Here is a 72089-nt window from a genome sequence, read left to right on the forward strand (position 1 = left end):
TTGGTTTTTCCTTTGTCTATATTTTCCTTAGTGACTCTTTCCTGTGTTTAGAAAACCATCTCTTATAACAAATATTTTAAAAGAAAATATCATTTACAAATTGGACATTACAGAGTGTTTTACACTTATGTACCCCACTCCTCTACAAATGAGCAAAGGGAAATATCATTGCATATTTCTTCTTTGGAGCCAATCTTATTCTTTAAAATTCCCTAACATTTGTCTTCAGTTATTTGTGGAAGTTCTTTTTTTTCCCCATTTTTGAAATATTTATTATATATATTGTTTTTCTCTCACTTATCTTTGAATCAATAAATCAGCATAAGCACAGGTCTGTGCTTCTCTGTAGTCACCATATTTGTCCTTTCTTATAGCACAACCATATTCTATTACATTTATATAATGTGATTTTTTTTACACTTTCCACAATTGATGAATATATACTCTGTCCTTAATTCTTTGCTGTTATGTTTCTGTTATAAATATTTGTGGCTAATTGGAGTCTTTTGGGCCTAAAAAGAGGTCAAATGGTACAGATATTTTAGCCACTCCCTTTACCAAATTACTTTGCAAAATATTTTCTAGAATATTTCACAACTTCATCAACAATGCAATAATGTACCTATCATTTTAATTACATTTTATTTGTTTCAATCTATTAAAAATCTACCTTCTTTATATCCTATTTCATCTCCTTCCTGACACAACTGAGAAGAAAAGAAAAATGAAACACTTAAAACACAATGTAATAGATATAATCATTCAAAATAACTTTCCATATTAGCCATGTACATAGATATATATGTGTATATATATATATATATATATATATATATATATATATACATATATATATTATTCTTCACTCAGATTTGTACCTCTATCAGAAGATGTTTAGCATGCTTCATCATTAGTATTCTTATCTTTGGGTGTTCATTATGCTGATACAAATTCCTAATTCATTCAGAAGTGTTTGTCTTTTACCGTATTGTGGTCATTGTATAAATTATTTTCCTAATTCTGTTCGTTTCCTTGTGAATCAATTTATACAAATCTTTCCAGGTTTTCTGAAGTATTTTGTCATTTCTTACCATAAAATAATATTCTATCACATTTATATTCTATTATCTCTTCATCTGTTTCCCAATTTCCCCCCAAATTTCCATTCTTTACCATCTCAAAAAAAGAGATGTAAATATTTTTGTACATCCTTAGAGCTTGTTTTGTTTTAGGACTAATCCCTACCATAAACTGTCTCCCTCTAATTTCCCCTTCCCCCCTCTCTTCTTCCCCTCCTATTTCCCTGTTAAGTGAAATGCATTTATATACCAAACTGGGCATATTTATTCTTCTTTATTCTGATCAATTAGGCAAGAGTAAGATCCAAAGGTTAATCAGTCACTCCACTCCCTCTTCCTTGTTTGTATTGATGCCTATCATTTTCCTTGACCTCTCCCTGCCCCAATGTTACCAGGTGTATATCTCCCTCTCTTTTTACCTCTTAAAATCATTAGGACTTAATAAATTCACTACAGATCTCATCTACTTAGATTCCCCTCTGTGATTCATAATGATGATAGGATTCAGTAGGTATACCTGTATCACCCTCCATCTTTTAGAATGTAAACACTTCTTTCCTTATTTGGTCTTTTTACATTGTTATTTCATGCTTGCCTTCCTATTTTCCTCTTTACTTCTGTGTTTGAACTTTACGCAGCTCTAGATATTTAATCAGGAAGCTTGGAAGATCTCTATTTCATTAAAGGTATCCATTTTTCCTTTGTAGATATGCCTACCTTTCCAATCCTCCAAATTTTATAATTCCTATCTTTTATTAACTTTGATGATTAATTGGACATGATATAAAACCTCAAGGTTTTCTTGATTTGTATATCTCTCATTTTAATGATTTGGATCACTCTTACAATAAATAGTTCATGTAGATCCACACTGATTTATAGGCACTGCTATAGCACCTGGTATAACTCCTAGGTCTTTATTAATCATGCCTCCAAGGGAGACTTTGGGGGCTAAAAGTTATAGCTATATCATCCCTGTAACTGCTATACCCTCAATGGCTGAATCACTAGCATAAATTCAGGGCTTTGTAAGTAAAATTCACAAATAAAAAGCTCAGATATCAAAGACAATTCACCAAAGTGACAAACATTGCACAAAAATTCCTATGTGGACAAGGTGAACTTTGTTTTTATTTCCAGATAAACATGATCACTTACAGTTTAAAGAAATTTTATAGCTTCTCTCCTCCCTTAGCACATTCCAGAATAATCACAATATACACAATGTCATCTTACCAAAGACACAACCTATATGAAAATAGTCATATATGCACAGCAGATTTAATATTGACTGTCATCCATCTGCCATCATTATCTCACACATGCATATGCACATACATACACAGATATACACAAGTACATTACATATATATTACATACATAGTTACATGCACATTTCATACTCTTTCCTCCTATCCAGAAAAAATATATAGTAGGTTTTTAAATAGTTCTATATCATGCAAAAGCAGTTTGTTGAATTTTAGAATAAATTAGAAAAATATGTCCATTTATTGCAAATAATTTGCAAATGTGACCTAAATGTGCCTAGGAGCTAAATATATATCATTTTCCTATGTTCAGTTCTGGAAATTATTTTCTCGTACCTAGTGCCCTATGCACCTGTTAATGTTATTTTTGAGCATATTGGGATACAGTCAAGCCTGGAGCCATAGACTATAAGGTGTCAAGACCAGATGACATTAGGGAGGCCTGCAGACTTAAGGAAGTATCTCCAAAGAAAGTACCCTTTGGAAATTGAGCCATGAAGAAACAGGTGAAAAGGAACTTGAGTAGGTAGCATTTCATAATAATCCCAAGATATTTTACTCCACAATTATGAGGGATACCTTTGGCCAATGTGGCACCTGACTTCTCTGGTTATAATTGGGTATATTTTTAAACCTACATTTTATCTTATACTGCATAGACATGGCTTAACAGTCAAAGGACTGATGGCAAAGTATCAGCAGAAACTTATAAACATCTTACTGGACTTTCTGAGAAAGAAGTCCGACCACAATTACAGAGAGACTGAAGCAAATGTTCATTCAACATGTGGAGAAAATATTAGGAGCTTACTTCCACTGCAGGCAATAAGATGAAGGCCATAAATGTGTCTGGCTCCAGGTCTAACACATTCATTGGATATTATACAAGGGGCCAATGTTGACCTATAGACCATCACACTAACATTTGAGTGCTAATTATAAAACACAGCATTGATCACCTGCAAATGGCAACTGAGAGGTTTGTACCACTACATGAGAGAACTGGGAGAGGAGTAATTAGGACTATAATTTGTATTCCTTCTAGATTGCATAACTAAGGGATTACTTTACAGCAAGTCATAATTTAACCTATTTAATATGGTTAAAACAGATCACAGTTTAACACTAATAGGGCTTGGAAATAAAATATAATTCATCTAAAATTCAAACAAATTATTCAATGACAAGTCCAGATCTGGGGCTGGGGGCTGGGGGAGGAAAGGGGGAGGATAGTCCCTATCCAGTTAGCCATAATCTTGTCAGTAGAACTAAATTTACTTTGTAGGTATTCTGCTTGACAGATAGTGCTGCCTAGGGAATATAATGCAAGATTCAGAATGAAGAAATTTGTGAATTCAAATCATATTTCTGACTCATACTAGTTGTGTGATCCTGGGCAAGTCATTTAACTTCTTAGTATTTCAGACAGTTTATTTTAACACTCTAAGTTGCAGAGAGAATATAGCTGCATTGGTAGATGGATATTTTTTCACCAATCTTTTTATATAACAAAAAAATCAAAGATTATGTAAAGGTATGCGGAGTGTAAGTATCATTTTATTTCTATTTTATACAGAAAAGTTATATAGATCCACATGGATGTGTCTTGAGGTGACTTTCAGGGAGGCAAGAATAGATGTTTCTAAATCCCCCCCCCCAATTCTTCTTCTAGAGAGACTTTGGTTCCTTCCAAAAAGGGAAGCAAGAGATTGGGACCAGAAACCAGCCACTCTCTTCTCCTTAAAGAGAATAACGTTGTATCAAACTCTTTTAATTGTTAGTCTAGGGGAAGTAGTTTTCATATTCAAGTTAGAATTCCTGATCGCTATTCCTTATTAGGGAAGTAATGCCCCAAGGTCGATAACCAAAGGTTAATTTCATTCCCACTGGATGCCCATTCCAGAATGAAAACATTCTGGAAATGGCAAATAATGATATCAAAGATGATAGTAAAACATAAAATAATATATATCAGACAATAGACTGAAAAAGCTCTTCCCCTGGGAGCAAAATGTTTCAGTTCAGGTGGAGGGGAGAGAGAGAGAGAGAGAGAGAGAGAGAGAGAGAGAGAGAGAGAGAGAGAGAGAGAGAGAGACCCAGACAGCAATCAAGAGGAAGTTCCCAAAGTCTTTAATATAAGAAGTTGGGAATAGAGTTATGATAGAGATTTCCAGCTTCTCCATATATTAATTCTTCACAGAGTCTTTCTCCTTTCAAGGCCCTAAATTAAATTAGAATTATGCAACTTCTATCTAGATAGTGGAAGCCAGAAGAGCCAAAATCTCTTTTCAACTGTTCTCACCAATTCTATCTCCTTGTGGAGATGTAGAATACTGAGTAATCAATACTGAGGAGAAAATCCTATATAATTGGCCCTTTCAAGTGTTACAAATATCTGTATTTTGTATTTAATTATATTTGCATGTGTTGCTTCTTCTGAAAGAATATAAAATCCTTTAGAGAAATGGCTTTTTTGTCTTTATATTTCCCAGCGGTGCCTAACAGTAGAAATTTAATAATTTTATTCTAATTTATTGATCAAATTGACTTTTCTGGCCATTTTTGTTTTTGTTTTTGCAAGGCAATGGAATTAAGTGACTTGTCCAAGTTCATACAGTTAGGTAATTATTAAATGTCTGAGGTCAAATTTGAACTCAGGTCCTACTGACTCCAGAGTCAGTGCTCTATCCACTATACCACATAACTGCCCCCTCTTCTATTTGACTTTAAAACTTTATAACTTAAACTTTATAACCTAACTCTGTGTTACCTTTACAGTCTCCCCTCCATATACTCTATTACTCAATGAAACTAACCTCCTTTTTCTTTTTTTAAAATTTTTATTTATTTACACATTATTAAAATAGTCTTATAATAGTAAACAGAATCCCACCAAAATAGGAAAACTTCATGAAAAATGAAGTGGAAAAAGAAAAAAAAGGAAATTGTACTTCAGTCTGTGTTCAGATACCATCAGTTCTGTCCCTCAAGATGGATCACATTCTTATCATAAATCCATCAGAGAAGTTATTTCAATATCTTTTCCCACAGTTGCTATTACTAATTGTATTTCCTTTCATCCATTCCTCCCCAATCCCATTTATTCTATTTTCTCTTTTCACTTCATCCCTCTTTAAAGGAGTGTTATAGGGGCAGCCAAACCACACACTAGACAGAGCACTAGCCCTGGAGTCAAGAGGATCGAAGCCCAAATCTAGCCTCAGTCACCCAACAATCACTCAGTTGCATGGACTTGGACAGCTCACCCAACTCCACCACCTTGCAAAAAACCAAAACAGTATGTTGTATCTGACTTCCTCTCCCACTTTCTTCCCTCTTCTCTATACCCTCCCTCCCATCCCCCAACCCCTTTCTCCTATCCCCTTGCTCTCCTTTTTCTTCTCAGTAAGATAGATTGCTATACCCTATTGCATGTATATGTTGTTTCCTCTCTGCGTAAATTCTGATAAGAATGAAGGCTCATTCATTTCCCCTCACCTTCCCCCTTCACTCCATTGAGAAAGCTTTTCTTGTCTCTTTTATGTGAAACATCTTATCCAAATGTACCTCTCATTTACCTGTCTCCCAGTACATTCCTTTTTCATCCATCGACTCCATCTTTATAACTTCATGTTCAGTTCTCTCCTGTGCCTTATCTATATATGCTCCAACTAACTGCTAGATTAATTTAGATGGTTTATTTGAGTAATCAGTATAATCTTCCCATGCAGGAATGCAAGCAGTTCAACATCATTAAATTCCTTATAATAAGCCCTTCCCATCCACTCTATGCTTCTTACTTGGAGATCTAACATTTTTTTCAGCTCTGGTTGTTTCAACAGGAAAGTTTGAAATTCCCCATTTCACTGAAAATTACATCTTTTTTCCTGGAAGCAGATGTTCACTTTTGCTGGATAGTTGATTCTCAGTTGTAGTCCAAGCTCTTTTGCCTCACAGAATATTATATTCCAAGCCCTTCAAGCCCTAAATGTAGATGTTGCTAAATCCTGTGAAATCCTGACTGTAGTGCCACAATATTTGAATTGTTTCTTTCTGATTTTTTGTAATGTTTTCTCTTTGACTTGGGAGTTCTGGAATTTGGCTATGATATACCTTGGAGTTATTTTTTGAGAATCTTAGGAGGTAATCAATTGATTCCCTCAATTTCTATTTTACCCTCTACTTCTAAGATTTCAGGGAAATTTTCCTGTAGAAATTCTTTACAAATGAAGTGAAGACTCTTTTCCTGGTCATGACTGTCAGGTAGCCCAATAATTTTTAAATTGTCCCTATAGGATTCCAGTTCAGTTGTCTTTCCAATAAGATATTTCACATTTTTTTCCTAATTTTTCATTCTTTTGGTTTTGTTTTATTGTTTTTTTTATTTCTCACAATGGCTTCAGCTTCCTTTATATACATTAGCTACATTTGAAGGAGCTGTTTTCTTCAGTTTTCTTATCTCTTTTTTGCATCTGTCGAATTCTGCATTTTAAGACATTTTTCTTCTCATTAACTTTTTTGGACTGCTTTTTCCATTTGACCTAAGATGGTTTTTAAGCATGTCATTTTCTTTGGGGTTCTTTTTTTTGTTATCTCCTTGACTAAGCTGCTGACTTGGTTATCATGATTTTCCTGCATCACTCTCATTTCTCTTCCCAATTTTTCCTCTACCTCCCTTACTTGATTTTCAAAATCTTTTTTCAACTCTTCCATATCTGAGACCAATTCCTGTTTTTCTTAGAGGTTGTGGATACAGAAATTTAGACTTTGTCATTTTCTGAGTGTGTGTGTGTTTTGATCCTCCATGGGAACAAAGTAATTATCTATGATCAAGTTCTTTTTTGTTGTTGTTGTTTACTCATTTTCCCAGTCTATGCCCGGGTTTAGAGGTGCTTCCTGAACTTTTGAATGTTATTAGGACACCCCCTGCAAGGACCTCAATTCCTTCAAGGTGCTGACTGCTCTCCTGGCCTGTGCTCTGTCCTGTTAATGACCACAAGCATTCCCCTCTGCCCCAGAGGGACATCCTGTGAGGAGGGTCCCTGTTCTGCTGTGGCAATAGAAGAACCCAGACTGTGACCAGAGACTGGACAGAGCATCAGAATCCTGCCCCAAGGAAAGCAGAGAGACTTCAACAATCTCCCTCAACCCCCTTACCTTCCTTGGGCTGAATGCTCTGGAAACAGTTGTCAGGCAGCTCCTACTGGGTGGCTCCATAGACTGACTTCTGCTTCCCAGAGATATAGGCTATACTGAGGACCATGGCTTTATTGCAGGCCATGCTGTCCTGGGCTCTGCAATCATTCTATCAGAGGTTTTATCCCGGATCTTTCACATTGTGCTTGGTGATCCCTGCATTTGGAGGTCTGGAAACTCTTCCTGAACCCAGGAACCCCCAGGTTGTTTCTGAAAGGCTGGAGCTTGTTTTTTCCAGTGTGGCTGCCCTTTTCCACCCCATTGGAACAGATCCTTCTCATGGATTTTTCCTAGTTACCTTGGACTGGAGAATTGATTCACTGAGTCTTTCAATGGGTTTTGCCTCTTTAAAATTTAATTTGATTCATGTTAAGGTTTTTGGAGTATTTTTTGGAAGAGATCTTCTGAAAATTCCTGCCTTCCTGCCTCCATCTTGGCTCTGCCTCACCTCCTTGCTATTCCTTCCACAATTTACTTAGTTTTACAACTATAACCATTTTTTGCTAGGGAGCTGTTTGTCATAACTGGAATTCTTTTCTCTTCCTCTCTGTCTCCTCTTCCCCTTTCTCTCTGACTTTTCTAGCTGTTTTTAAGTCTCCATTAAAATCTAACATCGATATGAAGTCTTTCCTTTGAATTTTGTACCTTCTAGTATTATATCCTGTTTAGCAATCCAATATAGTTATACCTGTGATAGCATTGAATATGTCAGGTTAAGTTCCTGGCACACAAAATAACCAAGAAAATTAAATTTAAAAAGCATACAATGTATAAAATATTGTGACTTACAACATGAGAACACTTAACTGTAGGGTATATCTATTGGTCCTCCAAGAATAGCAGTGTTTTTAAAACTTTTTAAAAACAGTTGTCTTTTTTCTTCACCTCACCCTCCTATCTTCCTTCAGAAGGAAGTCTCATCTTAGGAAGGGTCAAATTGGTTAATTAATGGTAGATTTTGTGAAGTAATTCTAAGTTTAAGATAAAAAAAGAACAAATCCTTCCTCAGACCCAAACTCCCACACATATACCTGTTATCTGATACAAAGAATTTCTCTAATTACAAGGCATCATTTAATTCCACCAATATTGAACTCTGTTCAAGTCACTGATAGCAGAACTGAAAGATTTTCAAAACACTGCATGATTAGTTTTCCTCCCTTGGTAAAAGTAACTTTTGTTCACTTTGCTTTTATTTTTTTCCCATGTAGCTTCAATGAGATCCCTCAAAACTTAATTTCTTTGACTTCAGTTTTTTTTTCTTTTTCATCATACTTTCTATATAAATTTCCATTTGAAGAACTACTTTTATTTTTCAGGCTTTTCACCTGTCCCCTTGATCCAAGCCTTCCTTTCTCTCCTAAAATCTCAGTCTAGTTCTCCCTTTTTATGCATTTTCAAGTGCAGGAAAGCATTTATCTGAAGATTTCTCCTGTCTACATGTTCAAGTCTCTGAAAAAAAAAGACACAACTCTTACCCCCTTGTGCTATCATCCAATCTGTTTTCATCTTCTTCCTCCTTTTCACAGCAAAGGTTTTTTTAGAAGTAGGCAATACTTGCTTCCATTTACACCTCTCTATATGGAAATCACTCAATGCACAATAATCTTCATGAAAATAAGTCAGTCAATATACATTTTAATTACCTACAATATTTTTGACAATGTACTAAGTGCAGGGGATGCAAAGAAAGGTAGAAGATTGTCTCTGCTATGTAGGGTTAAGGGTATAAAGCATAAGCAAACTGGAAAAGAATGTATTATGGGTAAGAGTGAGTTATAAAGGGCTTTAGGTTTTGAAATTTGATCCAAAAGTTCATAGAGAAATACTAGTTACTGAGTAGGAAGTGATTACATGGTTCAACCTGTGCTTTAATAAGATAAGGTTGATAGATGAGTGAAGGATGAACTGAGACTAACTAGTAGGCTATTATTATAGTCCACGTCTGGGACTACACTAGGAAGTAGTACCGTAACAGAGTAGTAGAAATATTAGAAGAGAGAAAGGTGTATATAAAAGAGATGTTACATGGAAGTAATATCAAGAGGATTTTCCATCAGACTTGCTGCTGAAAATTATATACTCTTGTCTAACCCTTTTAGAAATTTACACTCCATGAGAGTAAGGTTTCTCTTGTCTTTTCTCTTTATATAGCCAGTGCTTAGCATAGAGCTTTGAAAATAGATGTTTAACAAATAAATACTTTTTTTTATTCATTCATCATATAAGAAGTTGCTATGAAAAGTCTAGGGTCTTTTCACCACCTTAAGAAAGCCTGATCCAGATAAGAGGCTTATCCCATTTTCAAGGAAGCCAGTTTATGGAAAAACCAAAGAATCCTGGTGACCAGGCCTCCTCTTCTCAATTTGTCCTTTGTCCTTCTGATGGTGGCTCCATTTACAGTGGTTCAGCCTTGAAGATAACTATTGTGGGGCAGCTGAAGAAGGTCTTTATTGGAAACATTACCCGTAAGAAATGATTCTGCTTGATAAGTCAAAAGGGAGGTCTGAGGAACCTTTGGCATCTCTGGTTGCAACTGTTTTCTGTCATCATAAAGAAAAAGTTAATCATTTTTCCCAGCAAAACTTTGCCCCCCCAACCTTGAGGAGACTATTACGAAATTGCCTGAGACCACACACTTGGCTCTCTGTTTTCTCACAATTTTTAAAGCCATCATCAAAAGGCTAGGGAGACTGAGATACTTTCTTTCCAGCCCAGCATCTGAAGAGGAATTCCATCGGGAGAATGCTATTCTCTCCTGGCTGCCTTCCATAAGTTCCATCTTCTTATTAAGCGTTTATCATCTTCCCTGGAAAAAAAATAACTGGAACTGTATCCAATTGGTTAGGTGCCATGCAGCCTTCGTTGTAGTCATGTTATTAAATATTCTGAAAATGAATTTTTAAAGACCTAAGAAAAATCCTGCTCATAACATAAAACTTGGATTTATGGTAACATTTATCTGCATGTTAATAAGGAATTCTGAAAACACAGATGATTATCCAGTTCTTTGAAGATTTACACCATGAATCAGTCCAGCTACACATTAGTGATACAAGGTAGTTGATTTTAAAAGACTTGGCAAAATGTGGAATGTTTTCTTTTTTATATGAAATTATGTTGAGAGAGCTCTGAAATGCATACCCTCTGAGTCAGAGGCACTGGCTAAGCTACAGGAATTTAGCAAAAACATTATACAGAGGCAGAGAAAATTCATTTTCAAGAGGGGAAAATATTAATTATTACTTTGAAGCCAAATAAGGTTCAATCTCTCTACAGGACAAGGAAGGGATAGTGCCATGAGGCTCAGTGATTCACCTGGGTGCCACTATAAACACCTGGCTTTGGTTTCCACTGCCATCTAGAACCGCTCTTGCCATAACAGAAGATTGCTCCTCTCCACCTGCCAGTGGACCTCAGGATTTCTCCTTGTCATCACTGACATATGTTTTTTAGCAGGAATCATCCCTTTGTCCATTGTCTTTAAGCAAGACTCATGTATTTCCCACTTTTATCTCTTAATTAACCTATTCTTAGGCTTGAGATATTCTAAAGTCAAACTCCTCATTCTCCTTTTTATAATTCAATTTCTATAACCAAATTGCCTTTCTAATTCTTCCTCACACAGCACACTCAATCACTTCTCTCCATTTTGAAATGCATTCTCTCCTCAGTTTTTCTTCATAAAATCTCTTTCTTCAGGATACAACTCCAGCATCATTTTTTAAAATTTTATTTATTTATTTTGAATTTTACAATTTTCCCACTAATCTCGCCGCTTCCCTGGTATACATTGATCTAAGTTGAATGTGATGACAGAGAAATCATATCCTTAAGGGAAAAAAATAAAGTATAAGAGATAGTAAAATTACATAATAAGATAAAGTTTGTTTGTTTGTTTTTAAGTTAAAGGTAATAGTCTTTGGCCTTTGTTCAAACTCCACAATTCTTTCTCTGGTCACAAATGGCATTCTCCATTGCAGATATCCCAAAATTGTGTCTGATTGTTGCACTGATGGAACGAGTAAATCCATTAAGATTATCATGAACCCCATGTTGCCATTAGGGTGTGCAACTCCAATAGCACTTTTAACAGGAAATCTGATTTTCTAAACTGCTAATGGTGTGGATCACTCATCATCTTGTATCTCTTCATATTTATTCACTTTGTAGTTATAACATATATATATATATATATATAAATGGGAGAAATATTAACTATATAAAGAGAATATACATATATATATATATACATATTTATATTTATATGCATCTACACACACACACACACACACATATATATATATATATATATATATATATATATATATATATAACTTCCCTTTTAGAAGGTTAATTCCTTAGACAGAGCCATGCTGACAGAATAAAGGCAGAGATTCAATTGAACTCTCCCAAATTTCCTCCAAGCAACATTGAAATAATGTCTGAAATCAAATTTTAGATTAGTTGAATTAGCAAAAGGTTAAGGTGACATAATTTCCCAACCCAGGACAACTTACGGGATCAAAAGAAAAGATATCTTTCAAAAGCATGGTGGTATATGCTTTTGGTTATGGTACAAGCAGCAAAAAGATTGATAAAGGAGCTACACCATACACACACAAAAAAAAAAAAAAAAAACTGAAGAAAATAATACCTAAAAAACAAAATTGGTCAAATAATAAAAGAGGCAGAAAAATTATTAAGAGCTATTTTGCCCACTCATAAGCCAATTTTCCTGATAACCTAAGAAAAATAGATCAATATTTACAAAAATATAAATTACGCAGATTAACAGAAGAGGAAATAAAATACTTAAATAATCCCATTTAAAAAAAAAGAAATTGAAGAAGTCACCACTGAACTCCCTCAGGAAAAAAAAAACAGAACTATGAATTCACAAGTGAATTCTACCAACAAAAATAAACTAATTTCAATACTCTTTGGACTATTTTGAAAAATATAGGCAAAGAAGAAGTCCCATCAAATACTTTTTTTTACAATATAAACATGGTATTTATACCTAAACCAAGAAGAACACAATCAAATAAAGCTATAGAACAATCTTCATAATGAATATTAATGTGAAAATTTTATTTTTTGAAATTGTAATTTAAGAGTAAGACAAGCATTTTCATACCAAGGTATAATAAAGTGCTATCTTCATCCAGAGAAAGAAGTGATCAATAGAACAATAAAGAGAATTATTTTATATATGTATGTATATGCACATATATATATACATTTAAATTATATTTATTTATGTCAATGGAGCTAAGTGACTTGTTGCACAGCTAGGCAATTATTAAATGTTTGAGATCAAATTTGAACTCGGGACTTCCTGACTCCTGTGCTGGTGCTCTATTTAGCTACCCTAATATATATATATCTACCTAGCTACCCTAATATATATACATATATCTCTATAATATATATATATATATATATATATTTAAAAAGGACTAGGAAGTTGTACATAATAGATTAGCTGCAAATATACTATAAACAACTTCTATTCCCTTTTAAATATACATGTATAAATACATATGTAAAATCATTCTATATATAGTTCTATTGATCACTTCTTTCTCTGTATGCAGGTAACACTTTCATTCATTGGTCTTTTGTAGTTAATTTCATTATTTAAAATAGCCAAAATGACTTAGTTACTCAAAATTGTTCTTAAAACAATATTGAAGTTGCTATATACCACATTCTCTTGCTTCTGTTCATTTCACTCCATTATTTTGTGCATTCATTCATGGTTTTCTAAGTTCGTTGAACTCACCATTGTATTCCATCACAATTTATTTGTAAACTTGCAAAAAAAATTAAATATTAGCAAAGAGATTCCAGCAATTTGTCACCAAGATTATATATTATGACCCAATAGGATTTACACAGGAATGCAGGGTTGCTTCATTATTAGGAAAACTATCAGCATAATTGACCATATCAAAAGAGCGACAGCAAAAAAGTCATTTGATGATTTCAATAGATGTAGAAAAAACTTTTAAACAAAATACAACACTAACTTCTACTAAAAACACAGAAAGACATAAGAATAATTAGAGCTTTTGTTAAAAATGATAAATAATAACTGATCAGAAGAAAACAAAAAGTAAACAGGACAAGGAAGAAGACATGGGCCCATGAAAAACTTCCTTCTGGTGTCAGTTCTCCCCCCGACCATGACTTGCCCTTTGGTTTCTCTCTCACCCTCTCTCAGACAAAGCCCCAGAAGCCACTACCCTGTCTCCCCTCAGTGGGTAGATCTCACTATCAAAGCTCCAAGAGCCTGAAGGAGGAGGAGGGGGTGAGCAATAACCGGTGCTCTGGGAAATGTACTTACAGAGCAGAGCAGCATAGTCCTATAAATGGCAAGCAGACATGATGAAATTGTTGCTGATCTATACTGTTGAGTAGCTCAAAGGTGAAAGATCTGAGGAAAGACCATCCTGAGAGATTAGACAGACGAATATGTGGGATTTTTGCAATCTGTCATCAGCTAGTTCATGATGGTACTTACCCAGACTTGATGGGGCACCAAAATGCCCCCCTGATACAAGAAGAAAAGAAACCAATTCGAGGTGAAAACACCCCCACAGAAGCCAGACCATCATTAATAGTCCTGTTTCCTATCACAGACCATGGGGTGGAATGGTTATGAAAAAAGCAAGAGAGAAGGGTGCCTTGCACAGCATACCCCTCACTATAAAAAATATGATTGTTCAAATCCTGCCACCAATTACTTGATTGGTCAGTGTGGTCCTCTTCGATACTAAGGTAAAACTATTATCATTAGTAAGTAGTAGCTATCTAAAACCATAAGCAAGCATTATTTGTAATGGAGATAAACTAGAAGCATTCTAACTAAAATCAAGGTTGAAGTAGGAATGCCCACTATCACCATTATTATTTAATACTGTATTAGAAATGCTAGCTGTAGCAGTAAGAGGAAAAAAGAAAAAGGAATTAGAATAAACAACAAGGAAACAAAATTATTACTCTTTGCAAATGAAATGATGATTTACTTAGAGAAACCCAAAGAATCAACTAAAAAGGTGCAGGATTTAAAATAAATCTAAATCTTAAATATTTCCACAAACTGGTGAGAAATTCCATTTAAAAAAGCCATAAATAATATAAAATAGTTGAGAGACTACCTGCCAAGACAAACCCAAGAACTATATAAAGATAAATGCAAAACACTTTTTTTTAGGTTTTTGCTGGGCAATGGGGTTAAGTGGCTTGGCCAAGGCCACACAGCTAGGTAATTATTAAGTGTCTGAGACCGGATTTGAACCCAGGTACTCCTGACTCCAGGGCTTGTGCTTTATCTACTATGCCACATAGCTGTCCCTACTGTGCCACCTAGCTGCCCCCTAACACTTTTCTCTTAAAGTTAGAGCTGAACAATTGGGAAAATATTAATTGTTCAAGGATAGGCTGGGCCAATATAATAAAAATGACAATATATCAAAATTGATTTGCTTGTTCAGTGCAATATCAATCAAAATACCAGATATTCATTTTATAGAGCTAGAAAAATATTAGTAAAATCAATTTGGAATAACAAAAGTTCAACAATATTAAGGAAATCAATGCAAAAAATGTAAAGGGATGTGGTCTGTTAGTACCAGATCACAAACTGTATTACAAAATAGTAATCATCAAAATAATCTGGAAATAAGAAATATAATAGTATACCACTGAAATAAATTAGATACATGATATGCAATAATAAATTACCATGTTCATGTAGTTCCAATCTTTGAGGAGCAAGAAGTCAGTCTGACAAGAATTGCTCAAAAACTGGAAAGCACTTTGACAGAAATTAGATATAAATTAACATCTCATACCCTGTATCAAGATAAGGGAAAATAGGTATATGATATAAACATAATAGGTGATATCATAAGCAAATTAGGAAAACAGGCAATATCTTACCTGTCAGATCTAAAAATAATGGAAAATTTTATGACAAAGCATGAAATTGATAATATTATGAGAAACAAAATGGATAATTCTATTACATTAATTTTTTTTACATTGCACAAATTCAATTAGAAGAAAAGCAGAAACCTGCAGAGGTATAAAAAGGAATAACGGCCTAATTTCTCCAATATTTAGAGTATGGAGTCAAATTTGTTTGTAATTTTTTACCAATATATGCAAAAATAATTTTCAATGATTATTTTTTGTAATATTTTTGAATTCCACATTCCTCTCCCTTCCTTCATTCACCAAGACAGAAAGTAATCTGACATAGGTAACACATGTACAATTATCTTAAACATATTTCCCCATCAGTCGAATTGTGAAAGTATCAGAGCAAAAGGGGAAAAATCACGAGAAAGAAAAAAACAAAAACAAATTTAAAAACGTAAACATGCTTTGCATCGGTCTGCATTCATAATCCACAGTACTTTCTCTGGATGTGGATGGCATCTAAGTCTTTTGGAATTGCCTTTGATCTCTTTATTATTAAGAAGATCTGAATCTATTGTAGTTAATCATCACACAATATTGCTATTAATGTATACAATGCTTTTCTGGTTCTGCTCACTTCATTCAGCATAAGTTTATGTAAGTCTTTCTATGTTTTTCTGAAATCTAGCTACTCACGATTTCTTACAGAAAAATAATATTATTTCACATTCATGTACTATAGCTTGCTCAGTCATTCCCCAGTTGATGAACATTTCCTCAATTTCCAATTCTTTGCCACCACAAAGAGCTGTTATAAATATTCTTGTATTAGTGGGGTTCTTTTCCCTTTTATATGATGTCTTTGGGATACAGAACAGTAGCGGTATTATCACTGGATCAAAGAATAAGCACAGTTTTATAACCTATTCATCATAGTTGCAAATTTCTCCCTGAATGCTTGGATCAATTCACAACTCCATCAACAATGCATTTAGTGTCCCAGTTTTCCTACATCACTTTCAACACTTTTCATTTTTATCATATTAGCCAATCTGATAAATTTGGGGGTGCCTCAGAGTTATTTTAATTTACATTTCCCTAATTAATAGTGAGAGCATTTTTTCATATGTCTATAGATAGCTTTAAGTTCTTCATCTGAAAACAATGTGTGACCATTTATCAGTTGATAAGTGACTTATATTCCTATAAATTTGACTCAGTTCTCTTTAAATTTTAGAAATGAGACTTTTATCAGAAACATTGTAAAAATTGTTTGCCAGCTTTGTGCTTTCCTTCTGAACTTGGTATTGTTATGCAATCACAATGAATCATTTTGCATTTTATAATGTTCATTATTTCTTGTTTGAACATAAATTCTTCCCCTCCCCATACATCTGACAAAAACTATTCCTTCTTTTCCAAAGTAACTTATGGAATCGCCCTTTATGTCTAAATCATAAACCTGTTTAAACCTTATGTTGGTATAGGGAATGAGATGTTGACTAAGTCTAGTTTCTGACTAAGTCTAATTTTTAATTTTATATATATATATATATATATTTATAAAATAATATTTTATGCTATTTTCTAATTTTTCCAGCATTTTTTGTCAAATAGTGAGTTCCTCTCCCAGAAGCTGGAGATTTGGGATTTATCAAATGGTAGGTTACTATAATCAGTCACTACTGTTTCTTTTGTACCTAATCTATTACACTTATCCACCATTCTATTTTTTAGCTAGTACCAAAGAGTTCTGATGACTGTCACTTAATAAACTTTTAGATCTGGTATAGCTAGGTCTCCTTCCTTTGCATGTTTTTTCATTAATTCCATTGATATTCTTGACTTTTTGTTCCTGCAGATGAATTTTGCTACTATTTTTTGTTAGTTTGATTAGTATGGCACTGAATAAGTAGATTCAATTAGATAGAATTGTTATTTTTATTATATTAGCTCAAACTACCCTTAAGTAATCGATATTTTTCCAATTGTTTAGATCTGACTTTAATGCATGAAAAGTGTTTTGTAAAACTTACCTATTTTGTTATGAGAACTTCCATGAAATGGAATTGCATGCAATCTGGAATTGAATACAATGTAAAACCAAATATAACTTTAATTTAAAAAAAAGAATGAGACTTTTTAAAATATGATCAATGAAGGAATGTATTTTTCTTGATTACATATCATGTTTTCCTTGACTACAGACACACACACACACACACACACACACACACACACACACACACACAGACACTTCAAATACCATGCTTCTTTGGTAATGAATTGAAATACCCCAATACACTCTAAATGCTTGGTGCTTGGCAGAAGTTGAAACTAGCATAGCCTGAATTAATAGTAGGAATTGTTTCTGTAAAACTGAATTCAGAACTATCTTTTCTGTGTCAGTATTGTAGAAAAATGAGGTAATGTGAGGTACAGCTGCAGAATCTGTACAGGATCTGTTGATATCTTGCATTGTGTGAGGGAGATTTTCCTGGGACACTTCCTAGACACAAGGGATAGAAAGCATAACAGTTGAATCAAGTACATTAGCACATCCAGAAGGGTATTCAGAGTGGAAAGGGAATCAGCATATTACTATTTTATTTTTCAATTAACAAAAATTCATTTCCCTTTCCCCTTCTAACTAAAAAAAAAAAGAAAAATAGTCAATAAAGAATTTTTAAGAACATATTATTTGCCAGTCATACAAATATAAGAAATAATGACAGTCCTTACCTTCAAGTGGTTTGCATTCTAATGGGGCAGACAGAACAACATCAAAAAAAAAAAAAACTAAAAAGTTGGAGTTAGGGATTATATACTGTGGAATGGTGATAGAGAAATGGAAAACTCCAAAAATAATTGAGACAGGTAGGAAATTAGAAGATAGTGAAATAAAAATTTCTACATTGGCCATGTCCTAATAATATGACATCCTTTTTTTTCTTTCTGCTTCTAGTTTTATTTAGGTATTTTTTATAATACATATGTTTACAGATTACTCTTACTTCAAAAATATGTTGCAACATATAGCAAAGTAAAACAATAGTGCTCTCTAAAGTTCTTTCAATATTTTATTTTAGCAGCACAGCTTCAAATATTAAAAAAAAAATTAAGACAAAACTGTTTCCTTTTACTCCTGTTCCACTCTTTGAAAAGAAAAAAGAAAAAACACTGAATTACTTTATAATGTACAATAAATCATAACTATACTACATAATAAAATATAAATTAAACATTAGGGAGATAGGGAAGAGAGAGACAGAGAGGCAGAGAGTCAAAGAGAAAGTCTCATGCCTCATCCTAAATCTATTACTTCTCTCTAATGTATAGAAAGTTTTCAGTCATCTGAAATGATAAATGGTCATTGTTTTAATCATTTCATTCTCCATTAGTTTACAAGACTTTTCAAAGTCATTCATTTCTAGAATATTGTTGTTGCTACAAAAATTCTGGTTCTCCTCCAACCTGCATATACATCTTTCTAGATCTTTTTGAAATCATCTATTTATTTCTTACAGCACAATGATATTCCATAATATTTATATATCCAAATTTATTCAGTCATTCCTCTAGGATTTTCTTCTTTGTAGTTGTTGTTATTGTGTGCCACTACAAAAAAGTGCTGCTATGAATATTTTTGTACATTATAGACATTTTACTTTACTTTACCTTTAATATCTTTTGAGTTTAGATCTATTATGGATATAGCTGGGTTATCTTAAGTCTGGTACCCTTTACTATTAACATCTTCCTTCTCTCTAAAACTTCAGATTATACAATATATAGCTTATTTTTTCATGCTGTCTTCCCCATTAGACTGTGAGCTCCTTAGGGGCAGGGACTGCTTTTCCCTCTCTTTGTATTTCCAGAGCTTAGTGCAGTTCCTAGGACATGCTTAATAAATATTAATTGACTTGACTTGACTGGAGCCTGAGATCTCTCTTTCCAGAGGGAGGCAAACTACTAATTTATTGATCATCATACTGAAGTGATCTAGTGTCATCTTTGGTTTGGTCAAAAGGGAAAAAGAGAACAAGCTATTTACACCCCCTCCTTTCTTTGTCTTCTATATAAATTGGAGAGCAAAAGTCAAACCAAAATAGTTGAATTTTTTGAGTTAATTGGACTGTATAGAATTGATTTTTTGCACTTAGGCTGTGTACATGTGGCTCTCTGATGAATCAATTGTAAGACAATCTATTTATTGTCTTTATATAAAGCCCAGTGGTACTTGTTAGATTCAATAATGTGCTTGGAAACTAAATACACAATTATTACTAAACACATTCATTTAGAATCACAAAAGATTAGAATTGGAAGGAGCCTGAAAAACTCAGTATTTCAAACTTTGTCTAACTCATTCATTTTGTATGAGGGAAATAAATTTTGGATTTTTTGTTTTTTAGGTTATTTTCAAGGCAAATGGGGTTAAGTGGCTTGCCCAAGGCCACACAGCTAGGTAATTATTAAATGTCTGAGACCCCATTTAAAACCAGGTACTCCTGACTCCAGGGCCAGTGCTTTATCCACTGTGCTACCTAGCCACCCCAGGAAATAAATTTTGATAATGTTATTAAATGCTTAAAAATACACATATTTTTGATTAAACTAGAAATAAAAACAGATTAATATCTTCACTTCAAATTCTGTGTGATTTCACTATGTCATATCAGTGATTCATGCCTCATTTTATTCATTAGTGTTATTGCCCTTATCTTAGGCTAATCAACACTAATTCAACTCAATAAGCATTTGCTAAGAATCTTCTATATGCAAGAGAATGCTCTTAAGTGATAGATACAAAGATAAAAAATAAAATATTCTCTACCTTTAGAGAATTTATTTTCATTAACTATAGAGAATTAGTACATAAACTCTAACTCAGAGCTGACAGACATGAGGATCAGCTAACATATAAAGTATATAATAGTCAGCATGCAACCCACATGGATTCTTTTGTAAAGGTTAGTGTCAGTTTTCCTATTTGAGTTTGATATCTCTGCCCTACTTTATTATTATTTCAATTTAAGGAATAAAACAAGCATTTTCATAACATTATAATTAATAAAAAGACATTTACATAAAAATTATCATCCAAAGCTTCTTTTTTATTCTCTTTCTCTCTCAACCTATACATAAATATGTATATAAGTATGTGTGTATATACATATATAAATGAACATATGTATGTTCACTAGATGCAAACAGCATCTCCTTTCCTATGTCTTTTGTACTTAATCTGAGTATGTATAATAGTCAAAATGACTTAGTTGTTCAAAGTAGTTCTTAAAAGTCTATTGTCATCACTGTATTCAATGATCTCTTGATCCTGCTCATTTCGCTCATTTTTTTTTGTACAAGTCTATTCACATTTTTGAAAATTATGGAGCTCATCATTTCTTATAACATAATAATATTCAATCACAATTATATACAACTTGTTCAGCCATTCTCAAATTGATGGGCATCACCACAATTTCTACTTTTTTACCACAAAGAGTTATATAAATATTTTAGAAAATATAGGTTCATTTCCTTTTTCCCTTATTATCTTTTATGTTTTTAGATTTTTTTTGGAAGGCAATAGAGTTAAGTGGCATGCCCAAGGCCACATAGCTAGGTAATTATTAAGCGTCTGAGGCTGGATTTGAACTCAGGTACTCCTGACTCCAGGGCCAGTGCTCTATCCACTGCACCACCTAGCCGCCCCTTCCCCTTATTATCTTTGGAAATATATTTCATACTGGTATTGCTGGGTCAAAGGGAATAGGAAGTTTAACAACTCCTTGTATATAATTCCAGATTGCTCTCCTAAATGGTTGGATCAGTTCACAATTCTGCATTGAATTAGTGTCGCATTTTTTTTCCACATTCTTTCTAACGTTTCTCACTTTACTCTTTAATCATTTTAGCCAATTTGAAAGGTATAAAAACATATCTCAGGGTTACTTTATTTTGTATTTCCCTAATCAATAATGATTAAGAGCATTTTATATGGCTACAAATTATTTTGATTTATTTATCTAAAACCTACCTGTTCTTATCCTGTGATCATTTGTCAATTGGGGAATATTTCACATTCTCATAGATTTTTCAGAGTTCTTTATATATTTGATATATGAGACCTTTACCTAAAAAACTGTCTATATTTTTCCAATTTTATGTTTTCCTTCTAATTCTGTTTATATTTGTTTCATTTATACAAAAGCTTCTGAATTTAATATAATTCAAATTACCTTTTTATACCTCACTCTGATCTCTTTCTCTTGTTTATTCATAATTGCATATCCATAAGTCTGACAGATAAGTAATATGTTACATGTTCCACAAATTTTCTTATAGTATTTCTCTTTATACCTAGGTTATGTATCCATTTTGACTTTACCTTGCAAATGGCATAAGAAGTTAGTCATGAGGCTTCCCAGTTTCCCAACTTTTTTTTAACCAAATAATGAATTCTTATCCCCAAAAATGGATTTTATACTTGCCAAATATAAAATTATTATATGTATCTGCTGCTGTAAATTATCTACTCTTTTCCATTGATCTTCCTGTCTATTTCTTAACAGTACCAGATACTTTTGATAATTATAGCCTTATAGTATAGTTTAAGATCTGCTACTACTACTTCTTTTACATTTTCCATGATTCTTTTGATATTCTTGACTTATTTGTTCTTCCAAATGAAGTTATTATGTTTTCTAATTCGAGAAAATAATTTTTGGTAATTTAATTAGAATGACATTGAATATATGAATTTGTTTAGATGAAATTGTCATTTTTATTATATTGACAGTACCTAGCCCAGAACAATGAATATTTCTTCAGTTATTTAAATTAGATCCTATTTGAACAATTTTTTAATATAATTTTGTTTATATAGGTCTTGGGTTTATTTTGGAAGGTATGGGAAATCTTCTTTCATGGCTCGTTTGTGATATATAGGAATACTGATGATTTATGTGGGTTTACTTTATAACCACCTTTTCTAAAATTATTTATTGTTTCAACTGTCTTTTTAGATGAGTCTTTGGGATTTTCCAAGTTCGTTATCATATCATCTGCAAAAGAGATAGTTTTATTACCTCTTTCCCTATTTATATTCCTTCTATTTCTACTTCTCTTATTGCTAAGCTTTTTTATATAATATTAAATAAAATTGGTGATAGTGTTTTTCGTTGTTTTACAGTTGATCTTACTAGGAAAGTCTCTATCTTATCCTCAATACAAAAATGCTTGTTCATGGCTTTAGATAAATGTTTTTTATCAACTTAAGGAAAAATTCATTTCTACCTATACTCTCAAATGTTTCTCATAAAAATGAGTATTGAAAATTTTTTTTTAGGTTTTTGCAAGGCAAACGGGGTTAAGTGACTTGCCCAAGGCCATACAGCTAGGTAATTATTAAGTGTCTGAGACCAGATCTGAACCCAGGTATTCCTGATTCCAAGGCCAGTGCTTTATCCACTGCACCACCTAGCCGCCCCTGAGTATTGAACTTTATCAAAAGTTTTGTCTGCATCCATTAATGCAGGAATGCTTTTTTTTACTTTGCTGATATAATCTACTATGTTAATAGTTTTCCTTATGTTAAACCATCCCTGAATTCCTGATATAAGTCCCATCTGATCATTAATATATCCACTACTCTAGTTTATTGAAACATCTTGCAGAATGTCTGAGATCTGAGTCTCTCAAAATTACCAGCATAGTTTCCTACTACTCACTTCTGTGACTTAAAAAAAAAATCAAATTTTTCACTTTCAAAAATATATAGGGGGGGGGATGGCTAGGTGGCACAGTAGATGAAGCATTGGCCCTGGAGTCATGAGTACCTGGGTTCAAATCTCGGTCTCAGACACTTAATAATTACCTAGTTGTGTGGCCTTGGGCAAGCCACTTAACCTCATTTGCCTTGCAACCCTCCCCCCCCCCCAGAGGTATAGGGATCAATGAAAGCATCAAAGCAAAACATGGGGAAAAGTAAATCTATGGGTCGGAGCCCCTCTGCTGTAGTTTTGAATGAATATATTGACCCCAGTGCAACTATTCTCAGATATAGAGTTTCATCTATAATATGAGGTTAATCCAGGTATAACATATAACTCTATGGACAGTTTCAACAAAATTAATACTTTGTTGCAGATATTCTGATAAAAACGGGAGTTCTGGCAAATAGGTGAACAATCACCTTCCTCCTTATCTGACAGAGTAAACTGCAGGTTAAACCAGATTGAATTTTGAGAATACCTAACCCTAAAATAGATAATGTTATGTAACAGAGAATTGATGTCCTCTCAAACAGTGACTAAAATGAAAAGATAGTTTTAGCCTGAAGGAAATCTGCCTAGCTTCTGTTAAGCTAGCTGTGGTTACCTTAACTAAAAAAATGTCAACCTAATCTTACGGGGGTAGTTTCTAGCCACCATCCCTCTGTTAACTGGAGCTGGGAAGATAGATAGGTAGTATCCAGAGTCCCTGAAGTGTTGAACCCAGAAACTGGAAGTATGGAGCAATGTCCTGAAGAGACTATGACATATCCTGTAGTTACTACCAGTTCTTCTGAGACCAATTGATTCTCTTTAAAGAAGAATGTAGGTTGCTCAGTCTGTGCCTTTCAATCTACCCCATGTAATCCTCAGAGTTTGATTTACAAATTCTGTAAATTCAATTTCTGTATTTCTAAATCTTCTGATCTCAATTTCTATATCTAGTTTCTGTAGAAGAAAGCATAACTGTGGAAAACTCTTATTCAGGGTTGGGAGGAGCTTAGCACTTCCCCAGACATACTCAGAGCCAAAATGAATCAATCAATTCATCAATTCATCCAGAAGCAAACACTTAATGAAAGCACCAGATACAGTTGGTATTCTATAAAAAGACAAAATTGTGGGTCTAGGGATGAAATCTGTATTCTCTTCAGTGAATTCTGTGAATTCCACTGGGAACTAAGTTTTCTACAAAGTTGAGCATGCCCAGTGTTTTAGGTGCTTTTTTATTTTTCAATTGTCTTTTTTGGCATCTAAAATAGAAGATGGGACTGCAACAAAGCTCAAACTTTCTCCACAATAGTATAGAGCTGGAAAAGAGGGGAACAATTCACCCAATAGAAATTTCAGAAGTAACTTAAGGAGTCAGAAAGTCATTACTCTAGTTGGATTCTAACCAGGAAACTGGGATTAACACCCCAAGTACTGGAAAATGGTGCCAAGGGATCTCTAATGACCAGAACAACTGAGGGCATTAGTAAATAAAGGGGTTGCCAATGTGCTTTGAAGTACTTTAGGATCCTCTGGGATGAAAGCCACTACACACATGTAAATTACTATCATAATTATCATTGGGAATAGCTTTTACAGTTTCACTTACAAATTGTTGGGCCTCAGCTCTCAAGGAGTCAGACATCAAGTTAGTGCTGTAGAATTAATAGTTATATAAAGCTTGAAATAAAGAGAGAAAGGGCTTAGATATGGGGAAATTCAACTTCCTTTACTTCTTTGTTTTTTTTTCTTTGATTTCATGTTTTTAAAAAGGGATTAATTATAACTGACAAGGGGCAATGTTGTTAACATTCTGGAACTCATGTATATTTTTAGACAGGTTCCAATACCTAAGGTTGGAAAAAATATTGGACAATTGGGCAAACAGCCTCACACTGAAAACTGAATCCAAGAAAGCAGGCAACCTCTTGAATCTGGTCAAAGCTCCTGAATGCATTTTGGAATTCTTTAAAACTGAGAGGGAAGTATATGGACCTAAGGTCACAGTTTGGAGACATTAGCTAATAAAAAAACCATTTGGCTGGAAGGCTCTATTGAGATGCTAAGTCAGTCCCTGTTCTCTCCTAATTACAAGATACTCATCCATTCCTCCTTGAATCCAGTGATGAAAAAGAACTCCTTCATAGCAGTCCTTCCACCTCCCTTTCCATACTCTATTCTTCTTAAACTGACCCAAAACTAATCACCTCCCAGTACAAAACTAAAGAAGTCCATCAAGTGAGACATCACAACTAATGGATCCAAAATGGATTTTTGAATTAAGTTTTGGAGCTAGGGTTTTGTTGTTGTTTTTATTGGTTTGGGGGGGGGGGTTGTACTTTTAGGGACAAAAAAAAGTCTTATCTAAGGATTGCTGTGGTTAGCAGAAGCTAAGGTAAGAAAAGAGTAGTAGCAGCAACAGTTTCCATGAGGAAATAAGTAGTAAGGAAAGGTATAGAAGCAAGAGAGTTCAGTTGGGGGATCACTGTTCCCCAAGAGCAGACTTGTTTCACAAAGGATTATGAACCTGGAGCTAGGATTTAACCAGGGTGATGTTATCAGAACATTTGAAAACTTTGAATTGCGATTTTTTTCATCTGTTAATGTAATTATCTTCCTTTGTATAGTGGTATGTTTTGTCTATAACAATTTTATAGTAGTTAACATTTATATCATATTCTGGAGTATACAGAGTATTTCATATATCATGTTGTTATATCCTCACAACAGGTCTTGAAGTTTATTCATATTCTACAGATGAGGAAACAAAGGCAAACAAGTTGAGGGAATTGCCCAAAGTATCATTAACAAATAACTGAGGCAAAATTATTTTAATTTTTTTACTTTATTGTATGATCTTCACTTTGGGTCCATGGTATTTTATTTGTTTCTTTTGGGCTGTCTGCAATATTCTTTCCTTTACCTGGGAGTTTTGGAATTTGACTATAATATTCCTGGGAATTTTCATTTTGAGATATCTTTCAGGAGGTAATCAGTGAATTTTTTTCAATTTCTATTTTTTCCCTCTGATTATTTATAATTTGAAATATGAGGTCTAGCCATCTTTTTTGATCAGAGCTTTCAATAATTCCTATGTTATCTCTCCTTTACCTATTTTCTAGGGCAGTTATTATTTTTTTTTCTGATAAGAGAGTTCATGTTTCATTCTATTTTTTTTTAGTTTTTTGACTTTGTTTTATTGTTTCTTGATGTCCCATGAAGTCATTAGCTTCTACTTACCTGATTCTGATTTTTAAGGAATTTAGCTTCTACTTACTTGGTTCTAATTTTTAAGGCATTATTTTCTTCAGTGGGTTTTTATATCTCTTTTTTCATTTGTCTAATTCTATTCTTTAAGAGTTCTTTTCTTCAGTGAATGTTTGCATCTCTTTTATCATTTGACCTGTTTTGCTTTCTAAGATTTTATTTTTTAAGTATTATTTTTGATGTTTCTTTTACTAAGATGTGGATTCTCTTTTCACAATTTTCTCATTTCTTTTCCCATTCCCCCCCTCACTTCTTTCTTTAACTCTTCTAGGAATTCATGTTGAGGGTCTATTCAATTTCATTTTTTTTTTGAGGTTTTGATTGTAACTGTTTTCTCATTATTGTCTTCTGAGTTTAAATTTTGATCTTCTCTGCCAACTTAGTTCTTTTGTGGTTATTTATGCATTTTTCCAGCTTATTGCTTGATTGATCTTTATGTTAAAATTGGGTTCTGCTCACCTGAAGATAGGGAAGTACTGTCCCATGTTTTAGGCTTTTTTTATGCTGCCTTTTTCCAGAGCTAGTTCTGAAGGGCTATACATTTTCAGTATTTCCATTGATCTAGGGAGAGATGTGGTCAACTCTTCTGGTCTGTGCTCTGGTGTTATCCAGGAAAGGACTCTGCTACCCTTTAGGCAGAAGTTCTAGCAATCCTCTTGGCTCTGGAAATGTGACCAGATCTCTTATTTTTTATAGCCACAAATTCTAGTGCTTCTCTCTGCCTTTGAACTGCTTGCTATTAGCACCCCCATTCTTTTGTGACAGACCACAAGAGCTACTCTCCAACCTGGAATTGCAACTCAGAATTTCACATAGGCATTAAAGTGGCCAAATACCTCACAGGACTATGCACAGTGTTAGTTCAGGTTGCCCTGTAATCTCTTTCTCACCAATTGCTCAACTCTCTTACCATCTCTAGACAAAGATATCAAAAACTGCTATTGCCACAGTCACAGTCACAAACAAAGCCTAAAACTGGCTTTGTATGTGACAACATACACTCTGAGCTAGCCCCTATTATGGTGGCACAAAGCTCTCTTGCTAACTTCCTAAGCTGTCTACAAACTGGGAAAAAATGTATTGTTGGCTCTTCTACTCCAGAAATTGATTTGGGGCATTATTTTGTTTTGTTTTGTTTTGCTTTTTAATTTTTATTTTCCATTACATGCAAAGGTAGTTTCCAGCATTAATCTGTTTGCAAGTTTATGAGTTCCACATTTTTCTACCACCTTTCTTTTCCTTCTTCCTCCCCATTGTAGCAAACAGTCTGGTAAAAATTGTATACATATAATCATGTTTAACATATTTCCATATTAGTCATGTTGTGAAGGAATAATTAGAACTGGGGGGGAATTGAGTAAGAAAGAAAAAACATAAAATAATTTTTAAAAGTATACATAGTTTGAAAAAATGACCATAGAATGCTCTGCATTCAGATTCCACAATTTTTTTCAATGAATATGGATGACATTTTCCATTACCTGTCTCTCAGGATTGTCTATGATCACTGAACTGCTGAGAGGAGCTGCATCTGTAACAGTTGATCATCTCACAATATTGTTGTTAATGTGTACAATGTTCTCTTGGTTCTACTCACTTCCATCAGTATCTGTTCATGTAAAAATTTCCATGCTTCTCTAAAGTCGGACCATTCATGATTTATTACAGAACCATAGTGCTGAACCATTCATATACCATAACTTGTTCAGTTATTCCCCAATTGATGGATTTCCCTTGAGGTAATATTTTAAAAATATTGGAGAGAAATCTTGGGAAAATACACCTGAGTTGCTGCTTCTATTCTGCTATCTTGGACTCTGAGGCAAAATTTATATTGTGGTAACCATGTCTTCTCTCTGGAATCTGGAAGCCAGAAAAAGATTTCTCCTCTCCCAGGCTTTTACCAACCCTGCCCCTCAAACAAACAGAGGGAGAAATTTAAAGAGAAATTTAAATCAATTTATTCCAAAAACAGCAGTCTTATGCAAAAAGTATTTGAGTCTCCATATTATAATGATTAAAAAACAATGGTATTATGTGGGGCAGGCAGAAGTCACATCCCACCTATGTCATGAAACTTGCTCTTCATTTATAGCTTCTCTCAACATTTTCTCCTAAATAATCCATTGCCTTCAGACAGCCCTAGGCTTCCCAACGTTTCACATTGTTAAAAGACTATTACTAGGATTAAAGTCAGAACCAGATGATTTGGGAACAAACATTAGAACTTTTTGGTTCTCAGTTTCCTTAACTGTATGGGGAATAATAATTCCATCTCACTGAATTGAAAGGAAAGTACTTTGAAAACAAGAAAGGATATATTAAATGAACTATTGTTTTTTAGGATTTTTCAAGGCAAATGGGGTTAAGTGGCTCACCCAAGGCAACACAGCTAGGTAATTATTAAATGTCTGAGGCAGGATTTGAACTCAGGTACTCCCGACTCCAGGGCTGGTGCTCTATCCACTGCACCACCTAGCCGCCCTTAAATGAACTATTACTGTTATTTTTTGTAGCTCTATTCTTCCTCATCATCAAAACGTGCCTGCTTATTAGTCCTGTATCCTACCTCCCTTAAAGTAGTCCTTTTTTTGTCTAGGAAAACAAGGACAAGTGAAAGTAATTGGAAAGAGGGAATTTGTTGTTGTTGTTGTTGTTGTTGAGGTGTTTGAATCATGTTCAACTCTTCATGAATTCATTTGGGGTGTTACTGGCAAGGATTTTGGAGTATTCCCTTCTTGCCATTTCCTTTTTCAACTCATTTTACAACTGATGAACTGAGGCAAACAGGCTTACATGACTAAACCAGGGTCATACAGCTAGTAAGTCTTCTTACCTAGATCTTCCTTTATATCTTACTCCCTAACTATGAATGTGCTCTAAAGCTCTGTTCCAGATCCTCTTCTTTTCTTTCTATACAAATCTTCTAGTTTGATTATTTTGTGACCTCACATGGGTTCACCCATCATCTGTAGGCAAATGATAGATCTTTATATTTAGCCTGAGTATCTTTCTTTGACTTTATTACTACTGCACTGTCATATGGATTTTCCCTCATGGATAAGCATATCATAGTCCATATGTTCAAAATAGAACATATTTAACAGCATCATAAATTCATCTTTCCCTGAAAACTACATACAGTCTAATTTGCTGTTCAGTTGTGTCTGACTCTGTGATCCCATTTGAGGTTTTCTTGGGAAAGAGGTTAGAGTGGTTTGCCATTTCTTAAATGACTTTTCCCAGTATCTCATAGCTAGTCCCTGAGGCCTCATTTGAACTCAGGAAGATGAGTCTTTCTGACTCCAAACACAACCCTCTAGCCAATCCACCACCTAGTTGTCCAGACAGGATAAATACAAAATAATTAACAAGGGACAGTAATAGAATTAAGAAACTTTGGGGGGATGGAGCCAAGATGGCAGAGTGAAAGCAGCATTTGCCAGAAACTCCTTCCCTCCCAAACTCCAAAAGCCAACAAATTATGACTCTAAACAAAATTTAGAGGGGCAAAAGCCACAGAAAGATTGAATGATACATTTTCCCAGTCCAAGATAACTTAGAAGTTCCGCAGAAAGGTGTGTTTCACCAGGACCTGGGAATGAAATAAAGCTACAACCACAGCGCATCCCACTCCAACCCAGCCCAGAGATCACTGACAAAAGCTTGAAGTGGCCATGAGAGATATCTGCTACAGCAGAATTAATGTGGAGTAAGGAGCACCAACTGCAGAAGCAGCAGCAAGAATCAGGAGAAACCAGCCTGCACCTCTAGAGCACAGCTCACAGAATATAAGGAGTTCAGGGGAGACTGCAGATATCTCTTTGCTTTTCCTGGGGCAGGACTCTGCTGTTTTCACACACTGAGATCCAAGTTGCAGTTTGGTTTTCCATACTAAGATAGCAGGGCTCCTCCTCACAGCTCCAGGGCAGAGGTTAGTGTTGTAGTCATCTACATATCAAAGCACAGGCAAGAGAGTATAAAACCTTGGAGGAATAAAGGTCCCAGTGGGTGTCCCAAAAAAATCCCCCAAAGCAGGTGTTCCAATAATACTCAAAAGCTCAGGAAGCACCCCTGAACCAGGCACAGTCTGGAGAGATGAAAAAACAGACAAAAAATGAGAAAATCTTTGTCTATGATCACAAGAATCCTCCTCAATTTGAAGATGAGAAAGTACAAGCTCCTACATCTAAAGACTCAATGAAAAATGGAAATTGGGATCAGAATATGACAGAGTTCAAAAGAGATCTTGAAAATCAAGTAAGGGAGATAGAAAAAAATTGGGAAAAAGAAATGAGAGAGGTACAGGAAAAACATGAACTCTAAGTCAGCAGCTTAGCCAAGGAGATCCAAAAAAAAATGCTGAAGAATATAACATGTTAAAAACCAGAATAGGTCAAATGGATAAAAGAGTTCAACTGTTTTGAGGAGAAGAATGCTTTAAAAAGTAGAATTGGCTAGATGGAAAAGTAGATAAGAAAGTTCTCTGAGGAAAACAAATCCTTCAGATGTAGAATGGAGCTAAAGGAAGCTGATGACTTTATGAGAAGTCAAGACACAAGCACATTTTAGAAGAGGGACAGAATGAAAGGAGAGAGAAAATATAATATATGATAGTGGGGAGGAATGGATGGAGGGAATTATAATCAGCAATAGCAACAGTGCAAAAATATGGAAGTATGGACCCATCATAAAGAATGTGATCCACCTGAGACAGAGCTAATGGTATCAGAACATAGAATGAAAAACATTTCTTTCTCTTTCCTTTACTTTATTTCTCATAAGGGTCTGTATTTCTTAGGGGGAAGGGGTATTATGTTTACTCTTAAAGAAGAATATTTTAGTAATGTATTAAAAAACATCACTTGTACAAAAATATTCATAGCAGTTCTGTTTGTGGTGGCAAAGAAATGGAAATTCATGTAAATGTACTTCAATTGGGGAATAGCTTAACAAAAAATGGTATATCTACGTGATGGAACTTTATTGTTCTATTACAAGCCAGGAGGGATGAGAATTCAGGTAATTCCTGGAAAGATTTGCATGGACTTATGCTGAGTGAAATGAGCAGAACTAGAGGAGCATTGTGCACCCTAGCAGCAACATGGGTTTGATGACCACCCTGTGTTCATTGCATTAGTGTAACAATCAGGAACAATACTTTATTTTTCTTCCTTAAGGATATGATTTCTCTCTCATCACATTCAACTTGGATCAATGTATACCATGGAAACAATATATAAAGACTAAAAGACTGCTTTCTGTGTGGGGTGGGGGCTTGCAAGCAAGATTGGGGGGGGAATTGTAAAAAATTCAAAATAATTAAAAAATAAAATAATAGTATCATATAAAAAATTTAGAAGCTTTGGGAAATGATACTAGCAAAAAAGCAGGATTTTAGTTGGAACTTAAAGGAAGCCTATGACTTTAGTAGGTGAGGTTGAAGGAAAAGAGTGTTATTCACAGGTTATATCCCCCCAGTAATGTAAACTCCATGAAGGTAGAGAGCATATTTTGTTTTTTAACCAAGATGCCTAGCAAAGTGACTGGAACATATTTGGTTCTTAAATAATTTTGAGATTAAATTGGGCCTATGCTATCTCTTTATGCATAGAAATTTAAGGCAAGATAGAGACTTAAAATTGTATTCTTAACTTCTGATAATAGAAGCCTAAGGATTTATAAAGGAAGGAGGTGAATCACTCATCTCTTAGATCCAGGAATTTTGTCTGGTCCCACATCACAAATATTCCAGGTCAAAGGATGTGAACAGACAGTTTTCAAATGAAGAAATTAAAGCTGTATATAATCATATGGAAAAATGTTCCAAATCACTGTTGATTAGAGCAATGCAAATTAAAACAACAATGAGGTATTATGTCACACCTATTAGATTAGCCCAGATAAGAAAAAGGGAAGACCATCAGTGTTGGAAAGCATGGGAGGATTTGGACATTGAAGCATTGCTGGTAGAGTTGTCAACAGATCCAACCTTTCTGGAGAGCAATATGGAACTATGCCTAATAAGCAATAAAACTGTTCATACCCTTTTATCAAGATTCTCAATTCTAGGTCTATATTTAGAAGAAATTGTAACAATGGGAAAAGTCCTATGTGTTCCAAAATATTCATAGCAGCTCTTTTTGTAGTGGCAAAGAATTGGAAATTGAGGGGATGCCCATCAATTGGGGAATGGCTAAACAAGCTATGATACACGAATACTAGGAAATATTATTGTTCTATAAGAAACCATAAATGGTTGAACTCTAGATAAGTATGGAATGACTAATGGGATCTGATGCTGAGCAAAGGGAGTAGAGCTAAGAGAACAATGTACACATCAACAACATTATGAGATGAACAACCTTGATGGAAGCAGCTCCTCTTGCAGTCCAGAGAACTAGGACAACTGTATTATACTGGTAATGAAACAAACCTCTTAACAGAAAAGAACATCAACCTCAGGATTTGTTTTCTGCAGTCCTGGGTGAGTCCAGGCTCAGAGGGTGGGTGAGCCATGGATCAGCCTGATTAGCAGCAGGGCTGGAGCCTAGGAACCTGAGGGCCAGAGAACCAGACCTGAATGACCAAGGGGAGCTAGAGACTGGTGGACCTAGGGGGATTGGGTCAATTAGGAAGTAGAGGCATTGATGTTGTGCTGAGTGTCTGGAGCTTGCCAGCAGGACTGAGGGAGAGTTCCAGTGCAGGAGAGCTGAATACATCATCCCTGGGCTCCTCTGGTTAGGAGGAACTCCTAGTCCACAACTGCATTAGGGTTGAAGTCTCTTCTCAGAACAAACACAATTACAGACCTTCTGCCCCAGGCACAAGGGTGTGAGCAGAAGAACCAGACCAGCTGACAATAGGGAGAGGAATGACCTCACCCAGGGTAAAGCCTACCATTGATTGAAGACAAAAGTATTTAACAGCTTCAATCACTCCCTACAGGCTAAGGGAGAAGGCCTCAATCAAGGTCACTGACACTCCAGAGAAAGCAGCCATCAACCCTTACTGGACAGCTGGAGATATTACAATCAGTGAGTTGAGCCTCTGGGGATCCCAATACCAAACCTCTGTGAATCAGCCCCTCCCCAAGGTCTTAGCAAAATGAAGAAAGGTCAGTGGAAAGGTGGGTCCATAGCAAAAATGCTTGGAAGGAAAAGACTGTAACTCATAGAGACCTAGAACCTCTGAGGAAAATATGATCTGGTCTCCAGCACAGAAAGATTTCCTTGAAGAAATAAGGAAGGAGTTTAAAAATCAATCGGAAAATTTGGGAAAAGATCCAAGAGAAGATTAACATCTTGCACAAGAAAACAAATCATTGGAAAATGCAATTGGACAAATACAAAATGAGACATTCTCTCAGATCCTCAACTGGGCAAATGCAAAAAGAAAATAATTCTCTCAAAAACTCAATTGATCAAATGAAAAGCTCTTTCAAAAATAGAATTGACTGTTGGAAAAGGAGTTGCAAAAGGTAAATGAAGAAAACTCCTCTCTAAAAAAATGAATGGAGTCTACGGAAACTAATGACTTCATGAGACAGCAAGAGCCTGTTAAACAAAACCAAAAAATAGAAAAAATAGAAGAAAATGTAAAATACCTCATAAGCAAAACCACAGACCTCGAGAATAGGTCAAGGAGGGGCAACCTGAGAATTATTGGACTTCCTGAAAACATTGAAGAGAAAAAAAAAAAAAAAGCCTGGACTTAATATTACAGGATCTAGTGAGGAAAAATTGACCTGATATCATAGAACCAAAGGGCAAAATATTTATTGAAAGAATACATTGATCCCCTCTGAAAAGAGATCCTAAAATGAAAACACCAAGGAATGTTGTGGCCAAATCCCAGAACTATCAGATAAAAGAGAAAATCCTGCAAGCATCCAGAAAGAAACAATTTAAATACCAAGGAGCCACAGTAAGCATTACACAGTACCTGGATGCATCAACATTAAGGGATCAAAGGGCCTGGAACGAGATATTCTGAAGAGCAAAGGAGCTTGGAATGCAACCAAGAATCGACTGTCGCACAAAACTGAGCCTTCTTTTTCGGAGGGGGAGGGAAATGGACATTTAACAAAATAGAAGAATTACAAAAATTCCTGATGAAAAGACCAGAGCTAAATAGAAAATTTGGACATCAAACAGGAAGTTCAAGAGACACATGAAAAGGTAAAAAACGGGGAGGGGGTGTAAAGAAAAAAAACTGCTATCCAATAAGAAGAAACAGGCTATATCCCAGCATGGGGAAAAGTCTCATAACTATTGAGAATTGTAACTCTAATAGAAAGAATATACCTAGCAGAAGTGATGGACACTCATGATTTATCCATGAGACTGCTATCCAATGGGATGAAACTGGCTATAACCCTACTTGGGAGAAAGACTAATAATTCAAGAATTGTAACTCTATTAAATAAAATATACCTAGCTAGAAGATGAATACCAAGAATTTCCTGAGACTCAGAATCATTTAAAAACACCCCTTTTAAAAACAGGGACAGAAAGGAGATGGGAGGAGGGAGGGGATTGAATGGGGTAAATCTTGATACACTAAGAGACCTATGGTAATAGAGGGGAATAAGGGAAGAGATGAGAAACACCTAGATCTTCCTCTCATCACACTTGGCTTAAAGTTAACTTACTCACATACTCAGTTAACTTAAAAAAAATCTTGCCTTTAAAGTATTAAAAAGGTAAAAGGGTAGGGGGTATGGAGACAGGGATGGGGAGAAAAAGAGGGAACTAACAGAAGGAAGGGAAGGGAAAAAGGAAAAAAGGGAAAGGGGAAAGGAAGGGGAGGGGTGGATATAGGAGGGCAAACCCTGAAGGCGGTGGTATTCAGAAACAAAATACTAGGGAATACGGATAAAGGGAGGGGGAAGGGGGAAAATACAAACAGAGGGAAGAAAGTATGGAGGGCAATAAAAGAAATATAAAAAATAAATATAACTTTGAATGTGAATGTGATGAACTCTCCCCTAAAATGTAGCAAATAGCAGAGTGGATTAAAAAACAAGAATCCTACAATATGCTACTTACAAGAAACTCATTTGAAGCAGAGAGGTACACATAGAGTAAAGGTAAAAGGTTGGAGCAAAATATATATTGCTTCAGCTGAAGTGAAAAAAGTAGGGGTAGCAATCCTTATCTCAAAGCAGCTGCAAAAATAGATAGTATTAAAAGAGATAAGGAAGAAACTATATCCTCCTAAAATGTACCACAGACAATAAAGTGATTTCAATACTGAGTATAAATGCACCCAATGGGATAGCATCCAATTCTTAGAGGAGAAGCTGAAAGAACTACAGGAAGACATAGACAGCAAAATTCTAGTGGGAGACCTCAACCTCCCCTCTCAGATCTAGATAAATTGAATCATAAAATAAACAAGAAAGAAGTTAAGGAGGTGAATAGATTGTTAAAAAAACTAGATATGATAGACTTATGGAGGAAACTGAATGGGTATAGAAAGGAATATAACTTTTTCTCTGCAGTACATGGCACTTATACAAAAACTGACCATGTACTAAGCAATAAAAACCTAATGATCAACTACAGAAAGGCAGAAATAGTGATAACATCTTTCTCAGATCACAATGCAATAAAAATCATATGCAATATTGAACCAGGGAGATATAGATCCAGAACTAATTGGAAACTGAATAATCTCATTTTAAAGAATGAGTGGATCAAACAATAAATTATAGAAAGAATTAATTATTTTATCCTAGATAATTACAATAATGAAACAACATACCAAATCCTATGGGATTCACTCAAAGCAGCTGTAAGGGGATATATTATATATCTTTAAATGCTTACATGACTAAATTAGAGAAAGAGGAAATCAGTGAACTAAATATGCAACTAAAAACATTAGAGAAAGAACAAATTAAAAATCCCCAATTAAATACCAAATTAGAAATTCTAAAAATTAAAGTAGAAATTAATAAAAGCAAAAGCAAAAATACTATTGAATTAAGAAATAAAACCAAGAGTTGGTTTTAATAAAAAACCAATAAAATTGATAAACCTCTAATCAATTTGATTAAAAGAAAGAAAGAAGAAAACCAAATTGCTACTATCATAAATGAAAAACATGAACTCACCACCAATGAGGAGGAAGTTAAAGCAATACTTTAGAATTATTTTACCCAACTCCATGGCAATAAATTTGACAATCTAAGTGAAATGGAGAAATATTTACAAAAATATAAGTTGCCCAGGTTAAATGAAGAGGAGATTAAATACCTAAACAACCCTATCTCAGAAAAAGAAATTCAAGAAACCATCGTTGAACTCCCTAAGTAAAAATCTCCAGGGCCTGATGGCTTCACAAGTGAATTCTAGCAAACATTTAAGGAAAAATTGGTTCTAATTCTATATAAACTCTGTAAAAATAGGGAAAGAAGGAACTCTGCCTAACTCTTTCTATGATATCAATACGGTGCTGAAACCTAAACTGAGAAGAGTTAAAACAGAGAAAGAAAATTATAGACCTATCTCCTTGATGAATATAGATGAAAAATCTTGAATTAAATCTTAGCAAAATGATTACAACAAGTTATCATTAGGAGAATACACTTTGACCAAGTAGGATTCATCCCAGGAATGGTTCAATATTATGAAAACTGTTAGTATAATTAATGATATCAACAACAAACCTATCAGAAATTATATGATCATATCAATAGATGCCGAAAATAGCTTTTGACAAAATACAGGCCCCATTCCTACTAAAAACACTATAGAGTATAGGAATAAATGGACTGTTACTTAGAATAATAAGCAGTATCTATCTGAAACCATCAACAAGCATTATATTCAATGGGGCTAGGCTAAAGGCATTCCCAATAAGATTGGGGTGAAACAAGGATGCCCATTATCACCACTATTTTTCAATATTGTATTAGAAATGTTAGCTTCAGCAATTAGAGAAGAAAAATAAATTGAAGGAATTAGAATTGGGAAACAAGAGACAAAATTCTCACTCTTTCCAGATGACATGATGGTATACCTAGAGAATTCCAGGAAATCATCCAAAAAACTATTGGAAACAATTAGCAATTTTAGCAAAGTTGTAGGATATAAAATAAACCCTCATAAATCCTCAACTACTCTATATATGACTAGCAAGATAAAGCAGGAAGAGCTAGAAAGAGAAATCCCATTTAAATTAACCTCAGACAATATAAAATACCTAAGAGTCTATTTGCCAAGGCATACTCAAAAACTTTTTGAAAACAGTTGCAAAATGCTTCTTACACAAATAAAATCAGATTTAAATAATTGGGCAAATATCAACTGTTTATGGATAGACCAAGCAAATACAATAAAAATGACAATTCTACCAAAATGAAAATACTTGTTTAGTGCCCTACCAATCAAAATTCCAAAAAAAAATTAATTTTATGAGCTAGAAAAAATTATAAGTAAATTCATATGGAGAAATAAAAAGTTGAGAATTTCCAGGGTTTTAATGAAAAAAAGTGCAAAAGAAGGTGGCTTAGCCTGACCAGACCTAAAATTATATTATAAAGCATAAGTCATCAAAACTATCTGGTATTGGCTAAGAAATAGAGTCATAGATCAGTGGAATAGACTAGGTGCAATAGCAGGAAATGATTATACTAATTTGCTGTTTGATAAACCTAGAGTCCAGCTATTGGGATAAAAACTCTCTCTTTGATAAAAACTGTAAGGAAAATTGGAAGTTAGTATGGCAAAAATCTTAGATTAGACCAACACTTCACATCCTATACCAAGAGAAGATTCAAATGGATACAGGATTTAGACATAAAAAACAATACTATAAGCAAACTAGAAGATCAAGGACTAGTTTACCTGTCAGATCTATGGAAAGGGAAGCAGTTTATGACTAAGGAAGAATGGAGAACACTAAATACAAACAAGATGATTTTGATTACATTATATTAAAAAGCTTTTGCACAGACAAAACCACTGTAACTAAGATCAAAAGAAATGCAGTAAACTGGGAAATAATCTTTACAACTAATGTTTCTGACAAAGGACTAATTTCTAAAATATACAGAAAACTGAGTCAAATTTTTTTAAAAATCCATTCCCCAATTGACAAATGTTCAAAGGATATGCAAAGCCAATTTACAGAAGAGGAGATCAAAGCAATCCATATTCATATGAAAAATTGCTCTAAATCATTACTTATTAGAGAAATGCAAATTAAAGCTTCTCTGAGGTACCACCTCACACCTCACAGACTGCCCAATATGACCAGAAAGGATAATGATCAATGTTGGAAGGGTTTTGAAAAATCTGGGATACTATTATATGGTTAGTGGAGCTGTGAACTCATCCAACCTTTCTCGAGAGAAATTTGGAACTACTCCCAAAGGGCAACAAAAATGTGCATACCCTTTGATCCAGCAATACCACTACAGGGTCTATACCCTGAAGAGGTGATGACAAAGGGTAAAAACATCACTTGTACAAAAATATTCATAGCAGCCCTGATTGTCATGGCAAAGAATTGGAAATCAAGTAAATGTTTTTCAATTACCCCTTCAATTGGGGAATAGCTTATATAGCTTATACATTCATACATACATATACATATATATATATATATATATATATGTATATATATATATATATATACATATATATATATATATATATATATATATATATATATATTTGTCATGGAACATTAGAAACCAGGAGAGATGGGAATTCAGGGAAGCCTGGAGGGATTTGCATGAACTGATACTGAGTGAGATGAGCAGAACCAGAAAAACACTGTACACCCTAACAGCAACATGGGGTCAATGATCAACTTTGATAGAGTAGCTCATTCCATCAGTGCAACAATCAAGGACAATTTGGGGCTCTCTGCAATGGAGAATACCATCTGTATCCAGAGAAAGAGCTCTGGAGTTTGAACAAAGATTAAGGACTATTACCTTTAATTTATGGGAAAAAACTGAAATCTTGTTATCTGATCTTGCCATCTCTTGTACTTTGTGTTTCTTCTTTGGGGATATGATTTCTCTCTCATCACATTCAGTTTGGATCAATGTATACCATGGAAACAATGTAAAGACTGACATCCCTCTTGTTGAGGGTAGATGGAGGGAAGTAAGATTAGGGGAAAATTGTAAAAGTCAAAATAAATAAAATCCTAAAAAAAAAGATTGTAGAACAGAAATGATTCTGAATAGAACTATGCTAATTCCACAGAGCAGTAAGAAGAGAAAGATGCTTCCCTCAAACCCTCTCAGTCAAAATTTCTTCCCACCCCAGCTATTTATTCATGCAGCTAGATTTCCTGCTCAAGATGCCATAGTCTACTCCTCAAACTCTAATTCAAATGAAACAAGATAATGATGATGCCTTCCCAAATGAAGGGTGCCAACTATCAAAGTATGGAGGTGAAAATGGAAATTATGGAGTAAATAGATCATGGAATGTATTCTTTAAACATTTCCAAAACTTGAGAGACCATTGAAATCCATTGTGTCACAGAACTGGGAAAATGTTTGCATTGGGAGGGTTTTTATTTTGCCTGACGTTATTCTCCAATTCTTCTTTTCTACCTTTACACACTTTTGTCAAACAAAAGATCCCATTGTCCTACCTTTCATCTCAGAGACCTGAGCTAATTTACAGAAGACCTGAATCTTTTCTTTTCCTTTGGTTGCCAGCAGAAAACTATGTGGTATCTTCTTAATTGACAGACTAATGTTTAATAGGTTACCTTTTTAGGACAGGTACTTTTTATTCAAAATGCCATTGATAGATTTAATTATGTTGAATGTTCTCAAAAAACAATCCCATTGTTGCAATAAAATATATTGAGTTTGATGTGTTTGGCTGCAAAAACTTTCATTTGGCCAAGGCTACATAGGCTGAAGTCTCCAAGTGTAAATTATAATGTTATTTGAGATGAAGTATAGAGTCATTTGTGGTGCTCAGGCACGACACATGATGTAATCTTACACTTTATCTGCAGGTGTGATATTAGATTCTGCTGGGACAGGCACCTGGTATCAATGTTCATTTTGGCATTGTTTCAACAAAGCCTACCATGACTGAAACAGACTAAAATAAAATAAAATAAAATAGTATCCAGGGACAATTGCTTTTTTTTTTCCAAAGAAGAATGAAGAGCAATGATCACTGATGGCTGATATGGCACCTCATGCTTTTCACTGTCCCTAAACAGCCTAGAAGTATGTTATCTTTCATGATGTCCTGTCAGTGTTAGGAGAATAATGAATGCAAGTTCCCTTTTTGTCATAATGATGTGTTGCTCTTTATATATGAAGATAACAATAAGTTCCTTTTATGAGTAATGATGATGAAACTCGGCTTTATTCCATATGAACCTTGGGCAAGTGTTGGACTTCAGTTTCTTTATCAATTAAGGGGGTTGTTTCTCTTAGTTTCCTTCCTGTTCTAAATCCTATGATCTACAGACATTCAGTCTTCTAGTCTTGAGTTGACAAGGACATCCATTTCTAAGGTGGCTTTCTGATTGGTATTAGAGGTATTATCTGCAATGTGACCCCAGGGCATTTTCTTACCTGCCTTCAACTCTGTAGGTAGAGAAGCTTTGTGAAGGCCCATAATATTGGAAGATGGCTTATAATGTGTATGCCCAGAGAATATGATTTTTCAAACAGATATTTGCTCTGAAAGAATACAAAAGTTCCTAACATCTTGATTATGTTATTACACAAATCATGAAGTTTCTTCAATGTTATAAATTAAATAAACTGATGGAATTAAAATATAAAATACTTGATTTGGTTTTGTTGAAGGAAGATATCATACCATCCAGCAAATCACCCATATAATGACTTTTATAATGAATGAATATAATCATATTGCATTACCTTTCTTGGATTTTGCAGTAACAGAATAGAAATTGTTTAATCATTACTAAAGCGTATAGATAATTTCTTAACTAAAGCAGAATGGATATTTTTGTCCTTTATAAGAATACTGATTTTGTACTTTATAAAGATTCTGATGATGATGTTTCTCTAAACAAGAAAAAAAAACTTATATCATTGAGAAACTGTTTTGATAAGAATACTCGGAAGAAATTTAATGCTTCAAGTCAGGACCTATTGGGTGTATGCTGTAGTGCATATTGATATTACTCAGAAGTACTTTCTTGAGAGTTTTCCAAAGATTGATGGCAATGTTTCTCTTCCTGGTATCATTGGAAGGAAAGATCTAGAGTTATTACCAAACTCTCCTACAAAATAAGAACATTATCAAACTAGGACTAGTCTGAAACTCAAACAAGAATTATAGATGAGTGAGAAAATGATATAGTAAGAAAAAAAGAGACAAAAGAGTAAATGCATGGACTATCAAGGCACTAAAGAACAAATATCTTTTTTTTGAAATTTTTTCAGTATTAAATACACAAAGCTGAAGTTGACATAGAAGACAAACAACCTAGTGAGTATGATATTATCCCCTTTGAAAGTTTTGCCTTATTAAGTCTTCCAATTGAAGATGGTTCCCATTTGACACACAGAGAAAAAGTTTGTTAGAAAAGACAAGAGAAATGAGCTGGTTAAAATGGTCAGCCTGAAGGTTATTAATAATCCTTATGAAGATGATAAAGAAGGTGAAGATGTATCAGTTGAGGAAAAACAGGTATTTAATGAAAATGATTTTGAAAAAAAGTTATAATTATATTTAGAGAGATAAAAGAACATATTATGAACTTTTTTGGAAGAAAGTAGACCTTATAAAATATAGACATGTCATTTTGTTCTGATTACTTGAATCTTTTATGAAAGTAAAAAGGGAAATAATTTACATTACTAAAACAGTTATTATTATCATTGAACCCATTACTGGAAAAACTGGGAGCATTTGCAAAGTGTATGTTGAATTTCAGAGATGAATGAATTTTTCATGGCAACAGGATTTGTCCTATAGAGGCATATTTTGATGAAGATGCACAATCTAAAGTCAAGATCATCTTAGAATTGATTTCTTGTGAAACTAATTTTCATAATTAGCATTGGTTTCATGAATTTAGGGGACTAGATGTGAATGCCAGAGTCTGAGACAACAGTGGGGGTCTTGTTTTATTTTTTTTCTTTGGTGTTGATATATCTGAGCAGAGGTTTTTAATAGATGCTAATTAAATGCTAAACCAGGATGGTGGTGAGAAGGAGGAAGCAGGGGGTGATTTATTTTTTTGTTTCATTTTTTAATCCAGTAATATAATTCTGCTATTGTTTATAGTGATCAAGGAGTGTTACCCTAGGTAGTTCAATGGATAGAGCACTGACCCTGGAGTCAGGAGGACTTGAGTTCAAATACAGTCTCAGACACTTGACACTTGTGTGTGCCCTTGGGCAAGTCACTTAACCCTGTTTTCTCACAGAAAACCAAAAAAAATTGCCCCCACCAGTTGGCCAGTAATAAGTCCACAAAAAAGGATTCTAGATTCTGATGAGATTTTAACTTTGGAATGACTCATTAATATCAAACAGATTTTCTGACTATTGACAGATTTGATTTGAACTTAAAAAATGAATTAGAAAAGATATTTATCTGCAGAGAAAATATATATATGTGTGCGGTAATTTTATTGAACCCTAATTTCTGATCTTTTCTACCAGTGGAATGAGAAGCACTTTAATAATGAGCTGACTCCAGAATAATAGCACATGTGCTTCATACTCACACTTTTAAATGTCTCTCTTAATGGAGGAAATATAGACTCATCTCCAAAGCGTATAAGACAAATAGGGAACTAATGGATAAAATACATTATCATTTTAATGCTTTACTCTTGTTGTTCATCCTTTTTTTAGTTTTTTTTTTAACAAGGCAGTGGAGTTAAATGACTTGCCCAAGGTCACACATATAGGTAATTATTATGCATCTGAGACTGATTTGAACCCAGGCCCTCCTGACTCCAGAGCTGTTGCTCTATCCACTGCACCACCTAGCTATCCCTCATTATTCTTTTTTCAAAGAGGACCAATGACAACAGGAGATGGTGTTTTGTCTCATGCATGAATTAGATTTAAGTGAGGTCACTCTCTCTTCCAAATTCATCAGTCCAGTGGCAAGACAAATATCAAGATGACTGTAGTCAATAGTGTAGGTTGAATTAAATAATAGTGTAGGTTGAATTAAATAATCTTTGATTCCTTACCAAGCTCTAAGCATTCCATGGCACCTGGGTCAGGCACCTTCATGTTGCTTGGAACAAATAATTTCCAACTCTCAGTTCCAATGGGGAAAATATTCACATGCCTGAGCTATAAATCTCCCTAAACCAGTGGACAGGTGGAAGCCTGCAGGTAACCCTTAACCTGATTTAGACCATCTACCAAAACAGTTTTGCCAGGGTGTAGCTACTGCACATGCTGCATCTTCTTTGGGCCACAAGAAAGAATTGAGTGAGAGGTTGTCACCAAATTTAGACAAACAGTCCTGAAAAGGGTTAGGCAAATCCTTTTACGAGAGGTTTTAGACTTTCCAAAACACCCATATACCCCTAATGCATTATAAAATGAACAATAATAAATACTATTCACTTACCTTAGTTTAAAAAATGTAGTGACTCTCCAAAAGAACTTTTTATCTTTCAGATAACTTTATCCTCAATGCAATTCAATTATCTGAAATTAGAAGAAAAAGTAAATGCTTAATTAAAATTTCTTAAGAACAACTACCTCATTTGTTCAGTGAGAATATAAAATTTTCCACCCAAAGTTTTGTTATACTATCTATCGTAATTGTGGTACTAATTATGACATTGCATTTGATCAGTTTATTTTCTATCCTACTAGTGGATATTTATATTTAAAAGAGAGCATACTTTTTTAAACTAAATCATAATGAGGCTTCATGCTTTTTGTTTCTAGATGAGATCTATGGTCATTAGATACTTGATTTGTCTTCCTCATAATTAGCAGAGACTAGTTGGTTCACCTATGAACTGTCTGCCAAGTATAAAAATAGCATAGATTGGAACTTAATAATTTTTTTTGCAAGGCCATGGAGTTAAGTGGCTTGCCCAAGGTCACACATCTAGGTATTTATTAAAAGGTCTGAGGCTGGATTTGAACTCAAGTCCTCATGACTCCAGGGCTAGTGTTCTATCCACTGCGCCACCTTGCTGCCCCTGGAACTTATTATTTTTGAATCAATTTATACTTTTCCCATAAATCTCTCTGAAAAAAAAATGTGTGGCAAAGGGAAATTTACATGATTTTTCATGAGAGTACATGACTAGATTGGAAATGTAAGATTAAGGTAATTAATTTCTTAATCATTACATTACAATGTAAATAATCTTACTGAAAGCAGGAAACTACATCATTTCTGTATTAAGGAGAGTAAAATACATAAAATTTTTGAATAATAGCATTATGTAAACTTAGTTGAAGGAGAATTTAAGACTCATGTGGTTCAATAACTCTATAATACAACTGAGAAAACAATTTAATTGCTCTAGGACACACAACTAGCTATTCAGAAGAAAGAATCTGGAACTAGGGTCTATACACTCTCAGTCCAATGCTTATACAACTACATTTGCTGCCTTCCAGGGTTAGGGTTAGAAGTAGCAGTTAGTATACATGAATAGCATTTACTTGTGTAAACTAAACAGATATTCCAGTTGTGTGAATTTCAGAATGTATAAGGACTAGACATTTAAATTAATATGAGTTTTTTGGTCTTTAAATCACTACACATAGTAAGGAAAAACAACCTTTTAATGAGCCTCATTTTCTGATATATTGTTCTAACTTGCTTATGTAGTCTCTTTGATTTGTTAAGTTAGAACTTTATAGAAAATGATAGTTTACATGCAATAAGAATTCATTTATTGGAAAAATAGAAAGTAAACAAAATAATACGATGAAATATTTCAAATAAATACTTTAAAAGATCCATTTTATTAAACTATACAATATAAATTAAGATATATATGAGTATTACTAATGACATATAGCAATGATTTTTTAAAACTCACATTCAGGGGCAGCAGGTGGCACGGTGGATAGAGTGTCAGCCCTGGAGTCAGTAGGACCTGAGTTCAAATCTGACCTCAGACATTTAATAATTACCTAGCTGTGTCATCTTGGGCAAATCATTTAACCCCATTGCCTTGCAAAAACTAAAAAATAAATAAATAAAATTTAAAAATCACATTCATAATAAAGTCATATACAGCATCACAAACAAATCATTACCAAAACATAAACTTGTTAGAATTCTTTTATTTTGAAATTGGAATTGTGTTGAAGCAATGCTTAATTTCTTAAAATCTTTTGTTTGAAAGGGAACTGATACTAGATTGGGTTCTCCTTTTTATAACTAAGATTATGCCAATCTTAAAGGAATATTTTGAACTCTTTATTAAAGTTCAAATAACACTATTTTGAATTGTTACAAAGTCCACATTAGAGGGATCTCTTAGTTTTTACTATAGTTTCAATCAATTTATAATTCACTTCTACTTGAATAAGGTTGGATTTAGTTATTTAATTAAGATTTAGAAAATATACTTCTAAAAATATTCTGAACATGGTACCATCTCTAGTCATTCTCTTCATTCTAAATATTCTCTCTTAGCAATCTTATTTACAATCATGACTTAAGTTTTCATTTTATGTGATTGGTTCCCCAATTTTCATCTTCAGTCACAATTTTTCTTTTCCAATTCTAGACTCCTCTTTCCAGATAGCCATGGGATATCTCCACTTGAAAACCATGCCTACATCACAAATGAACATATTAAAATATGCCTATGTTATCATCACCCTGTCTTTCTATGTCTGCTCCTCCATGACTTCCCTATATGTTCCCAAATATATGTCAAATTTAAAGTTTCTTTTAATGGTATCAGCATCCTTTCAATGTAATTCTAACAAGTTCAATTCCATAGATATTTATTATGCAATTATTTTGTTCAGAGCACTAGAATAAAAAATTATTTAAAAAAAAAGGTCCTACTGTCAAGAAATTTGCTATTTAATGGAGAATGGAACTCAAGAATACAAGATAGTAAAGATCCAAAGAAGAGACACATAGTGCTAAGAAAAATTTGAAGAAGCAAAAATCACTTTTTTACTTGGATTAGGGAGAGAATGAGGGGACCAAGAAAAGATTCAGGTGAAGTTTAAAATGGTACTTTCAGTGAAGGAAAGATTTTCAAGTGAAGGAGTTGATCTGGGGCTGGAAAGAAAAGTACATTTTAGGAATGGCAAGTGGCACAAGTCAAAAACTTAGAGAAAGAATATAGCAAAACAGGAATTGAAAATAATCTAGGCTTGATAGAATGTAGACACTTGATGGATAATCAAGCAATGGATAATATTTTATTAATTATCTAGTATATACCAGGCACTCTGCTAAGAATTGAAACTAAAAAAGAGGCAAAACTGCCCTGATGTAATGGGGAAACAATAAAAAAAAACATACAAATAAGATATTTAAAGGAAAAAATATAAAATAATAAAGAGAAAGAAGTCACTAGTATTAAGAGGGGTTGGTAAATGCTTCCTGTAAAGATAATAAGTTAATTGAAATTAGAAGGAAACCAGCAAAGTCAGTAGGCAGAATTGAAAAAGGAAAATACTTCATACATGAAGGAAAATCAAAGAAATTTCCAGAACCGGGAAATGGGTGTCTTGTTAATGGAACAGCAGAAAGCAATGTTATATGGCAAGGAATAGGGGAGTATTATAAAGATAGAAGAAATTTAGATTATGAAGAGTTCTGAACATCAAACAGAATATTTTATACTTGATCTGGAGGTGCTAGGGAGCCACTATAATTTATAGAGTGATTGTGTGGGATGATCAGACCTGTGATAATTTAAGCAAAATCATGGGCAAGTCATTTAATTCCATTGCCTTTCCAAAAAAAAAATAGATGCTAAAAAAGCTTTTGGCAAAATACAGCACCCATTCCTATTAAAAACACTAGAGAGTATAAGACTAAATGAAGTTTTCCTTAAATTGATAATCGGTATGTATCTACACTTCCCAATCTTCTTGTTTTCCTTATTCAACTAAAAATTAGATGTTTTGATCTTTTAACTTCAGGTAAACTTATTTCATCCATAAGCACCACACTTTGGAAGATTACAGTTGATTTATCATCCAATGTGATTTACATGTCAAAGACAAAAAAATATAAAATTCAATATCTTTCCTTAAGTGTAGTTAGGCATAAATATTAACTCTCCTCACTTTACCTCTTCATGGCACTTTTCAATCAGACTCACCAACAGTTATGTCATAGACTGAACTTCAGTGGTAATCAGCTCATTTTCCCTGTGATGATCTGTTGTTTTAGACCGGATCAAATAACCACTTAGGCTCACTAAAAAGAAACCAGGAAGTGTCACTTCCAACCTAAGCTGCTTAAACTCCCACCCTTTTGTTTAAGGATTCCTATTTAACTTAAGAAGACTTTCCACTTCATTGGGAAAAAAAATCCCAAAGTCATTTGAACAAATCTCTTTTGAGATTTTCTTTGTATCTTGAATGCAAGGAGAAATTTCAGGAAGAATTATTTAGGAATTCTAGGATCTCACTTCTTTCAGTGCAGTTGGAATGATGAGATGTCTTATAATGCAAAGAAGTTCTAGAATGAGAAAAAGAGCAAATAACATTAAATTCCTAGTTATAAACTTTATCATTGGTCTTCTGAAATAGTGCTGGCCTTTTTATTGGTCAGTATAAAATGTTTGTAAAATAGAAAAAAAAAATTTCCAAGAAGTGACAGTTATTCTGAAAAATGTTTTTTTGGCATACAGTAAGAAGTCACTCTTCCATATAGCCCAGCTAAGTAAAGGTAGGTTAACATAAAAAGTCAATGTAACACTGGCATTGGAATTGGTCCAACCAAACTTGTGGCTATAAACCATTCAGAGTCATACTCAAGGAAGAGCTATTCTCCATGTAGAAAAAGAGAAAACACATCTTTTCAAAGTGCTTTCAGATGATAAAGTAAAATTAAGTACACATACTATAGTCTCTTCATCAACATGGTCATGATCATCATCAGAATAACCATGAATAAAATTCAGTGCTACTACTACAGCTACTACTTTCACCAACCCCTAGGAAGATTGTGGAGATGCTTGCTTTGTATCAGACTTGTTTCCTTTCTATCTCAATCTATTTCAACCTTTTAATATCTTCTCAGGTCACTTAATTTCCAGTGGAACAACTAGCTAATGATGCATATATAAAGAAACATTTCTGTGGCTTGTTCCACAGTACCACTCACCCAGAAAATTCACAGATATTCATGTTACCTCACATAATCCAAATTAAATGGGCAAATGTGTTTATTTTTTATTTAAAGTGAGAGAAGAGTCAAAGATGTATTTCAGATGAAGCAGCAATCTACTTACACTTCTTTCAACTGAAAACTCTTCCTGGACACAATATTTTAACCAAGACACTTTAAACAACCCCAAATCCTTTTTTGCAGATTACTAGCCAAATGAAATATTTCATAAAATAATATATGAAATGAACATGTTGGGAAGAACCTAATTCTATAATGATAGAAAATAACTCAACTCTACCCCAATCATCATAATTACCTCATGATCTTGATTCTTAGATAAATACATTATGATTCCTATATTTGTTTTATATGCTCTCACTTCTGGAATTTTTTCCTCTCCAAACTTTATCCATAAAATCTTGAGCAAGTTCACACAATTGGTTTGCTAAAAGAAATTATGATATTCCCAAAACAGGAATCCTCATTAACCAAGAAGACTTCTAACAAATCAATAATAACTGATCAGCATATAAATGATTATTATATTATTGTATTATTATATTATTACATTATATGTTATCATATTATTATATAAACAGGTGACATTTACACTATACCTTAGAGGCAGTTAGGAACTACAAGAGATAGAACACTGGGTCTGGAGTCAGGAAGATCTGAGTTCAAATATAATCTTAGATTTACTAGACACATGACCCTAATTGCTTCAATTCCTCATCTGTAAAATGGGGCCAAACTGGAGAAAGAAATGAAAAATCATCCCAGGATCTTTAACAAGAAAACCCCTTAGGAAAAAAATCACATAGTTCATACATGACTAAACAACAACAAACTACACCTTAGTGCATCAAAGCACTTTAGATATGTTATTTCATTTGATTGTAATACAAACTTGTGAGAGAAGAATGACCTGCTCTTCCATTTTATGGATTAGGAAATTGAAGTTCATACTGGTTAAATGTTGAATCAATAGTTATATAATCAGTATGAGTTAATAGTAGGAATCAAATATGGGTATTCCTGACTCTAATGGCCAACATTCTATCTCATTTATGTCACTGCATCTCAGAGTGGGAATGGAATGGAATGGAATGGTTTCAAATGCTTCTGTGGAGGAGATATATGGCTGAGGCCACGTGCCTTATAAGCATAGATGAGAAAATATGGGGTGCAACAATGATGTATCCAAGTAATTATGGAGAAATAAAGACTGAAATTTTGAACTACTCATGTCAGACAAATGATCATCTCCTCTAACCCTCCCTTAGACTTAGCTTTATTATTCATATAAAGTATTTGAATTGTAATAGTCCAAAAAAATTCGAGTACCAAAGCAGTTGAGAGTTTTGGTTTCATCTTGCTTGATTTCTCAATCAGACTGCATTCCCTCATTTACCATCTTATACTTCACTGAAAATAGCATCAAATTGGACCTTGTAGAAAGGCAGAAACTCTAAAGAATCAAGACCTCAAGACCTCTTAACAGAAGAGAATACTGGCTAATCCACTTGCCAGATACAAGAGGAGAAGGGAACATAGGAAAAAGTTTTAATTCCTTTCAGTTAATAGATCAGAGGGCGGCTAGGTGGCACAGTAGATAGAGCACCAGCCCTGGGATCAGGCATACCTGAGTTCAAATACGACCTCAGACACTTAATTACCTAGCTGTGTGGCCTTGGGCAAGTCAGACAACCTCATTTGCCTTGCAAAAACCTAAAAAAGAAGTTAATAGATCAGAATTTGCTTAGGTCCTACTAGATAATTTTTAGAGGTCTTAGACACAATCATCCATAATATACAGGTGTATGTAGCAACTGATCTATTTATATTTATATTTATCCACTAATGCATGTATTAAATACCACTTCAGCTCATTGCCAAATTAGTATCTTTGTTTATATAATTCTACCAATATATCTGACAGGAATTTGTTGCATGTTTGGGCCAGATACGATGTCCAGCCCACTCCCACTACTCAGAAACAGAGTTCCCCTTAAATAAGAGAATTATCCATACACTTACTCTCCCTGCACTCTAATATTGTGTTGACATCATACATATTCTGATATTACAGTTTACAAAAAGGCTGACTAAGAGGCTTGTAAAAACTTTAGGGATTTTGCCCTAATTCATAGAGCACAGCAAATATAACCAAGCAAAAATGACTCGTTTTTTCAAGACTAGTGACCTCCAAAAACAAGATCCCAAAGATCTGTTTATGATGAGAAATTATTCTATAATATTTTCTGTGAATTTACTTAAAAGCCAGAACAGTTCTTATATGCTAACTTTGAGGAGCTCTTCTAATTCTTACATAGTAATATCTGTAGAATTATGGAAGTCATTTGTTCAAATTCACCCATCTGCTTTAGGGTGCCAAGGACACTTACAGAGCAATTACATTTATATACCATGACTTCTTCAATCAATCACTAATTGATGGACATCCTCTCAAATTCTAATTCTTGAACTGCTATGAAAATTCTTGCACATGTGGGAGTTTTTTCCCCCTTTTTGGTGATGTCGTTGGGATACAGACCTAGTAGCAGTTTTGTGGGATCAAAAGGTATGTGCAGTTTTATTGACCTTTGTGCATAGTTCCAAATTGTTCTCCAGGATGACTGGATCACTGCACAACTCCACTGACTTTGCATTGTGTTCCAATTTTCTAATATCTCCTACAACATTTATCATTGAACTTTTCTGTCATATTAGTAAATCCAGTAGATGTGAGATGGTACCTCAGAGTTCTTTCAATTTGTATTTATCTAATAGTTATTTAGAGAAATTTTTCATTTGACTAGAGATAGCTCAAATTTCTTCCTCAAAAAGCATTTGTTCATATCCTTTAACCATTTATCAATTGTGGAATGAAAAAGTCATTTAAATTTGAAACAGTTCTCTCTATATTTTAGTAATGAGTCCTTTATCAGAAACACTGACTGTAAAACCAGTTTCCCAGCTTTGTGTTTTCCTTCTAGTCTTGGGGTTTTTTGGTGCAAAAACTATTCAATTTAATAAAAATTATCCATTTTCACATTCCATCATATTCTTTATCTCCTCTGTGTTCAGAAATTCTCCTTCCCATAAATCTAACAGGTCTTCCTTGCTCTTCTGTATATCTAAATAATGTACCTATTTTGATCTTATCTTTGTATAGGATATGAAATATTCATCTATGCCTAGTTTCTGCCATACTATTACCCCGTTTTCCCAGCCATTTTTGTAAAAATAATGAGTTCTCCCAGAAGCAGGATTTTTTTAGATTTACCAAACAGTAGATTAGTATAGTTATTTACTATGTGTCATGTGAACCTAATCTATTCCACTTATCTACCACTCTATTTCTTAGCCATTACTAAGTTGTTTTAGTTACTGTTGCTTCATAATGTTGTTATAGATCTAGTATGTCTAGACCACCATCCTTTGCATTTTTTTCATAAATATCCTTGATATTCTTGATCTTTTGATCTTCCAGATAAATTTTGTTTTCATTTTTCCTATGTCTATAAATTAAGTTTTGGTAGTTTGATCAGTGGGGCACTGAAAAAGTAGATTAATTTAGGTAGAAATGTCATTCTTATTATATTAGTTTAACTTACCCATGAGCAACTGATATTTTTCCAATTGTTTAGTTCTAACATTGCATGAAAAGTGTTTTGAAATTTATTCATATATTACCTGAGTTTGTCTTGTTTTGTTTTTTCTTTTCCCTACAGTTGTTCTGAATGGAATTTCTCTTTTTATTTCTTGTTTTTAGACTTTGTTGGTAATGTATAAAAATGCTGATGATTTATGTGGGTTTATTTTATATTCTGTAAAGTTTCTAATCGTTTCAAGTAGTTTTTTAGTGGATTCACTAGGTTCCACTAGACCTTCATATCATCTTCAAAAAGCGATAGTATTGTTTCCTCATTTCCTATTCTAATTCCTTTAACTTCATTGTCCCTTATTGCAAAAGCTAACATTTCTGGAACAATATTGAATAATAGTGGTGATAATGGACATTCTTGTTTACTCCCAATCTTATTGGAAAAACTTCTAGCTTATCCCCACTTGTATATGAGGCTTGTTGATGGTATTAGATAAATACTATTTATCATTTTAAGGAAAAAATCTATTCATTCCTATGATTTCTGGTGTTTTTCATAGAAATTCATGCTGTATTTTCTCAAATGCTTTTTCAGCTTCTTTTAAGAAATAATTATATGATTTCTGACAATTATTGATATGGACAATTATGTTGATAGTTTTCCTAATATTTAATCAGCCCTGAATTCCTGGCATAAATTCTATCTGATCATTACAGAATATGATCCTGGTGATAACTTGAAGTAATATTTTGCTAATATTTTATTTAAAATTTAAACTTTAGGGAAATTTATCTATAGTTTTCTTTCTTAGTTTTGCTTCTTCCTGGTTTAGGTATCAGTACCATATTTTTGTCATAAAAGGAATTTCATTGGACTCCTTCTTTGCCTGTTTTCACAAATAGTTTATGTAGTACTAGAATTAACTGCTCTTTAACTAGTTGGTAGAATTCACTTGTGAATCCATCGCCTGGAGTTTTTTTTTCTTAGAGAGTTCATTGATGCATTGTTTAATTTCTTTTTCTGACATGGGGTTATTTAAGTATTTTATTTCCTCTTCTACTGCAATTTGCATTTTTGTAAAATTCATCCAATTCACTTAGATTGTCAGATTTGTTGACATAAAGTTGGACAAAAATAGATCCTAATTATTGTTTTAATTTCCTCTTCTTTGGTGTGGAATTCATCCTTTTCATTTTGACACTGATAATTTGGTTTACTTTTTTTAATCAAATCTATCAAAGGCTTGTCTATTTTGTTGTTTTTTTTCATAAAACCAATTCATAGTTTAATTTACTAATTCAATAACCCTCTCCTTTACTTTCAGGATTTCTAATTTGACATTTATTTTTTTTTTAGGCTTTTTAGTAGTGTGTTCAATTTCTTGATCTCCTCTTTGTATTTTTTATTCATGTATACATTTAGAAATATAAAATTTCCCCTAAGCACTGTTTTGGCCACATTCCCTAATTTTTGGCATGGTGTTTCATTATTATCATTCTTTCGGATAAAATTATTGTTTCTATTATTTATTGTTTGATCCACTCATTCTCTAGGATTAGATTATTTAGTTTTCAATTAATTTTTAGCCTATCTTTCCATGGTCCTTAATTACATGCAATTTTTATTGAAGCATGATCTGACAGAAATATTTTATGTTTCCACATTTCTGCATTTGATTGTGAAGTTTTTAAATGTCCTAATATACACAATTTTGCATGAGTGCCATGTATCACAGAGGAAAAAAAGGTACATTCCTTTCTATCTCCATTCAGTTTTCTTCAGAAGTCTAACTTCTAAGATTCTATTCACCACCTTCACTTCTTTGTAGTATAGTTTATGTTTAGATTTATCTAATTCTGAGACAGGGAGGTTGAGATCCCCTACTAGTGTAGTTTTAACATCTAATTCTTCCTGTAATTTACTTAACTTCTCTAAGAATTTGGGTGCTATATTATTTGCTGCATATATATATATATATATATATATATATATATATATATATATATTAGTATAGATATTACTTCACTTTTGGTGGTGCCTTTTTGCAAGATGTAATTTCATTCCTAATCTCTTTAATTATGTGTAATCTTGCTTTTGTTTAGTCTGAGATCAAGCTTGCTACCCCTGCTTTTCCACTTCAGTCTAAGTATAGTATATTCTCCTCCATCCTATTACCTTTAGTCTCTATGTATATGTCTCTGCTTCAAATGTGTTTCTTGTAAATAACATATTGTAAGATGCTGGTTTTTGACCTACTCTGCCATTGTAAGAGAATTAATCCCATTTTCATTCATAGTTATGATTACAAACTATATATTCTTCTATCCTATTTTTCTTCATTTATACTTTTTCTGTCCTTTCACCCTATCCCTCCTCACCAGTATTTTTCTTTTGACCTCTCCCTCCTTGACTCCTCTCTCTCACATCTATCAGACCCCTCTTTCCTTTCTCCTTTATCCCCTTCTACTTCTGCCCTCCCTTCTGTCAATCCCCCCTTGCTATTTCTTTTCCCTTTCGCCTCCTACTTCCTTATGGGATAAGATAAATTTAAAAATCCACATAGAAGTGTATGATTCCCTCTGTGAGCTAAATCTGCTAGAAATACAATTCTATCAATGCTCATATCCTCCCTTCTTTTCCCCTTCTATAATAGGTCCTTTTGCTCCTTAATATGATGTGATGTGATTTACCCTCTTTTACTCCCTTCTTCTTCAAGTATAATCCTTTTTTCCATATATTAATTGCTTTTTTAGTGTCATCATATAAAAATAAACTTATACCTACACTGTCTATCTAAACATACTTCTTCCAGCCATCCAATAGAAATAACAACTTTTATTGACTAACTTTTTTCTTTCCATTTACTTTTTTAACACATCTCTTGTATTTGAAGTACAAATTTTCTGTTCAGTTTTGGTCTTTTTTTTTTTACCAAGTAAGTTTGAAAGCTCCCTATTTTGTTGAATGTTTATCTTTTTCCCTGAAAGAATATGTTCAGATTTGCAGGATATCTGATTCTTGGTTGTAATTCAAGCTTCTTTGCCCTCCAGAATATCATATATACCAGGCCATCCAATCCTTTAATACTGAAGTTGCTAAGTCTTCCTTTATCCTGACTATGTGTCCTTAATATTTGTATTGTTTCTTTGACTGCTTGCAGTCAAAATATGAGGTCAGTATTTTCTCATTTAACTGATAATTCTGAAATTTGGCTACAATATCCATTAGAGGTGAGTGGTGGATCCTTTCAATTTCTAATTTACCCTCTTGCCCTAGGACATTAAGGCAGTTTTCCTTGAAAATTTCTAGAAAGATATTATACAGGATCTTCTTTTTTGATCAGAGCTTTCAGGTAGTTCATAATTCATAAATTATCTCTCTTGGATCTATTTTCTAGGTCAATCATTTTTTCTATAAGTATTTTATCTTTTATTTTCCTAATCTTTTGACTTTGTTTGATGGATTTTTGATGTATTATAGAGCCATTACCTTACATTTGCCCAATCTAATTTTTAAGTATTTATTTTCTTTTGTTAGCTTTTTTTTATCTTTTCCATTTGATCAATTCTACTTTTAAAGGCATTTTTTCCTTCAATTTTTGTGCTTCCTTTTCCAATTTTTCATAATTCTCCTGCATGATTTTCATTTCTTTTCTCATTTTTTCTTCTGCCTCTCTTATTTGGTTTTTATAATCCTTTTTGAGCTCTTCAAAGAGGCCTTTTTGAACCTGAGACCAATTCACAATCCCCTTTGAGGATTCCCAGGTAGGCATTTTATCAGTTTTCCTCTTCTGAGATGGCATTTTATTGTTCCTGTCACCATAGTAGTTTTATATGGTTAGAAATCTTTTGGGATTTTTTGCTTATTTTAAAAGTGGAGATCTGCTCATAGAGTACAGGGGACACAGTATTAAGCTTTTTTTGTGAAGGGCCAGGGTTTAATCACTGACTTTACATACTGGGGTCTCAGAAGCTAGTTGTTTGCCACTTGTAAAAGGGTAACCCAACCCAGTTCCACTTGTTCTTGGGCTCATATAATGCCTTCTATGCTAGGAGGCCCTCACTGCTGGCTTATAGTACCAATGACTTGCTGAACTGGGAGTCAGGGACCTTGGTTACAGATCTGCTCTTCGGCTTAGAGCCTCCTGCTCACTTCTCTATTCTCCACCTGGACTGTCTCTTTTATCCAACTGAAGCAGACCTTGCCTGAGATCTATCCAAGATATCTTGAACTGGAAAATTATTTCACTCTTTTGGGGGGGGGGGGGTTCCTTTGCTTCATAATCTGTTTGGAGGTTTCATTTAAATTTGTTTCAGAGGAAAACTAGAAAAAACTCAAGGAGCTTTCTAGCTTCTTTTCATCATCTGTGCTCTTCCAGGAAATCTCATGAACTTTTAAAGGCTGAAAAATCTGGAGTTCCCATGATAATTAATAGAATGTCAGGTTGTTGATGGTAGCATCTCTTAGAGCTGAAAGGTACACTGAGAACAAACTAGACATACTTCTAAAGTTAGCTTTAAGATTCTATAAGGCATAAAAACTCCTGGGAAAACTGGAAGATCATGTAAAAAGTTGGCACAGACCAACATCTCACAACCTATATCAAGACAAGGTTGAAATGGGTATAGAATTTAGGTAATATAATAAGGTAATAAAAGGTAATATTATAAACCAATTAGGAGAACAAAGAATAGTTTACCTGTCAGATCTATGGAAAGGGGAGCAGTTTATGACCAAAGAAGAGACAGAGACTATTATAAAAAAACCAACTGAATAATTTTGATTACATTAAATTTAAAAGGTTTTGCACAAATAAAACCACTGCAACCAAAAAGGAATGTAGTAAGTTGGGAAACACTTTTTACAATGTGTTTCTGACAAAGGACTCATTCCTAAAATATACAGCAACTTGAATCAAACATAAAAAACAAGTCATTCCCCAATTGATAAATGGTTAAAGGATATGTAAAGGCAATTCTCAGATGAAGAAATCAAAGTTATCTATAGTCATATAAAATTGCTCTAAACCATTATTGATTAGAAAAATGCAAATGAAAACATCTCTAAGGTAGCACCTCACAGCTCTCAGTTTGATCAGTATGACTAGAAATGAAAAATGATCAGTGTTGAGGAGATGTGAGAAATCTGGGACAATAATGCATTGTTGGTGCAAGCTTTCTGGAGAGCAATTTAGCATTATACCTAAAGGGCAATAAAATGTGCATATCCTTTGCTACAGCAATACCATACTGGATTTGGAAATTGAGGGGATGACTATCAATTGGAGAAGGATTGAACAAATTGTGTAATAGAACTCTCTTGTTCTGAAAATAATCACGAAGAAAGGAATTTCAGAAAAGCCTGCATAGATTTGCAAGAATTGATGCTGAGTGAAATGAGCCGAACCAGGAGAGCACTGCACACACTAACAGCAGCATGGGACAGTGATCAATCATGGTGGACTTGTTCATTTCAGCAGTACAATAGTCAAAATAATTTTAAAAGATTTGTGATTATCTAGAAAAGGAACTGGTGTTTAAATAAAGATCAAAGCTTATTAGCTTCAATTTTTAAAAGTTGTCTTATCTTATATGTCATATTTCCCATTTTCTTTCCTCCATTTGGAGTTGATTCTTCTCTTACAATATGATCAATATGGATCTGTGTTTAGCATAGTTACAAATTTAGAACCTATATCAAATTTCTTTCTGTCAGGAGGAGGGGGAAGGGAGAAAGGGAGAAAAATGTAAAATGCAAGGTCTTGGGGGAAAATGTTTAAAAACTACCATTGCATATAGTTGGAAATACAAATCAATAAAATATGTTTTAAAAGTCTCTATAAGGGTACTTATACTTATCTCAATAGAGAGATTCATCCCTGAAGAATTTCCAAGAGAACTTCACAAAGGAAGAAAAGGGCTTTTAGTGACCAGGAGCAGCTGTGTGTACGCCTTGGTCAAATGTTCTTTCTATGTTTAGTCTCATGGATCTTGTACAAGCGGCATAAGGTTGCCTTAGTTTTGAGGAGATAGGATGTTTTCTGTAACAACTTTTATTACTATGCCTTTTCTAAAAGCTAATTAAGGTTATCTGATAATCAACTGGGAACATATCAAGTGGGGGCTCACAATTTACAGTACTAGAAACCCAACCTTTTGTGGTTAATTGAAGAATGGTGAAAGAAAAAATAGTCTACTTATTCCCTTGGGATCTGGCCCACCACAATAATTGGGATTTGGGAGAATGAACCCAGAGACAATTCTACATAAGTATAGTCTAAGTAGAACAGTTTTGGATATAGTTATTGTTTTGTTTTGTTTTGCTTTGTTTTTTTTTACTGACAAGTGATAAGTTTTGAAAAAACTGTAAGTACAACAGAAATATATTATTATCCATGACTCTTAGTCTATTGTATCACATCAAAGATATGACCTCCTATTTTAAAAAAACACTTTTAAAAGATTGCCTCTTCCTTACCTGTGTTTTTTGTGAGAATATCCTACAAATACTTTATTTATAATGGTTTTATACAGATAGTAATCAAAGACAGGAGTCAATAGTTATCTTAGTTGACAACTATGGTTTTTAAAGGGATCCTTAAAAATGAGTTTTGTTGTTGTTTTTTGTTGCTGCTGTTTTATATAAGACCTTTACATAGTGAAATTGACTATGGTCTATCACTAATCATACTCCTGTGTAAAAAAAAAGGTTATTTCTACTGAATACAAGCAAAAACACTTCATGTATGCAAAGATACAATCAAAATAATATTTTTTTTTTCTGTTTGACACAGTTGATTTTCTGTTTCTATTCTTTGGTTAATTCCCTGGCATGCAGGTTAATGAATAAAACAATGAGAAGAAGCCAGGGATTTTTATTAGGATATGAATACACAAAAAGATATGAGACTAGGGATTGCACTTCAGATTTCATTACCCCCAAAGACAATGAATCTATTAGATGCACGGATGCAAGTTTGAGGGGGGGTTGGGTGGTGGGAAAGGGAGTTTCTTAATCCTTAATTGTATTTTCTACTTGAATATATGTTGACAAGTTGATTGTAACCAGGTTCCTCTCCTGCCAAATGTTTATCCCCGAAAACTTACAAGTAAATGTAATATAAACTGAAATTTTCAGTAGTTAATAGTAAAATAGAAATCAGTAATATTCAGGAATAAGATAGAATACTTAGTTCTGAATTATTTGCAATTCTGCTTCTTTAAATTTAATCTTTGAGAAATTAATTGCTTTCTTGATTCATGTTAGATAAATTTACATTTCTCCTTATTGAAATTAATCCAGTAGTTTATTTGCTTGATGAATAAAGTCCCCAAATCACTACTAGAAGTTAAAATAAATCAATAGTTTTGGTCACTGAGTGTAATAGTATATTTTGGGGGAAAATGTCACAAATGGGACTTCTCATAGTCTGTCCCATACATACATTTAAAAATATTATGACATAGCTACGTAATATTTTATATTCCAAAAACAACATATGACTATAATATACTATATAGGAACTCACCCTCCTTTATATGGGAGCCTCCAATAAATAACATAGCTCCCAAGCCGCTCCAATAATGTATTTATATTTCTTCTAGATAACACTATAAATTCAAAAACAGCATCTAACAAAATAGTATAATGAGAAAGGTTGTAATAGAACATTCTACTGAAACATCTTGGGCATGTTTCTCTTATAAATCTACACTCCATCAAGAGAAGAGTAAGACACACGTAGTTAACAAGTGAGACCAAGATACATGAGAGGAGCAGCAACTCATAGCAATGAGATTTTATACCTCTGATTTCTTCTGGTGATGACAACAAAATTCTCTTTACAGGTTAATATTTCGCTGAGCATTGTGTCTTTTCTGGGCTTCTTGCTTCACTGCTTTCATAGTAACAGCTTATCCTATGGGCCTAGATACATATTGAAGGTATCAAAGTGGCTTGGTAGGCATGGTGTTCACAGCATAATATTTCTCTACTAATCATACTCCTAGCCTCAAATAGTTTGGTGGTACTTTACTGTGTCTCTACTGGACCTTGCCAACAGCTTCCAACATGAATCAGTCACCTGCAGAGCATATCAGAAATTATTTGTTAGGTAACAGTGTCTAAAACTTCTCCCTGATAAGCATAGACTGATTGTTACTTCATCAAGGTAACTCTATCAATTAAGAAAAGTTAAATAGAATCCATTCCAGTTACAATTAATCCTTTTTTTCTGTCTACATGTAAAACGAGATTATAGTCTTTTGTCCAAGACAACCACTTTGCTTAGGTTTTACATTCCCAAAATGCTCTCTGGCATAGCATGTAAATGAACTTGAGCCAAAATAAAAAGGAAGCTAAATTCTCCATCAACCTATCCTGCATTCCTACCTTTATTAAGCATTTTTGTCAGTAGCAAAACCCAGCTGCTTTGGTAATATATTTTGGTCAGCCAAAAAACTTCCCTACATATGCTATCTCTCTACATATAAAAAGAAGGATCATTAAACATAACTACACTTGGAGTATGTGGTATTCAAAACATTATAAATCATTGCAACATCCCCAGTGAAGGTAGCAGTCAGAATGCCTTTAGGGTTCTCAGTCTTTAATTTCTGGAAGCTCTGGGAAGCACCCTGGGTTTACACAACAAAATCCATTGAAAGGATTGATGTGCTTCCTGGTGGAAGGGTAGGCTCACAACTCTGAAATATTCTCCATAACCACTACCCAAAAATTATATCTACTGGGAGAAAAAATGTCATAAATTCCTTAGAAATAAATGATCAGTCTGTCAATAAGTAAGGTAATTCAGGTAGTACATGGCAGAGGAAGCATTTAAATCCATATTCTCTAATTCTAGTGCTTTTATGCCTTATTGTTTATGCTTTGAACAAAAGTTCAAAGAAATAAAGCAACTTTCTGAAAGTGACATAAGAATCAGTCATTCCACAAGTGGAACTGGGATACAGAGAAAAGTAAAAATAGTCCTTGCTCTCAAAGAGATCAGAATCTGATGGGGGAAACAACATGTAAACAACTATGTATAAGCTTTCTATATGGAGGATAAATTGATATTTAACAAAAAAAGGTATTCTCTCCATTGAATTAAAAGAGTTAAGGAAAGGCTTTCTGCAGAGGGTGGGTTTTTAGGTGAAAGTCAAAGGAAACTAGGGGAGCCAGGGGCAGGAGAAAAAATTTCAGGTATGAGAGGCAGTCTGTGAAAGTCAAAAGATGTAGTGTCTTCTGTGAGGAATCTCAAGGAATCCAGAGTCACTAAACTGAATAGCAAATAGTGGTGAGGAGTAAGATATAAGAAAACTGAAAAGATAAAGAAGAGCAGGTTATGAAGGGCTTTGAACATCAGAAGATTTTATGTTGATCCTGGACGTAATAGAGAATAATTAGAATTTACTGGATAAGGAGATGGTATGGTTAGATGTGTACTTTAGGAAGATTAATTTGACAGATGAATGAAGAGTGCAATGAAGTGGGGGAAGACTAAAGGCAGGAAGACTAAGATTATTGCAGTGATATCTGTATAAAGTGTTTAGAGCCTATACCAGGGTGGAAACAGTGTTTAAGGAGAGAATGGGATGTTTGTGAGATGCTGTGAAAAATCTACAGGTTTTGGCAACAGATTGAAAATGAAAAGAGAGAGAATTAAGAGACAAGCATAACACCTAAGTTTTGAATTTCTGTGACTGGAAGTATGGTAATGTCCTCAACAGTAAAAGGGAATTTAGACAGATAGATAAGTAGACATATAGACCAAGTGAATTCAAAGGAGGCAAGGTTAATGATGTTTGTCATTTGTTCTAGAAAAGGATCAATGACATCACTAAGGTGATGTCTGGACTTGCACATGAATTGTATTTAAGTGAGACAGAACTGCAAAAAGTTGTCATTCTCACTCTCCTCCAGGGTCACTGAAGTTCAGTGTTAAGGCAAAAGTCATGAAGACTGACCTGGGATGCAGTGGATGATGTTGTTGTCTTCAATATCTGACCAAGTTCTAAACACTACATAGCACCTGCTTTAACGACCTTCATAGTCCTTGGATCTATTTACTCTTCTGTTAAAATAACTGTTTTTTTATTATTATCCTTAATTTTTTAACATTATGAGTGGAGTTTTACTAAAAACTTATCTTTGGTCTCTCTATTTTTGTCAAAATACTATTTTAGTATCTCACTCAAAGGCAGCATGGTGTAAGTGAAAGTTCTTAGTCTCTGAGTTTGAGTTTCGCTTTGATGCTTACCAACAATATAGCCTTGGGTAAATTATGTATGGCCATAGACAATTCAACATTTGGGAGATTGTGAAGGAAAGTATGAGAGGCAGTATTAGACTGCCTACCAAATTGAAGGTCTACAGACCGATTGTACTGACCTCAGTGTTGTATGCCTATGAAAGCTAGACCAGCACCAAGCGGGAAAGCTGACTTGCTTCCATTTTAATTGTCTTAGGACAACTCTGATGATCACCTGGCAAGATAAGTTACCGGTCATTGAGGTCCTGTCTCAAACTAAACTGTCAGGCATTCAATGTCTATTGCAAAGAGCCCAACTCTGATGAACTAGCCACATTGTTCAAATGCCAAAATATTTTACAGAGAACTCAAATATTACAAGCACTGAGATAGAGATCAGAAGAAGCAATGGGAGACATTGCTATAAGACCAGTCAGCATAGCTTGCCCACAATAAAGAAGGTACTGTTCTTTATGAATGAATCAGAATTGGAGGAGCTCAAATGAAACCATGAGATGCATAAATTTAGAGTCACCCCCACTCCAAATGTTCATTTTAATTATTTGTGCCCAACCGGAGATAAAGCCCTCCAAGATTATATTTGTCTGATAAGCAGCAGTCTTATCAGTGATGCCCTTTGGTACTCTTCAAGAATTAAGAACTACAACCAATCAATTTAATTCCTATGAACCTCAGTTTCCTCATTTGTAGAATGAATACAGAATTTTTCTAAAAAATGAATATACTTTATCTTCCTTTTTTTCTACCAATTTGTTGGTCAAACCAACTTGCTTTCAAAAACCTTTTCAATTTCTCCTCACCCCAAGTGCTATGTAGCCTCTGCTTTAAATCATTTCTGTAATCCTCAATTATTTAATGTCTTCCATGTTCCCACACTGCCATCCCTATCTACTTTACTCTTGAGATTTGCATTTGTCACTTTAGATATATTTTTCAAATATATCACACTAAACATCTTACTCATCCTACTTCAAAAATTATCTGAAATGTTACCTTACCCAGGAAGCATTATTGACTATGTAGCAATGAAATAAAACTACACATCATCTTTCTCTTTCACCTGCATTCTCCTCACCTCCTGAATCTCCCAACACAACATATTTCACTTTTTGCTTCTAATGTACCATACAATCCCATTAGTCTCACTTTTAAGTGACATGTTTCTTTTTATTTTGCTCCTCAGACCACTTTCAAACAAAGGTTCTTTCTCCATGATTATTTTGGAGGTCTACTAAAGTGCAGTTTCATAATGAAGAAATGAAAAGTGAGGAATCATTTTAAGACATGTATGACTCAATATGAATCCTCATTTCAAACCATATCACTGCTTTGAAAGTTACTTTGAATGATTATCTTAGATATGCACACTCCATATTACCTGTATATTCAATGAATTCATATGTGTTTTCTCTTGCTCCCAGTGTTATGTCAAGATAGAACCAACTGTTAATGTGGAAGGAAGAACTACTATGAAGCATTTAGGAAGGCTTCTTCGAGCTGTAAGGGTGTGGTGACAAGCACACAAATCCATATCCCTTAATATGGTTTATTTTGCTCTGGGGAAAAATTGTTTGCAAAAACTTTGCTTTTGATTTTTGTTATCCAAATAATTCCAGCTTAAATAGGAACTCAGCTATTAATCTGATAATGACACAGCTGAGACACATTCTCTGACGATTGATCTCAGATGACTTACAAGGCTTTACTTTACCTCATTTTCTGCATTCCTTTCCAGCCAGGAGTTGTGTCAGTTTTTAACACCCTGCCCAATCCTCTTCCCTCAGTGCCCCCACCCCACATACTTCTAAAAGGAAAATAGCCTGAAATAAATGTATTAAGATGATTACTATGTTCCTCAAAATATCCTTTAATTTTATTTTTTATTTTTATTTTTAGCTTCAAAGCCTTTACAGGAATGAACACCTGTCTTTCCGGGCATTACAAGAAATTGTCAGGTATCTAACATACTTTGTTGTGTTAGGTCTTTAACAGTGATATTGTGAATAAAAATCATATTTTAATTAGTAATCAAATCAAAAGACAACCATAGGTTTGGTTGGGTTTACATATTCTTTGATATTTTGATTTGCTAATCCAAAACAGGGGCAGCTAAGTGGTACAATGAATAGAGTGCTGGGACTGATCAGAAAGACTTATCTTCCTGAGTTCAAATCTGATCTCAGTATACTTAATAGGTATGCAATCTGGGCAAGTTACTTAGTAATCCTAATTGTTTTAGTTCCTTGATGTAAAATGAGCTGAGTAAGGAAGGAGCAAATGCCAGTATCCTTGCCAAGAAAGCCCCAAATGGGATCAAGAAGAGTCAGACACAACTGAACAAAAATCCAATAGAAAATATTTATTCTCACAGATATTTGTTCCTTCTCAGAGATCAATATGAATCTATTGTTAAAAGTAGCTCATTTTATTCAATTGTAGCATCATTCCTTTGAAGATTGAGTGGTGTACCATTTAGTCAGAATTTCTTGAAACAACTAGGAAGGTCAAATATCATTTCAAAGAACTTCATACATTGCTCAGTTTGGAGTGCTATCCAGTCATATCTTTAAAGAGAGGAGAAGGTAGGGATTCCAGAATTGTTCTTTAATTCATTCAAAGAATTCTGGATAAGGAAATTCATATTATCAACCTATGCATAATTTATCACCATAGAGAATTCACTAAACAGTTTGTGACTTGCCTATCTAGGATCATATTCTCAATATGTATCAGAGGTAAGATTTGAAACCTCAAGTCTGCCTTGAGTGCAGCCTCTAATGTTATTCTTAAAATTTTGGGTCACTAGCCAGATCTGAGAAATTTGGCCTTACAAAAATTTGACTTGTACTGTTATTACATGTAATGAAATTTAATCTGAGTTGTATTGTTATCCACATGCTAAAAATGAGGTAACTTGGCAAAGTAGAAAGAGCACTGGCTTTGGAATAAAAATTCCTGAGTTCATATCCTGCCTTTTTCACTAAATACCTATGTGGCAATGGGCATATAACTTAACCAGGTACCAAGAAGGAAGATGACTCTACTCAACTCCATTTACCTTTTGTTTTTGCTTGTTTTTGTTTATTTTTGCAAGACAATGGGGTTAAGTGGCTTGCCCAAAGTCACACAGCTAGGTAATTATTAAGTGTCTGAGATCAAATTTGAACTCAGGCCATCCTGAATTCAGGACCAATATTCACTGCACTACCTAGCTGCCTCCTCCCCTGTTTTCCTTTATTACTATTTTTCTTCTATCAGGTCTTAGCTTCAAATGTGTCTTCAATTCTCTGCTTCCTCTAGTTGGTGTTACTGGTTTGATAAAGATATTGATATTTCATTCTTCTAGGATCTCTTTCCATTAACCTCAAGTCTCTTATAGTATCTTCAGAACAGTCTCTTTGCATGGACATCAGGCTAAGCCCTTTTTCATGTTAAATATACTAGCTAGAGAAATTCTCTTAACCATCACTTACCAGACCAGAAGTTCTTTACCATTTTAGGGTCATGGACCTTTTTGTCCCTATAACGAAGAAGACTCCTTCTCAGACTGATCTTTTTAAATGCAAAAGCAAAAATATGGGATTACAGAGAAAACCAATTATATTTATAACCTAGGACTCAACGTTGAATATATGCATAAGATTCTCCTCATGAGAAGAGATAACTGGTAGTTACTTTATGCTCCATGGGTCCACTTAGAAAGAATTAGAAAAAGGAGAAATTCTTCTGACTATTGGTTTTTAGAGAAAATACAAATGAATACAAGCTCTCTTCTAGGAGAGGTCCTTGTCCCTAAAAAGAGAAAAAGGCAGGTCCTGGAGCCCATCCTATTTCCAGCTTGCCTTAGATTCTCTGGGGTAATTTTTTCTACAGTGTAAATGAACTCTCTCTCTCTCTCTCTCTCTCTCTCTCTCTCTTTCTCTCTGGGAGAGCTTATTCACTCTTTGTATTATCTGATATTTTCTCCTCTGAATAATTCTCATTTCTGTTTGCTATTGGCTTGAAAAATGGGAAGATTCTTCCCTTCCTAGATTTTTCATCCAACTTCTTAGGTTTAATAGCTGTGATTCCAACACCCTCCTTTCAATTTCTATCATTGGAATTTCATTCTCTTTTTCTCCACTTGTCTTCTCTATCCCTATATCTAAATAACTTTCACAACCCAGTTATAGTAGCTGGTTCAGCCTTTTATTTTTGCACAGCTTGATCAATCTACTGTCCTAGACTAGGAACAAAGCATTATGACTCAAGCACAAGAAGTCAGGCCTTTCAAATCTCCTCATCCTGACTTTCCCCTTGTACTGCTTCAAGCCCAGACTAATCATCTTTTCTACTGTGATTCTGTATCATCAATGACCTGCCTTACTCCCAAATCATTGCCAGTTCTAGGACAATGGGTACCTCTTAAAGTCAATGAACAATAGCTATCAGAATGCTTTTTGCTACTGCCTCCAATAATTTAATTTCTGTTAACAGGCTGCATTTATCTCATGCCCTCCTATATTCCCAAGGGTGTGATTCACTGGAATTTGGGGATAAAATAATCCCTTAAACTGATAGTATTCATTTATAGAGCATGCTTCTTACCCAAAGGAAAATACCAGGGTAATGGCACAAATTAAATTTATATTAAAGGTTAAAATGCATGATTTCCACATGATAAAAAAACTTAAACTTTCATTAAAAAGAGGCATTGGTACAGTCATATAGTAACTTAAAGGTAAAAATGTGTTGATTGAAAAGATCTTAAGGGGTGGCTAGGTGGCGTAATGGATAAAGCACAGGTCTTGCAGTCAGGAGTACCTGGGTTCAAATCTGGTCTCATACACTTAATAATTACCTAGCTGTGTGGCCTTGGGCAAGCCACTTAACCCCATTTGCCTTGCAAAAAAAAACTAAAAAAAAAATGAAAAGATCGTAAAAAAATTCCAGATGAAGCAAAACTCACACCTCTGTCCAATAGCTGGAGTCACATTATTTTCATCAAAAAAAAAATTACAGAAAAATTTTCATTTGTAACAAAGGCTTTCTTCTTTCACAGTAATTAGATGTACAGAATTTTTTTTTGAATTCAGAAACTAAACTGGATCTGTAAGTTAGGTTGAAAAATAAAGAAGAAATCTTTCACTGCTCAAGAAAGTCAGGTAAAGGGATTCCTGACTCCTTCTTCCTCTGAGACAGAACCAGTATGTTCAATTTGTCTCAGAAAGTACCTTATCTATCCAAAGAGTGAATCTCATAGAGACTTTATTTAAAAAAAATCTTTAACATGTATAATGTGTTGCTTTGGGCTCTGTTTGCATAATGGGGTGATCTTTGGGTTCCATGTGGCCATTTGAATAAAGCTGAATCTTGAAGAGTTACATATGCTGGCTCCTTGAAGAGGAAATTTGATGAGAAGTAGCAGCTTAGCATTTGCTATGAGGTCACACAACTTAAAGCAGCTTTTCAACATCTTTTGAAGAAACCACCCTTTAAAGTTGAAACTGATCAAAGTGACCCAGGGTACAGAAGTCAGAATCCCTCCCTGGCCTATCCATTACAGATGGCGGAGGCTCCAACACTTCAAAGTTGGAGGTCAGTGGAGGCTCCCAAAGTGCAGATGTCTGTCCAATGCTTACCCAGAAAAGTAAAAAAAAGATGCTTACTGGCTCAGGCTTCCAACCTGTGTGAGTAGGGCCATGATGGGAGGGTGAGGTTGAACAATATTTCTGATCCCAGCCAAAACAATCATAAAACTAATTTTTCCCATCACCACCCCACACCCTATAAGTTTATTTTTCTAGATCCAACTCCAGCCTACTCTGAAATCACTTAAGATTTCTCCTTTTACTTCTTCAGGTTAGATTCCAGATGCCAACTACAAGGAGAGAAATCCTCAGGGAAACATTACCGAAATACTGATAAATCATCATTCCATTTCTTAGAGATATTAAAATGGATATGAAGTGGGAGAGGGGCCTATCTTGAAAATTCTGATATAAATCTAGTTTTGTTTGAGCTTAATAGAAGGGGGAAATCAGGCTACAGGAAGAAGAAAGGACAAAAAAGGTTAAAAATATTAAAATACAAATAATTGAATGTTATAACTAAAATGCTGTTAGCTAACTCATCATTAAGGAGATTTGTGCATCTGACAAAAAGTTGGAGTAGAACTCTTTTAATGTTTATTAGTTTTTGCAGACAGAAAAGACCTCAGAGAAAGCTGAGACATGAAGAGTATAACTGACTTACACAAGAATACTAGTTAGTAGATGATCTCTAGAGTTCTTTTCTATGCCGAAGAGTTGTCATATGGACAAGTGATTAAACCTATCCTGCTGGGCCCTCAAGGTCAGAAATAGGAACAGAGTAGAAATTTCAGAAAAGCATTCTTCACTTCAGTGTAAGGAAAAATATCATAATAGAATTGTCCAAAATTGGGATGGGCTGCTTTGGAAGGTAGTTGAGTTACATTCCCTGGAGATATTCAAGAAGAAGCTAGATGGCATTGGCTAGAGATGTTAAATAGATGTTAAAGGTGATTCTTTATCCTGATACAGAATTTGACTTGACGACCATTGGAGGGTCTTTCTAATGAAGAAATTCTATTAAAAAGGGGAGAAATGAAGTAGAGTTGACATAAACAGGATTGGAGAAGAAAACTAAAATTATACTCAGAACACTGATTGGCTTCATACTTTTTGTCTTCCCAAAAGAAAAATTTGTTAAATTACTTTCACATCTTGACTTAGAGATGGATGATCTGAGATACTATTTGGAGCAAGAGACTTCATTCACAGAAGTTGGTAATACAAAATGGCAAAAAAAAATTGCTTGATCAGCATTCCTGGTCATTAGTCAATATATTTCTTAGCTGGACCACATTATTTTGGATTAAGAAAGGACATTAGATGTGAACTAATCCAAAATCAGTTTTGCTACTATTTTGTTATATTTATATCATCTTAGCAAAATCATTTTAGACTTTCAATCTCACTGTATGAGTAAAATCTGTAAGTTGTATTAGATTCAGGGCTCTTAACATTTTTGTATGTAATCAACCCTTCTGATGAAATGTATAGACCTCTTCCAAGATTAATACTTTACAATGAATAAAATAAAATTCATAAGATTGCAGAGGAAAGAAATTATATTGAAATATAGTTATCAAAACACTTTTTTTAAAAAGTTCAATGAAGTTCTTAACAAATGAAAAACCTGGAAGGGATGATATTTAAGAGCCCCTGTGTTTCTAATAAGTAATAATAATGAAAACAGATAATCATCATAGGCAGGATCATTGCTCACAGCTGCCTGATTTAACAATGATCCTGGGGCAGCTAGGTGGCAGCTAGGTGACGCAGTGGATAAAGCACTGGCCCTGGAGTCAGGAGTACCTGGGTTCAAATCTGGTCTCAGACACTTAATAATTACCTAGCTGTGTGGCCTTGGGCAAGCCACTTAACCCCATTTGCCTTGCAAAAGAAAAACCTAAAAAAAATGATCCTTAAAAGTGTAATAATTTAAGTAAATATCAACACACCAATTTGTAATTTTCAAATTTTGGGGAACAAAAAAGCTTTCAAAATATAGAGACCTAGCAGAAAAGAAAAATATCATATAGGAATATGAATAATATGTATATCATCCCTCTTGCCTTATCTGCTTTTGAAGTAAATTACACTGTGGAAATTTTCAGTAAGCCTCAAAAGGATGAGTTTATATCCTAAGACTTGATTAGGCTGCAAAGGCTATTTTATCCACCTTGCAATAGTCCACAGTACATTAAGTGTGAAAAAATAATATCAGGATTATGACTCCTCCCAGGATCATTACTATCTGAACTCCATCCAAAAAAAAATTTGAAGGAGGTAATGGAAATGAAAATTCCATGGAATTTAAATACCCTCAAAAATATTGATAATAAGCAGAAAAAATAAAAACTTAAGTTTAATTAAAATAAAAAGATCAAAGAAGACACATAAGCATCTGCTTGGCCATTGTTCCCTTGGGACCATGGAACTGACTTGGGACTGAAACCTTCCACATGTGTTATCTTGTCCATTAGTATGTGAGCTTCTTTAGAACAAGGACTTTCTGATTTTTCTATTTGTATACCCAATGCTTAACACTGGGCTTTGCACATAGCAATCACCTAACAATTGTTTTGTTCTTTCATTCAAAACATGTGAGAACATGAGAAACAATATATCTTTCCATCATTCTGTTTCTAGTATTCTTCTGTATCTGCTTACTGAGACTTCGAAAAATGTTTTCATGCCGATGCTTATTTGATAACAAAAAAGGAATCATTCTATCCACCTGTGCAGAAGTCCCATGAACTTTAAACAAAAGAGAATAATAAGAAGTCCCTTTATCCTTTTTATCTGGATTCCATCAAATATAAAATGAGAAGAATGCTGATTGTGCTTCTACATTTATACAATCCTTTATAGTTACAAAGTGCTTTCTGGATATTTTTTAAATTTTCATGACAATGCTATAAAGCAGCATGAGTACTTATTATTCCTATTTTACAGGCAAGAAAACTGAGGTTGAAAGAGATTAAGTAAATTGCCTGTTACAGATTTAGATAGTGGCAAAGCTAGGATTAGTACTCATGTCATCTGACAGGTAGTCAAGTGTTCTTTAAACTTTACCACTATATTATTTTCTCCTGTTATATTTGGTAAATTTTTGTTTTTGCTGTTACTATTACATTTTATTTTTGAAAAACTAGAAATTGTGTTAAGAATTCAAACTATAACAATCATATCAGAAAACTCCAAAGTTTTGGAGAGAGAACAGTTTAACTATGGCTACTGAAAATAAGTGGGAGTCTTTTTTCTTAGTGGAATTGAATGAGGGTAATCATAAATTATTGGGAAATGCCTTTTTTGTTGTTACATCTACAGCCAGATTAACTTGGCCACCCCCTTCAGTCTTTCCCCCACCCCCAGCCTGTAACCCCTCAGGCACACAACTAATTTCATTGTAATTTAAGTAGACTTCTTTGTTTATTTAAGGAAAGTTAAGTGAAAGCACATATGTGAGTATGATCATCTTGCTCAGCTCCTGAGCCAAAAGAACACGGACAGAAGTATTTTACCTGCACAAAAAGGGATTGTTAAGGCAGATGTGACTGGCAAGGACAATGCAATGAAATCATGTCTTTGAAAGCCTTGTCACCTAATGTCAGTCCCAAGAAGATAGCTAACATCTCAGGACCCATCTCTATTCTTAACTTGTCTTCAAAGAAAATCAGGAGTCTTATCTCATAGGAGAGATCACATTCGTGCTTATTTCTCCCTTGATTCAAATTCTCTCTTGAATGGGAATAGCACTTTCAGAAAAAATATAGATTAAGTTCAAATTATTTTGTACTGTTTTCTAATGGCCCACAGGACAATATTGTTTATA

The 72089-nt window shown here is 34.1% G+C and overlaps 1 pseudogene; it reads left to right on the plus strand.

Moving 5' to 3' along the window:
• The first annotated feature begins 9863 nt into the window (after nt 1-9863).
• LOC141506504 (chondroitin sulfate N-acetylgalactosaminyltransferase 2 pseudogene) lies at nt 9864-42547 on the plus strand (annotated as a pseudogene).
• The last annotated feature ends 29542 nt before the right edge of the window (nt 42548-72089 follow it).

This window comes from Macrotis lagotis, chromosome 1 (assembly GCF_037893015.1).
Source record: "Macrotis lagotis isolate mMagLag1 chromosome 1, bilby.v1.9.chrom.fasta, whole genome shotgun sequence".
In the NCBI taxonomy this organism is placed as follows: Eukaryota; Metazoa; Chordata; class Mammalia; order Peramelemorphia; family Peramelidae; genus Macrotis; species Macrotis lagotis.